This window comes from Nuphar pumila, chromosome 4 (genome assembly GCF_984573655.1).
Source record: "Nuphar pumila chromosome 4, dmNupPumi1.hap1.1, whole genome shotgun sequence".
Taxonomy (NCBI): Eukaryota; Viridiplantae; Streptophyta; class Magnoliopsida; order Nymphaeales; family Nymphaeaceae; genus Nuphar; species Nuphar pumila.
The window spans coordinates 8196125-8256372 of NC_143252.1; the positions used below are offsets into that span (position 1 = coordinate 8196125).

General features: G+C 35.7%; 2 protein-coding genes across 3 annotated transcripts; one reads left to right on the forward strand and one right to left on the reverse strand.

The window, feature by feature from the left end:
* Positions 1–408: 408 nt before the first annotated feature.
* On the forward strand, positions 409–54168 carry LOC149839252 (protease Do-like 2, chloroplastic). Of its 2 annotated transcripts, none has more exons than XM_090002410.1 (21): positions 409–611; positions 3381–3554; positions 6389–6442; positions 7132–7205; positions 7382–7445; positions 8167–8211; positions 9472–9579; positions 11175–11252; positions 28347–28413; positions 28590–28648; positions 29619–29718; positions 36474–36553; positions 39387–39443; positions 52305–52408; positions 52505–52592; positions 52692–52777; positions 52903–52927; positions 53084–53155; positions 53230–53280; positions 53370–53430; positions 53518–54168. In XM_090002410.1, the coding sequence occupies exons 1-21, from the start codon at positions 489–491 to the stop codon at positions 53760–53762; spliced, it is 1815 nt and encodes a 604-aa protein (XP_089858536.1). In that variant the 5' UTR covers positions 409–488; the 3' UTR covers positions 53763–54168. The 2 variants fall into 2 exon arrangements, with proteins under 2 accessions (XP_089858536.1, XP_089858537.1); XM_090002411.1 differs by having other exon boundaries at positions 53521–54168.
* Positions 54169–56407: 2239 nt separating this feature from the next.
* LOC149839253 (superoxide dismutase [Cu-Zn]-like) lies at positions 56408–58818 on the reverse strand. The gene is made up of 6 exons (XM_090004056.1): positions 58743–58818; positions 58384–58476; positions 57432–57463; positions 57226–57301; positions 56770–56810; positions 56408–56683 (listed from the first exon to the last, which is right to left on the reverse strand). Exons 1-6 carry the CDS (start codon positions 58816–58818, stop codon positions 56609–56611), a joined length of 393 nt encoding a protein of 130 aa, XP_089860182.1. The 3' UTR covers positions 56408–56608.
* Positions 58819–60248: the final 1430 nt, after the last annotated feature.

A 60248-nucleotide genomic window follows, 5' to 3' on the forward strand; every position in this document is an offset into this window, starting at 1 on the left:
ATGTTAAAACACTCATATGGTGGGGCTGAACGAGTTGTACGATCCAAAATGAAGTTATTCGATCATTATCCATATGTGTCCAAACTGTCAGCAGCACAAGGTAAAAATCAAACGTTGGACACAAGGAGAACAACTTTTTGTTCAGTTAAAACAAACACTAAACATAGTACAGTTGTTACAAAACAGACAGTATGTTCGGGTCCAATCTTGAACAAGCAATAAAACACACCCTAATCGAACCTCCTCCCCTTATCACCAAACCCCGACCCCTATCGAATTCGGTACGGGTTGGGTCCAAGTTAAGCCCGACCCACTGATACCAACCATATCTTAAAATGCGGGTACGGGTTGTAACAGATAAATGATCCATATTCTATCCGTTTTGAGTAAAGTGAGCGGATAAGGCGTGTGAATGAGTTAGAGCGTGCGCCCGATTCCTGCACTCTCTCTCTCTCTCTCTCTCTCTCTCTCTCTCTCTCTCTCTCGGAATGGCGATGTCTGCTCATCTCTCCTTCATCTCCTTGTCTGATAAATCGTGTTGTGTCTGGTCGATGCCATTCATCCGATGTCTCAGTGTGAAATCGGTGAGGCGTTCCAAAAGAACGGAGGAGGTAAGCTTTGCTTCATTATCGATCTTATTGTGCTCATCTTCTTCCTATTTCCATCGGTCTTCTGTTTAGTTTATCTTCTTTAAGTTTCATAGAGAAGCATGGTGACCTCTGCGTATTTATAGTTGGTGCACGGACTTTTTTTCGAACGGTGGGTTTTGGTTGGAATAATATCGGTTTCGTGTTCTTCATCGTTAGTATTGTGTGATTGTGGTTTCGAAAACACGGTTGTCGTGTTTAAATTGATGATTTCTGCTTCTTTTAGTCGTCGTTCTTGATACCCTTGATTCGAGTTTTTTGTGGTGGTAATCGTTTAAATCGAGGAAGAAAGATGAGTAGGCAAGTTGGTCCTTCTTTGATTAATTTAATTCGGTAAGATGAGTTCTGATTTATGATGGTTTTATCATGTTATTTGGTTGCTTGATCATTTGGGTGTGTGCTTTTTGTGTCTAATGAAGATAACGGAATAAAAAATCCTGTTCTCTGGATATTCGGAAACTCATTCTTTGAAGTGGGGAAAAGGAGCGCTCAGCCTAGAGGGTCTGTTGGGAATGAAATGTTTTTCTCCATTGGAACAGGGCATGTTAAAGAATAAAGCAACATCGAGATTGCAGTTTAACGACATCTGGGAATAGTAATTGGTGTGGATTTTAGTTTCTGATAAGCATATAAGGTAATGTAGCAACTGACATGATAGTCTTCCAAGATTTGGTCCTGCCGGCAGTTCATCTCTTCAGAGAGGGGAAGAAAGGGTGAAGGAGGGAGCCTGGGCGGCGCCCCTGACTTCGGTTTCTCTCCTCTGACAGGAGAGGTGAGGAAGAACTCTGGATCTGACCGGGCCTACAACTTCGCAGAATGGGAAATCTTTCTCCTGGTGCATGAATCAAATGTTTCATAGACAAAACTGGGTTGAGATTTTACCTTAACATGATCTGGAAATTGAATAATCAAGAAACCAAATGGCAGCTCATTCACATGTCTTATTGATTTGAGAAATTGATGCATATGCAACAAACAACACATTTTTGCAGAAACTGTGTGCAGACTGTGCAAGGCTACACATATGAGTAGAAGAATCTTCAATATTCCAATTCCTCAAGGATGGAAATGTGACATGATGTGGTTTTAACTAGCTGTTTGTTTCAAAGACCATAAGCACATTCATCAACAGCCATGAAGTCGCATAACAATGCATACAAAGAGAGAGCATCGAGCAACTTGTGCTGTCATTAAGCTATCACATAATTCATAGGTGTCAACTAGAGTGGTGTTTGATAGCATTAAAATAATGACTTTGGCGATGAAACAATGTATCATTTTTCATGTTAGAGGAGACAAATGCTTCGACAAGGGGACAAAAACTCACAAAATCAGATAAATGCAGCTGCAAGTTCATTGTTGCATCGCAATGAAGAGGGTGAACAACACTTGCACACTGATTTTGCACAGATCCAATGGTCATTTCACTCCTGGACAACACATCCATCTGAAGCATTTTCACCAAATGAGTACTATGGCACACATCCAACATGCTATTATTCCAATACATGTCCAAAAGTGTAGTTCTCACAACTGCATTCATCGGAAATACCTGCTTTGCGCATGTTGACAGCCAGGATCACCAGCACTCTCACATTATCATAATCTTCAGACAAGACCATCAACTTTCACAAACTGCATTTCCTGGAAATAACCTTAAAACACCTCCTCTTCCACAAAATGTGTGATTGATGACCATGGCTATCTAGATAAGAAGGAAATTCACCAAATAATTGGTTGCATGATCCTAGGAAAATTGCACTGCTAAAGGTTGAATTAGAAAATCTCTTAGTAACTAATTACGTGGATACTTCATATTTACTCCCATGGTCCATCACATTATAATGGAAAGCTTTGCAGAAGCAACCGTATCCCATGTCCTATAACCATATTACCATGGCATTTGGATCCCCAAAACACACATAGTTGAAGATTACTCATTGAAAAATGTTTTATCTAATGCTTTAACTTTAAGGCCTTAGGTTGAATGAGGATTGGCCATCTTGTCAGACAACCTTTAAGGAGAGGTGTTAGTGGCACTAGTGAGGACATTATAGAATGGCCTAGAACTTGAGCAGAATGATTTGGCAATTGGCAGTGGCTAGTTTAGCAATGACCAAGCTCATTCTTCTGTCTGTTAAATGTGTTTCCTAGAAGCAAGGATGTAAGTTTGTTATCGTGCATGTGGTTGTGTTTTCCCAATTTTAACTTTAGATCCGTACTAAGAGTTGGCAATATACTTAAAATGGATCATCAGTTGTGCAATGCTTTACAAAGAGGCATGCATCTCTCTCTCTCTCTCTAATGATTTGGCAGTGACTAGTTTAGCAATGACCAAGCTTATTCTTCTGTCTGTTAAATGTGTTTCCTAGAAGCAAGGATGTAAGTTTGTTATCGTGCATGTGGTTGTATTTTCCCAATTTTAACTTTAGATCCGTACTAAGAGTTGGCAATATACTTAAAATGGTTCATCAGTTGTGCAATGCTTTACAAAGAGACCTGCATCTCTCTCTCTCTCTCTCGATGATCCTTTGACTTGTTTGAAAGTTCAGGTGAATGTCTTCCTTAGAACGTAGACAGTAGTTCAATGCTTCATGAAAGACCACTTTAAAACTTCTGTGATGCAAATTAAGCCTATGTTTTCTGCACTCAGATGCTCAGTAGTTATCTTTCATCTGTTTGTGTAATTATCACCTTGACCCATTGCATCAAACATTTGTTTGTATATGCTAGGTTGGGGTTGTCTCGCAGAAAAGGACTTCTGGTAGACCTAAAGATGAAAAAGCATATCCATCTCCAGATGGTGCTAAAGGGGACATAGGTCGTTCGCAGTCAATGTTATTTAGATCACTGGGTGTGCAGAAAAAGGATAAACAAGAATTTGTGTATGACCTAAACGAACAGCAGGTGAGTTTATTACTTTTCTGTATTTCAATATGCTGCATGTCATAGTGTGGAAAGGGCTAAAGATATTTATGCTTTTTTGGGTTTTGTATCAGATCCTTTGTTTTTTTAGTATAAAACTTATCCTTCATTTTGTGCATACAGATTTGATACATTCTTGTTTAACATATCAAATTTAAAAAGAAAATATTTGAATCTGTGCAATGTTCATCATTCAAAGATGATTGTTGTGATATTCTCCTTTGTTGGAATGATGTAAATGACTGTTGGATGTGGGAGATATTTTCTGGAGGTTGATATTTTATGTAGGTAAGGGCGGGCTAAAAGATGAGATTAAATTTTAGAGTACAATGTAACATTGAGTCATTGACTTTGAAATTGGCAGCAGGTTTGTTGAAGCGTGCAATGTTGGAAGTCTTGATGGGTTAGGGGAACCCAGAACTCTTTTTAAGTGTTAATAGAAATAAGTCCGGTCCAGGTGTTGTGTGTGAATAAAGCAACAACTTGTTCTATATGTTTGGCTATCTTGTGGAATCGTCAGTCGTATGGTGTAATAGGTATACTGATATATACACGAGGATAAATGTAAATGATAACATATGAAGACTGTGATTTCTTAGCATGTTCAAGGCTCTATGCTTGGTTGTTGTTGTGCACCATGCACAAAAACTATGATTCCTCAGGTATTCTCCAGGACAAAGAATTGAAGCTAACAAGTCAGTTGTTGATACAAGACCTTAAATTGATGAATCTGTATCTACATTGGCTCTTAACTGAAGACTTGATGCTGAGTATAGGAATGTGACTCTGCAAACATATTCCTAGATGCATTAATCCAGTTTTACAGTAAACACAAGTGCACTGAACATTATGCATGCCCGGGGGAGTTGATCTCTCTCTCTCTCTCTTATGCAGGTTTTCTTTCTCTTCCATCATTATCCGGCCATAGCTCAACAAGAAAGTGGCCTAGATGGTTCTTTGCATGCTGATATGGCATCCTAAGTTCTAACCATTTTTCCTGCTACCTTGTGTTAGTAATACCCAGGTTAATTGAACCATCCTGGTTATTTCCAGGCCAACCAGAGAGACAGGGTGGTAGGGGCTGTGCTAGTGAAGAAAAATAAAAAGATGATAGTGTTGTGTTGTTATTGGTGAAGATGATGATGACAAATGGACAAGATGATAATAACATTGAGAATTAGAAGGTAATGATGGTAACAATGAACAGAAATGATGATGATTAAAACAAGAAAGATGGAGAAGATGACAGAATTATGGTGATAAGATGTGGTGGAGTGGGAGGTGGGATATGTAAACTTCACTATTATTGTGTTCTTTCTTAGGCATATTTGATTTTGAACATTTCACATTGAAGCAGAATTTTTTTGAAATGACAGAATTGGCAGCTTCATCATGATACCACTAAGACACCAGCTTAATATATATGCAGTCATACGATAAGGGTACCAACAAGGTTGCAATGCCCCATAAGAATAAAAGAATATAAAAGACGATGAGTGATTGACAGATTTTAATATTTCTAAGTTTAAAAAAATATATTTAATGTTCACTAGCCATTCCTCCACTCATAAGCCTAAAGACCCTAAACTTCCATAAGCATAGGAATATCTGATGTTTCTCACAAATCCTGATAGTCGATCTCATGTATCATACTATGATTGTGTTTATGAAATAGCGTATGTGGTTGGGTTCACACTACCTAGTTCTCTATCGTTTGTAATGGTAAAAACCTGAGTTTCTTCATTATGCATATTGCTTTTCATTGTCTCCCTCTTGGTTTCTATGGTCCCCCCTTGTCCAAGTTCTTCCGACATTGATCACTGTACCTGTTTCTACGCATGTTATTTCAATTCTCCATTTACACTCCTAGTCTATCACTCCATCTTAATCATATTACCATTATATTTGAATATGCTACCTTTACATTTCCATGATGCACTCCTTTCTGTTACCATATGCATCTGCCTTTTTGTACACATTTCAGCCACATGCCATGTTCTTTTTTATTGCTCCTTGTTGCTCAAAATTTTCAACTGTATGACATGGCAAGTCTTAGTGTGGGGTTATAAAATGCCTCTTCAATTGGAAGAGTGCATGCTTATCATATAACACAGGACTAAATCGAGAACACTTAAGTTATTTTTGACTACAAGTGATGTTCTTAAACCCACCATTTGATACATACTGGAGCTTAATTACACAAGTAAATTATAACACAACACAATTTATTCAATTTTAACCATGCATTCCTAAATCTAAGACTCCTGGCTGTAGGGATGCCCTGCCCCACCCTCCATTTTTTTTCCTACAGAAATGATTGAATTTTCTTATTTGTTTAAGTTTTAATACTTAAACATTTTTTATGGCTAATTCCTTAGCCATTTATACAAGCGTAAATTAATATCATGAAGGGTGTGGAAAAGCCCCCTAGAACTAGAAGTTGACATGTGGAGTCATCTCTTTCGGAAGATTTCTTTATGAATTTTTAGTAAATAAACTTAAATGTTCTGCAAATTATTGAACTAGATTTTGTTATAATTTCCCGCAACTGGTTATATGATTCAAAAATCCATTTTGAATTCATTGACAATCATCATAGCTGTTTTTTCTGTCCTTTTCCATGTGCAAATTTGCACATTGTCCTGATCTTTTATGCATATGTTTACTGGTTCTTTCTTTTATGCATGCATTAGTTTTTGGTAAACCATAAAGGGTTGATGTCTATTTCCTTTTTTCTGACTCAGCAGTTTTGCTTTGCTTCACCTCTAGTTTTTCTTTTTCCTTAGGTTTCTGAAAAGCTGATATCCTGTTTTTAGGTTAATGAAGCAACTGACTTACAAGATTCAACTTTCTTGAATGCTGTTGTAAAGGTATTGCCATTTGTAACTTCATATTTCTTATATTAATCATTTAATGATTGACTTGATTTCTTTTGTGATTGATTGATATTAATGTCAATGTTTTAAGATGTGAATGACTTGAATAACCTTCATGGTGGAGATTATGTAGCTACACAGATAATTTGCATAAAAATGTAAAGTTGTGTAGGAAATACGTGCCCCCTCTATACCCCCTCAATGATCATAACAAAATTGTGATGCTACTGTATCTTCATATGAAGCACATGAAGGATGATATGGATGACTTAAAGTAGCATATATCAGAGGTTTTATTTCCCAATTAAAATATTGAATTTATTCCTTGGTAGCTCATGAAACAGACGATAGGACATAACTTGCTAAGCTTAGATATTGAGTTCAGATATATTGATGCTAGGACTCTTCTATCACACATAAATACTTGACTTATCCATTGCTTTATAATCTTACTGTTTCATAGCTTTTTACGGCACAATATCTTAATTATCTCTTAATTACTTTGTTGCATAAACTTGTTCTGATATATTTACTTTCCTGTTTCCAAAGTTTTGCTTCTAAATCACTGGCCCAGTTCTTCTAAAATCACTTTATATATTTATGTCACTTTTTGTTGAGCATCTCCATGTAAAGTTGTGATTTATGTTCTTAATGCAGTGTATGATGACATATAATTTATGTAGGTATATTGCACTCACACAGCTCCAGATTATTCCCTACCTTGGCAGAAACAGAGGCAATACCCCAGTACTGGCAGGTAATTTTTGGTATGCCAAGTTGCTAACTCAACTGCTGGGAAGTACTTTTGAGCGTTAGATAGCAGTGTCCTTTTTTATTCTTTATGTATGTCTTTGTACATGCACTTCTTACATTAGATATTCATACTTTCGGATGATTGACATATATCTTTCTGAGAAACCATTCTTAATGCAGTGCCTTCATGATTGGGGATGGAAAGCTATTAACAAATGCACATTGTGTGGAGCACGATACTCAGGTAACCATTCCAGCTGTTCTCATGCTAACATGGCATACTTATAATGTATCTCTAACACTTTGACAGAAGTGTGAATCTTGGAAGCTGATATATGACAAACTTCAATTGTTTAACTATAGTATTCCTAACTAAACCAACTCCCTTTGATGCATAGATAAATAAAAGTAGGTTAAAATTTTGGCTGAAATGGTACTTGTTGAATTGATCATCAAATAGTTTTGAATATAATGGTAGCATGGATTTTTGCTTGATTTGGGAAAACTCTTATAACCAACAACTCGAGCGCCATTGTCAAATGTTGAAGCCCCTAAAGAGAGTGAACTATAATCAATATAGATTAGGCCTTGCACATTTAAACACCCAGAGGTTCAAATAAGCAACTAGAATGTCAACTGCTGTCTGAATTCATTTGTTGCAATGAACATACACATTTTTATATGTGTATGTATGCACTTGTTTGCAATTGTTTGAAGAAGGGCATGGGACTGTGGGTGTTATGCAAGATTGTAAAGCACAATGTCTTCTTTCTTAATTTCCTTTTTTTTTCCAGTCATCTGTTTTGGATATACTTAGAGTATGAGCCCTTCAGGGATTTTTTTATGTATAGATTATAGTATAATTTCTGCTTATATCTGGATTTTGCTAAAAAATTTACATAGTTACCAGTTCTTCATCTTTTGCTGTTATGCCTTATCTGACAGATTATTTGCATTGTCTGCAGGTAAAAGTAAAACGCAGAGGAGATGACACTAAGTTTGTAGCAAAGGTATCGCTTCTTAAAATAAAATGATTTTTGGGTTTTGTATTTATAAATCTAAACCAGTTTAGTCTTTTTTAGTTGTCAGCAAGTTCTTTTCATTAACATTTTTTATGTTAAGAGTTTTTTTCATTGGAAGAATGCTTTATTTGTTAATTTTTTGGTTTTAATTCTTGTTAACTATTTTCTTGCAAAGTTGTAGTTGCTGTTGCAGTTTTCACTAATTATTTGGATGAGTATCAATTGTGTATGTATGTGTCATATGATCCGGTAATAAATATTAGCTTCTGTTTGATGACTTTGATGTATAACATTTATGATCTCCTAGCAGTGTCTAGATATTTTTTGTAGCTTCTGTCTGCTCTCTCATTCTTTACAGCAAAGTTAATCTGCAGGGATGAAGTCTTTGGCTTTCAACAAGAAATAGTTTCTTATTCCTGCAAGCTATTTATCTGTTTTAAATAATAGTGACTTTCTGGTAATCATCAAATGCTTTTTTTTTGTATCAGGACATCCATCAGCAGGAATGTTATGGTTTCTATTTTTCTCATTCTAGTAGTTTGAGAACAATGGGTGTATGATTGTTACCCTTGTATAAATGAACTACATCAAGGTTCCTGGGACCATGCGATTACTACTGCATGTTTATATTTACAACTTTATTTACACTGGCAGTTCTGCATAACTGTAAGGCATAATGTATGATTGCTTTATTCATGTCATTTTCATCTCCAAGTGTAACCCCAAGGAAACTTATAACTAAGTTCAATTCTTATTTTTATGTCCTTATGAATTTTGTGAAGGTTGTTGAAAAACCACCTCTTTACCATTTTCTGTAAATATCTGCAAGACCCATAACATCGATGATAATTTAATCTGCCAATCACTTGAAAATATAGTGTTATTTTTCAGTTTTGCTTTGTACAGTCTCTCTTAAGATATCATGTTATTTTCTAAATATAAGAGAACTCTAATGACTAGATGAAAATTTGCTTTCTTTGAGTCTCATTGTGCTGTTTCTTTCTAAAAGGATGATTAGTAGTTTGTGACATAAGAAGCACCTATTCATCCAGATTGGGTTTCTGTTAACTAGAGAAGACTCCCCCCCCCCCCCCCCCCCCCCCACCACCACCACCACCACCACCACACACACACACACACACACAACTTGCTTGGACATGTTCAACCAACTGAGCCTGTTTGTGCCATGCTTGAAACCTTTCCTGCATTTCATGTTTAAAAAAACTGCCTCAGTGATTGGACGTGCAGGTTCTTGCTAGAGGAGTTGAGTGCGACATTGCCTTGTTATCAGTAGAGAGTGAAGAATTTTGGAAAGGAGCTGAACCACTCCGGTTTGGTCGTTTGCCATGTCTTCAGGTTATATGCTTGCTTCTTTGGGTCTTCATGTTTAGTCTACTGCTTTTTGTCTGTTGTATGCAGAAATTAATTGGTACAACTTTTGCATTTAAATTTTTTGGAATTCCTAGGTACTGCTTAGGAACACCTTTTCCTCAATTCATGGAATACGCTTTACACATTTTATGCTGGTGTACTAAGTGATCAAGAGAATTTTATATTCTGGGGAATCAGCTGTTGATTGAGTAGGATGTGATCAAGTGCACTAATTGTGATGCACTTGCATGTTATTGAGGGTTATGTATGTTTTCCCGACATGGTTACTGTATTATGTATGACTGATTGGTAATGCATGTCATCCCTATTAGTTGTCTCATCTATTACATTTCTCCTGTAAGTTTCCTAACCAAAAAAGATGCCATTAATAGATGTTAGTGGCCCATGGTGGAATCCATGACATAGTTTTATATGGTTGGCCTTTGCAGCATCCATGATATTATATAAATGAAACATGGTCTGAGACATAATAACAATTTGATGGCAGAATTTTATTTGTAGTTAACATGCAATCTTATAAAAGAAGCAATCCAATAGGTTTAAATAGAAAGTTGAACTCATGTGCAACCACTCAATCTGTATCAACCATGTATTGTGCACATGAAAAAATGGTAGAAAGCAATTTCAAATTCAGAATGTAAATGCACAGAAGAGAGCACAGTTTTATGTAAGCAGCATCCCAACTGATAGACATGCATGAGGAAGGTTTGATGAAAGTGGTTAATTTTAGGGGTAGATTAAAAAAGCTACTGGTTAGACCTGTGCTATCTTAACTGGGGGATCTTGGGTCCATATTCATTCGGGGGCATCCTCCAGCTTTGACTTGAAAAATTTTATCTTTCTAAAAAGATATCTCAGTTTTTTTTTCAAAAGCATCTTACAATGGTTATGTTTTTCTTTTTCCTCTTAGAAATTTATTCTGAGACACCGAGTCCATACCATGCAAGATTCTTGATTGATTTTGCTATAATTAGTAAATATTGGCTAATGTGGCCCTCACACCTATTGTCAGTTTTTGTTATAAGAGCAAATTTTTTTTGAATATAATCACGTACAAATCAAATACAGCATGCATTTTATTTCTTGGAGAACATTGTAAAGGAGCCTGTTTTTGAAAGTTAGGTGGATGCTTTCTGAACATTGCAAAAGGTAGTGGTTATTGCACTTTGTTATATTACTATGTGCTCTCTGGTATTGTCTTTATACCTTAAGGTGGTGTTAGTTATCAATATTGATGATTGTTAATTTCTTCTTGAAATTTAGTTAATAATTTTGCAAATAGAATTGCAATTTTTCCCTTTATATAGAATGGTGATGGATCATAGCATTTTAAATTAATTACACTATTAGCATGAAAAGTTGGGAGCTTATGATATCTTGCTGATCAGATTTTATTGTAAATTATGATCCTAACATTCGACTGTATTCAAGGGCCATTTTCATTAGATTTGATTTGAAAACTTTCTACTATTGATCGTGTTTTGGCCTTCCTTTACTTTCATAACTCCCATGTTTAGATCTTAATCTCATTTGTATTCTTAAACTTCCATATTCTACAGGATGCAGTAACTGTTGTGGGTTATCCCCTTGGAGGAGACACTATATCAGTGACAAAGGGTGTGGTTTCAAGAATCGAGGTTTGGCACATACATTAAGCTTCATGTTTCAAAATTAATTTGTTTCATACTTGGTAATGAGATTTCTCATGACATGCTTGATAAAACATGTTTAGTTGTGCTATTCCATGGTATTTCTTTTAGGTGTTCCTCCATTAAATGATTTACATGCTTTGAATAGATAACTTCTGTACTTTCATTAAGCTTTCCAAGTGAAGAAGCTCATACAAAGGGTATAGCCCACAGATACCATCAATACTTACATCAGTATATCTAATATTTAATTAATCAGAATTTTTTTACAACAATCAAAATCTTTTATATTTAGTTTATATTATGTTAATTGGTGGAGTCAAAATGGTCATCAGTCATCACCTTTTGAGTGCTCTAGTCACTCCTGGTGATGGACATTGGACAGGCCTTACCTTAAAATTGACTGGCCATTGCCTGGTCAGAGCCTGCCCATTAAAAGGATGAGCTGGGGCTAGTCAAAATTCCAGGCCAGGCAGGCCAGGCCATGGGTGGGCTACCAGCTGCTGGCCTATTCACAAAGGCTGATCATGGGCTGGGTTGGACTGGCGCAATCCAGGTCCATATTTGGCTATATTGACTGGCTTGTTGACAGGTGATAGGCCAGTCAGGTCAAGCATTAGCCTGGTCCGGCTCAGGTCTGGGTTCAAAGTCACAGCCCAGCCTGCCCCAAATGGGCAGGTGCCATAGGCAGCAGCCTGGTTCAATGCCAGCCTTCACCTATGGGGATAGATTTTGTTCTTATTAAGTTTAGCTTGAGTGAAGTGGTAGCCAATTATGTGAGAAAGGTTGGGGTTTTGTTGTACAAAGGAGTTGTAGAGAAGAATCTACGGTATACTGTGTGGAAGACCAACCTTAAGGGAATATCAACCTAGGTTTACTTACTCATTATGTTGCAGTGGACATACTATTTTATTTTTCTAATGTGCATGGGACCGAATATAAGACCTCTTCAATAAGATGCCACTACTCTAGCCATCTAGTTGTCATGTTCAACTAGTGTGCAATATGTACTAAGCAGATCTCCACTATAGCAGACGATATCACATCCATGAAAAGAATGCCTGTTGCATTGGTAGAAACCTTCTGAATATGACTTAATTGAAATTAAATATAAAAATAAAATTTGGTTAGCATGATTACATGGAAAGAGATAAAGGAAGCCATGGTAGTAATCCTTGGATTCCCACACTTTTTATGTCATCTTATTTTTGTTAATAAGTTTAGCAAAATGAGAATCTAGTTTTTATGTTAGCAATTCTATCTATGAATATTACATGGTTTTGGTATAACTAAGCGGCTGTGAGTCAACTGAAAACTAAATTAAAAAGAAAACCATTTTCTTCTCTTTCTACCATACCCTTCTGAGAATTACATGGGTTTGAAGTTTTGACCATGGACATCAGGTAATCAACAACCAGTTTCATATTTGGTAAGAGCTTTAACAAAAGGTATTGATAAATTTGCATTGCAACGTGAGAATCTCATTTCTGATTCTTATTCTCAAGTTTCTCCCACAGAGACTGTTTCCTATTGTGATGTCTTTTTGCCATCTGGTTTCAGGGATCTGTAAATAAGAAATTCTGTTTTCATAATAAGACTGAAAAATGGGCTGTTATAGCCCAATGTATGGTCCAAGCAATCTCTGTACTGACTGCATCACAATTCTTGGTTTCAATTGTCAAACTTTGCTACATTCCTATCTTCCTAGACTAAGAAATGTTTTTTTCATGGAGAGACAAATTCACGTACTGAATGATTCATGTCAGGGTCTCAAGCCTAATCTTTACAAGAAAATCAATAATGATTAGTTTTTGTTTTAAAGTATCTTAGTATATTTATCTAATGCATGAATGGATGCGTTTCAGTTCTCATATACTTGAGTAGACTGTAATGAAAGAAAAAGAGAATACAAGAGAATGTCACTAAGGGCTACAAGAGAGCACAAATACAGAAGGGCCACTTATTGGCCAAATGCAATTTTCCCAAGGAAGAACAACTCACAAGGGCTAAAATAAAAAATATAAATTGTATTAACTTCAAACTATGCCAAGAAAAGCATAGGGAAAACAATGGGGGAGAACCCCCTTATATAAACGAGGGGCACAAGCAGCCCCAACTGCTAGAAATCTAGCTGTTGGGACCAGCCCCAATGGCTAGTTGGACTGGCCCAACAGTTACTTTACATAAAAAAATAAAAACAGAAAAAGAAAAAAAAGGAAAAAATACATTTACGTATCTGCCCCTACTCTATTACACAAGTGAAATGACTGAAATACCCCTGATGGGTATTTTAGTTTACATACATACAAAAAAATATATATACATATATAAATATTATATATAGGAAATAACACTGTACATTAACACTCCCCTCAAACTTACGGTGTAAACACCGAAAGCTTGTAAAGGAGAAAATAAAAACGAGGTGACGGAAGCGCCTTGGTTAAAAAATCATCCAGTTGATATTCGAAGATGACGTAGGGCAATGTGATAGTCTTCTTTAAAAATTCTTCATGTACATAGTGACAATCCATTGCAATATGTTTGGTCATTTCATGAAATGTATGGTTGCCAATTATGTATATGACATTCTTATTGTCACAAAATAATCTAGAGGGTGTCTGCAAATAAACCCCCATATCTTCAAGCAGTCTTCATAACCAAACAATCTCTGATGTTATAGTAGCCATGACACGGTACTCAACTTTAGTGGATGATAGTGATATTGTTTGTTGCTTCTTGCACTTTCAAGATACTAGAGAATCATCTAAAAAACATACAAAAACCAGTAGTTGAGTATCTATCATTTGGATCTCTTCCCAATTTGAGTCAGAATAAGAAATTAACTCAAGAGAGGAGGAAAAAGACAACAAAAGACCCTTAAAAGTAAAATTTTGTAAATATCTAATGATCATTATCACAACACTCATGTGAATGGTGGTGGGAGAGTGTTGGAATTGAGTTGCAATATGAACTACATGTGCAATATCAAATCGGGTAATAGTTAAGTAGGTCAAGGCACCAATCATCTGGTGAGACAGAGTGGGATCTTCCAGTGGTGATCCATCATCTTTCTTTATTTTAGCATTGATAACTTCTGGAGTATCCACCCTTTTCTCATCAGTAATTCCAGACCTATCAATAATATCATTAGCACACTTGGTTTGAGTAAGTAAATACTCTCGAAGAGAATAAGCAACCTCGACTCTTAAGAAAAATCTAAAAAATCCAAGATCAGTCATTTTAAAAAGTTTTTTGAGAATAATTTTAATATGATTAACTCCATGTTTGTCTTCACCTGTGATGCTCATATCATCAACATAAAGAAGGATGATGACTATCCCTGCATCAAACTTCTTAATAAACATTGCAGTGTCAGTATAGCAAGATTTAAACCCAAGTGTGAGCATAACAAAATTAAATCTATTATATCAGGTTTTAGGTGCCAATTTTAGACCAAATAAGGCTTTTCTTCAATGAAGTACCTTTTCAGGAGGAATCTCATATCCATGAGGTGAATCCATATAAATTTCTTCTTTAAAATCCTTATTCAAGAAGATATTTTTTACATTTATTTGGTAAATTACTTAACCCTTAACAACTATAACTATAAGGGTCCTAACAAAAGTCATCCTAGCTACAAGTGCAATGGTTCCATCGTGGCCTATGCCATACTCTTTAGAATAGCCTTTTGCAACTAATATAGCCTTATACCTCTCTAAGGTCCTATCACTCTTAGTTTTAACTTTATAAACCCACCTGCAACTTATAGTTTTTTTTTCTTTTAGGCAAATTGGTTATTTTTCAAGTCTTAGATTTTTTAAGTGCTCATAATTCATCATTCATGGCTCCTAACCATTCAGGGTACTTTTTAGCTTGGTTATAGGTTGTTGGTTCAAAATAGGGAAAATTTCTAGCTAGGCATGCTCTATACTGATGAAAAAAAGATTCATATGAAACAAATCTGTCAGGAGGTTTGGAGACCTTGTTAGATCTTCTAACATTCTCTAAATGTTGTCTTTTTAAGTTAGAATAGTTTTCTAACACATTAGGTTTATTATTTCCACGTCTGTTATATTGAATTACTATAGGTGCATTTTGATCAAAGTTTTCACCATCCTGGATATTGGGTTGAGGTTCTTCATTACTAACATTATCAATCAAACAATCATCATTGCTCTTAGGTAACAATTCAAACAAGAAAGAGTATTCAATATTTTTCTTAGGCACATTTTGATCAAAAAAACTTTCTTTTTCTATAAAATATATATTTCTAGAAACATAAAGTTTGTCCTTTTCAAAATCATAATACCTAAAACCCTTTTAGTTTTCTCCATACCCAAAAAATATGCAAGGTATGACTTTTGTAGGAACCTTGTCATTTTTGTTGGTAAGAACAAAACATTTACGTCCAAGAGGCCTCAATCTAGAATAATCGGGAGAGATTTTGAAAAGCTTTTCATAGAGAGAAATGTTTTGGAGTTTGGAGGTGGCAAGTATATTAATAAGATATACGACAATTAAGGAAGTTTCGACCCAAAATTCTTTTGAAATATGTTTTGAAATTAGAAGATTTTTCTAGTAGTCTCAACTATGTGCCTATTTTTCCTTTTGGCTAAACCATTTTGTTGGGGTGTATAGGCACAAGATCTTTGATGTAAAATCCTATTTGATTCAAGATATTTTTTAAAATCATTTGACATAAATTCTCCCCCTTAATCAGAGCGGAAGATAGAAATATCAAATTTAAATTGATTTTGAAAAGTTGTGATTTTTTTTAATAATTTGAAAACTTCGTGTTTGTGCCTAAGAAAATATATCCAAGTAAATCTAAACTAATCAGTAACAATTATTATATAATAAGAATAACCAACTTTTGAAGGAATAAGAGTGGGACCCCATACATTCGAGTGCACTAATTCAAATGGTTTAGAAGAGAAAAAAGTTCTATTGGGAAAAGGAAGTGCTTTCATTTTGCCAAGAATGCAAACAGTAGAATGAAAATCTTTATTACAATTTTTTTCGAATGTGGTACATAAAACAATTTATTAACAAAGAGAATGTGCCAAAAGACATACATAACAAAGGGGAGAGCACCCCTACTTATACACAAGGGAGAGAAGTGAGAGTACGGAGGGAGCAAGGCTCCCAATGGCTAGAAATTCTAGCCATTGGGAGCCTTCAAACTTAGTTTGACTTCTCCCTATATTACATATATTATTAAATATATGTAATATATTTAATCACATCCATGAGACTCGTCATTTATAGCTCGATCATACACATAAACCACAATGAAATATAATGTGAGCCTCACATTCTTCTAGATCTTGTAAAAAATTTATTGATCAATGTAAAATATGTCCTGCTAACCCATAGCTATGGGTGCAGGACATATTTTAATAATATATGTAACATAGGTGCAGGTGCGGATGCGACGATGTGGCACTTTAAAAAAACTTGGGTGCAGGGAGGGTATATATATATATATATATAATTTTTAACAATTTTAAGTTAACACTACATGTATGTGTGTGCATTTATATATATAATATCGATAAAACTGGACTTGGTTAAGGTTAACTGAATCCACTTTTGGACAAAAATGGTCCTCAGTGTGGTTGACTTCACCTGACACAAAGGAAGTCGTGTCCAAGTGTCGCACCTGCATGGGTGCGGGTGCGGGTGCGGGTGTAGTGCCCTGTTAGAAGAGTTCGTGTTACACAGCTGTGGGCCTAATTGTAACGCCCCAAAATTTTAACCCAAAATTTTGAGGATTTTTTTTTATAACAGCGGAAACAATTAATACTATAAGGTTAAGTATTCCGAAACATTAAAGTAGAGAGCAAGCAACAACATTTATTTTATTCTAAATAAATAATGACATCAGAGTTTTCAAGTAACAATAATTTTAATAGATTGAAATTTAATCTGAGATGTCCCGAGAACATAATAAATCAATATCTCGATCGAAGCCTCATCCTGCAGCCGCTCATAAACTCTATTCTTCACCTGAAAAATGGTAAATTTATAAGAATTAGACTACAACTGTCTAAATAGGTAATTACTATGATTTTGCAGAAGTACTGTGTAACAAGTATGCTATGTGTATGATTAAATATAGGCAATAAGGCATGATATTAAGCATGACATAAGAAATAAGTAACATGAATTTAACTTATTGCATATCACGATTCTAACTCGCAAAAACATAACAGGAATTAATATCTAATCAGATAAATAAACACTGGTTTAAATACTTAATCACATGTTCAATTTTCTAATCACAAGTAAACAAGTTTAAGTGTAAACCTGACGATCTCTTATTCAACTGATGTACCCAAGATGTTTTTATTTAATGGTTTTCTTGAATTATCCTGCGGGTACATGCGGGCCAAGGCAACCGTAATAAAAAGGGGTTCATTATTCATTGGTGTTTTATTAACCCGAATATTCTAATTGAAATTGTAAATCCTAAGGGAGCGGTCAGTGACCGAGAGAACTTCTTAAATGCCCAAAACCAAAACAGGATGCATCCCTAAGTTTTGCAGAAGAACGTGAAGCTACCGCCTAGGACAAATTTGGTAGTCCGGGTCCCCTAACTCCGAGAACTAGGGACCAAAGAGCCGCTGTCGCTCAAAGCTAGAAACACATGTCCTTAAAGTTTTGTACCACCTACTCTTTCTAAGGTAAGCCTGAATCTGAGTGGGTTGCTCTCTTATTAATTTGTATTTCCCGATGTGTCAGGGTTTTTTCCTGAATTGAACCCAGTACTCAAGGACACTGGAGTTCCCCAAAATTTTGAATCATATCACATTAGGAGTGGATCTCCAATCATTCATACCTTCAAACAGTATATTACTCAAAACTTTAATCATTTAATTGTGTAAACCCACTCAGAGTGTTCTGGTACCTTTAAACCGTCAAGCACGAGTGCCCTGGTGCCTTTAAACTAGTCAGGCAAAAATTATTTACTTCAATTTACCGATATTTTCACTTTATAAACTCGAGGATCAATACTGAACCCTCTTTATCCTGGCTTGGCATCTTATGTGCCAACATCAATCTGACCCGCAGGCTCGGTTACCAGATCATCATTCATCACCATTAATTTTTTTTCAATAGCAAATTGCCACAACATACCATTAGGTTTTGACTTGTGACGTCCCAACACATGGTGGCGTGCACTAACAGCTCTGCCAAACAAGCATAGACACCGTTGATTTCCTTTATTGAGAATACAGTGTAATCTTAGAGATTTGGTAATACAACTATATGCATTTCTCCTTGAACATTCCACAAGATATACAACTTAGTTGGCATTTGATAATTTCAGAAAATGTGGTTTATTAGGCATTTGCACTTCATAAAAATATGCAACTTAACATGCATTTGCTCAATAGAGAATAAGCAGCTTAATGGGCATTTGAACATAAGAGAATATGCAACTTAATAGGCATTTGATGATAAAAGAATATGCAGCTTAATAGGCATGTAAGTGTTAAATTGTAATTTATAAGACAATGTATTTTCTATATATATTTTATATATATAAAAGAAAATACATATACATATATATATATATATATATATATTTCATATATGTATATGTATTCATCTACTTGTTTTCTTTATTGTATTGGCTGTAGGGGTATTTTAGTCATTTCTACATTTTACGCATATTCATGTTTTTGAATATGATTGTAATTCCTCCTTTTTATTTTTAAATTTTTGTAATTTTTTTCATTTCTTATTTTTGTTTTTTTTGTTTTTGTACACAGTCAGTCGTTGACTGTGTACACTGTACAACAGTTTTAAAAATATAGACGTTGGGCTGATTCCCAACGTCTCTAATAAGAGCTGTTGGGAATAGCCCAACGTCTCTTAAGTTTGCTTATAAATAAGGGCTATGTGAGCCCATTGTATGTATGTATTAGAGTAAGGAGTTGTCTCCTTAAGCTTATAAATATTGTGCATTTATTGCACTTTCTTTGGTGTAAAGCTTATAAACACTGTCCATTTATTGCACTTCTTTTGTGGTGTAAAGCTTATAAACACTGTCCATTTATTTTGTGTATTGAGTATTTGAAGTATTAAGTTATTTGAAAACTTGATTGTTTGTCAGGATTCTTCACTTTTTTGGGTGCCTCGAAAAGCGCGCTCTCGATTTTTTTGGTGATTGAAGTGGATTCACTTGTTCATCCAATATTTTAGAAGACTCTTCTATCAAGAAAGGTCTAAAAATCCTTTGTGGTACGTATTCTTTTTCATCATCTCTCATCTCTAATGGGTGAAAAAGACTTTCATTTTTCTCTCGGCTTCAAACTCAATGAGTCCAACTATCACGTCTGAGCTGAAAACATGAAGACTCATATTAAAGGAAAAGGGCTTTGGGGTTATGTTCAAGGCTCGATTCCCGAACCGGAGCCAAAGATGAACTTGATGGAGAAAGGAAAAATAAAAATCCTTGAAGGCGAAGAAAGAGCCAAGGCTCTTGAAGACTACACCAAAAAGCTTGAAGAATGGGAGATGAGGAATTTTAAAATTCTCTCATGAATTTTCTCATCCGTAGAAACAAAAATTAACGCCAATATTATCAAGTTTAAGAAGGCTTCTCAAGCGTGGGAGTACCTTGAAAAGATGTACACCTCTAGGGGCCTGTCTCATAAATATTACCTCCAAAAGAGAGCTCTAACTCTTCGTCAAGGAGAGATGACTATAAGGGAGTATTTTGCCGAACTTTCTTCTATTTGGGATGAACTTGCTATGCTCGAACCCAAGTGGAGTGGAGAAGCCATAGAGCTTCGTTATAAACAATTGAAAGAAGATAGATTTTTTAATTTTTTGAATGGGCTTAGGCCTGAATTCGAACAAATCTGATCTTCTCTTTTATCCGCCTTCACTTCCCCCTCTCTTGAAGATGTAATTACTAAACTAAGTGGGGAAGAGACTCGTATGGGTATAAGCAAGAACAACCCAAGTGTTCTAGCTACACCTTCCTATAATGAAGAAAATGAATGAGTTAATGTCGTCTCAAGACCGGGGAGCAACTTAAGGACTTACAAGCCTCCTCACTTCAAGAATCAAAACTCAAGTGGTCAAAGAGGGAAAAAGGATTATAGCAAACTTTTATGTCATTTTTGTAAGGAACCGGGGCATATCAAGCCTATTTGCCCAAAGTGGAAAAAGTTACTTGCCATGGCTACTGCATCCCAACCTCAAAAGGAAGAGTGCTCATCATCTTCAAATGGAGCTCTTTCATTGCAACAAATCGTAGATGCACTTCAACCTCTTTTAAAAGGGGCTATATCCGGAGCCGCCATGTCAACCTCTTCTCCTCCCGGTAAGACCTCTTGGCTTTTAGATTCGGGTGCTTCTTTTCACATGACCCCAAGTTTTAGTTTTTTTTTCGAATACTCAAAAAATCTCTCTCCATCTTTTGTTTCAACTGCGGATGGAACATCTCTTGAAGTAAAAGGAATAGAAAGTTTTGAAAAACAATGGTTCTTTATTCCAAAAATTAGATTTATACCCAAATTAAACTTAAATTTGCTTTATGTTTCTCAAATCTCGGATCATGGGTGTGATATAAAGTTCTCATCTAACAAATGTTGGATACAGGATCGCCGGTCCAGGAGATTGATTGGGGAATGCTCTAGGAAGGACGATCTATACTATGTCGATTCCCTTCAAATTCCAAAGAACCCGTTTTGTAATGTTGTCCAACAAAAGGATATTAATGTGTGGCACAAGAGACTTGGACATCCAAATATTGCAAAAATTTCTCATTTACCTTTTGTTAAAAGTCTATGTAAAGTGATTTAACTTGTAATGACTGTATTCTTGGAAAAATGAAAAAATTGCCTTTTTGTGAAAGATCTATGTTTACAACAAGACCTTTTGAAATTATCCATTCGGATGTATGGGGACCGACACCCGTCCTATCAAAAGGAGGCTTTGCATATTATGTCATTTTTGTTGACGACTACACGAGATATTGTTGGATTTATTTTCTTAAACACAAATATGAAGTTTTCTCAATTTTTAAAACTTATCATATGATGATTAAAAATCAATTTAATTAGAATCTAAAATTTTTTAGAACTGACTCTGGTGGAGAATACCTTTCAAGTGAATTAAAAAATTATCTTGAAAGTCATGGTATTCTTCACCAAAGATCTTGTCCCAAAACCCCTCAACAAAATGAATTAGCCGAAAGGAAGCATAAACATATAATAGAGACAACTCGAACATTACTTGTTTCTCAAAACATCCCAAAAGGTTTTTGGGCTGAAGCGGCTTTAGCATCTGTCTATCTGATAAATTGGCTACTTTCTAAAAACTTGAACAATATCTCGCCTTTTGAAAAATTGTATACCAAAGAACCCGACTATAGTCGGTTGAGAATTTTTGGTTACAAATGTTTCGTTCTTACTGACAAGAATGACAAGCTTTCGCCAAAAGCCATTGTCCGTGCTTTTCTTGAATATTCTGAAACCCAAAAAGGGTTTCGTTGTTATGATATTGAGAATGACAAGCTATATGTTTCTAGAAATGTGAGTTTTCTGGAAAATGTTAATGGTTTTGAAATGAGTGAACCGTTTGAAGAAAACATGGATTACTCCTTTTTATTTTAAATGCTAGCACATGATGATGATAGTGATGACGATTTTATTTATAATGACGTCAATGATAAAGAAGATGGCTCTTCCCATCCACCTATCTCCCAACATAGAAGTGAAGGAGCATTGAGAGATCCTATAACATATACAAAACAGTTTTAGGAGTGCAATTGAAAAATTCAGTGAACCTAGTGGGTCCAATTCAACAAATGATGAAAACCTACGAAGAACTGGGAGAAGTAGAAAGATGCCTTCTAGGTTTATTTCATATGATTCATTTACTCCTAAACATAGAGCCTGCCTTAGTGCTATTCATTCCTATATAGAACCCAAAAACTTCGAAGAAGCCAAAAAGAATGATGAATGACTAAAAGCAATGAAATGTGAGCTTTCAACTCTCAACAGGGCAAAGACTTGAGAGTTCCAAGATCTTTCTAAGGATAAGAAAACAATAGGGTGTAGATGGGTATTTAAGGTAAAAACTAAGAGCGATGGATCTCTTGAGAGATATAAGGCTCGATTAGTTGCAAAGGGATATAGTCAAGAATATGGGATTGACTATGAAGAAACTTTTGCCCCTGTGACCCGAATGGTCATTGTTCGATGTCTCATTATTGTTGCCTCAATCAACAAATGAAACATCTATCAATGGATGTTAAAAACGCCTTCTTAAATGGTGATCTGAATGAAGAGGTATATATGGATGCTCCACCAGGAATGGAGACTCCCAAAGGGAAAGTGCTTCATCTTCGAAAAATACTTTATGGTTTAAAACAAGCCCCTAAGGCTTGGTATGATAGATTTAACTCCGTAATGTTAGAAAATGGTTTTTCTTCCTGTTTCACTGACACTGCCTTATTTGTTAGAAAAACAATGCAGGGATTGTCATTTTGCTTTTATATGTGGATGATATGCTTATAACTGGAAGTGATTCTAAAGGGGTTAAAAGCATAAAATCAATTTTGAAGGATAGGTTTGAAATGTCTGATTTGGGATTTCTAACTTATTTTTTGAGTATTGAAGTAGCTTACTCTCATAGATGGTATTTTTTATCTCAAACTAAGCTTGCCTCTGAGATTATTGACCGGTCAGGTATTACAGATGATAAGGTTTGTGAAACTTCTGCTATAATAGGAGCTAAAATGAAGATTGATGATGGTATTCCTCTCTTCGATCCCACCCCCTACAGACAGCTTGTGGGATCTTTGATGTATTTGAGTATTACTGGACCAGACATCTCTCATGCAGTTCATACTGCAAGTCAGTTCCAACATGCACCAACATCAGTTCACATGAGTGTCATCTTGCGGATTGTGAGATACATAAAAGGCACACTAAACAAGGGAGTATTCTTATCATCTTCTTCTGAATTAAAATTAATTGCTTATACTGACTCTGACTGGGGAGGTGGCCCAAATAATCGTCACTCCACCACTGGTTTTTGTGTGTTTTTAGGAGACTCACTGATTTCATGGAGATGTAAGAAGCAACAAAAAGTGTCTCTATCCTCAATAGAAACTGAATATCGTGCCATGGCGACTACTACCATGGAAATTGTATGGATTCATCAGCTATTAGAAGACATGGGGATCTCAATAGAAGGGCCTACCAAGCTATGCTGTGATAGCAAGAGTGCAATATATATTGCCAAAAATCATACTTTTCATGAGCGGACTAAACACATTGAGATGGACTGTCACTATGTTCGGGAAGCGTATCTGAAAGGAGTTATAGATCTTCCATATGTAACTTCAGAATATCAGTTGGCAGATTTCTTCACCAAAGCTTTGTGTGCTTCACAGTTCAATTTCCTCCTTGGCAAACTTTCGGTCATCTTGCCCTAAGTTTGAGGGGGGGTGTTAAATTGTAATTTATAAGACAATGTATTTTCTATATATATTTTATATATATAAAAGAAGATACATATACATATATATATTTCATATATGTATATGTATTCATCTACTTGTATATATAAAATATATATTTCTTTATTGTTTTTGAATATGATTGTAATTCCTCCTTTTTATTTTTTTATTTTTGTAATTTTTTTCATTTCTTGTTTTTGTTTTTTTTTTGTTTTTGTACACAGTCAGTGGCTGACTGTGTACAGTGTACAACAGTCAGCCATTGATTGTGTACACAGTTTTAAAAATATAGACGTTGGGCTGATTCCCAACGTCTCTAATAAGAGCTGTTGGGAATAGCCCAACGTCTCTTAAGTTTGCTTATAAATAAGAATAAGGGCTATGTGAGCCCATTGTATGTATGTATGTATTAGAGTAAGGAGTTGTCTCCTTAAGCTTATAAATATTGTGCATTTATTGCACTTTCTTTGGTGTAAAGCTTATAAACACTGTGCATTTATTGCACTTCTTTTGTGGTGTAAAGCTTATAAACAGAGTATTTGAAGTATCAAGTTATTTGAAAACTTGATTGTTTGCAAGGATTCTTCACAATAAGCAATTAGAGATAAGCGGCATAACAAGTAAAAAAAATACATGGTAGGCACAATCAATATTTCAGAACCAATTGTATATCAAGTCTAAGTAAAAAAAGAAACCAATGATGTATTTCAAAGCAAGATGTATTTTCAATCATTAACAATCAAGAGATACTAGTGAGATAGCATGTATTAATACAATTACTAGCATCAGATCTCACAATTCTCATAAACGTGTATGCCTACTACTAATGGAACCAAGAACACTGACGAAATTAAAATTCCAGGTCAACTTCGCTGCAAATATGTGGTCAAAAGTATGAATCTGAATAATTGGTTGCATGAGTAAACCACAAACAGGACCTTTTTTTTATATACTCAGCATACAATATACCTTCAGTTTTATTTAGTGAGTTCAACACTTCCTACTTCAAGCATTAAGGCATCTCTAAACGTTCTGTACATATTTTTGTGTTATCACAAATCGACATGTGCTAACCCACAATTTGGAACACACAATAATTTGAGTATTAAAATTTAGAACATGCGATAATTTGGGTATGGGAATATACTCAGAACATGAAATAATCTGAACATTAAAATGTTAGCGTCTGCGGTAGTTTAAGCAAGGAAATTAATCAGAATGCGTGATTACAATTTCAAAACATGTGGTATAGTTAGCATGGAAAATAATCAGAACATGCTAAAATCTGTATATTAAGATGATAGCACCTGCGATAGTTTAAGGAAAATAATTCTCTTAGCATACGCTTAAGGAATCCAAGCCTTAATGAATTTAGTAGTTACTGATGATAAATAATTCCAACAGCGTTTAACCCCATATCGTCAACCAGTGCTAAAGTGCGATTATGTACATAACAAAAATAAAACTTTAGAGGTACTAACACCCAAGATGCTATTCTAGTGGCTGGACCAACAAAAAAAATATTATCTTATACATCTAATCAGGAACTCTGTGTGAAACGGAACAACACAGAACCCTTTCAAAAACCCTGGAATGGGAAATATTTTATCATGTATTTATAACATGGAAAATGGTATCTTATGCAGCTATTCAATGTTTTCTGCACAGACCAAAAACCTCAAATACGAGAATAGAACATGCAACTCGCCCACCTACTGTGATGATCACTATTTGATACCCATTAATAGTACTATTCACCACTAGATTCTTGGGAAAATTTTCTAGAAATTCGCCCACATGAACCATCGATATTTCCTGGAACCGGATAGTTCCTGTACCCATATTAAGTCTAAGTATGCTCCACACGAACGATTTTACAGACAAAACTATGTGTATAAAAACATCCATCACTTAGGTTATACTGAGAAACGCAAAGAAAGAAAATACAACAGTAGGTAAAACTCCTTTAAAAAAATTCAGAACACCAAATCTATTTTAACAAAAAAATAGATTTACCTACAGAAGCACAGATTCGCATTTAAACAAAAATAAAACTTCAATACCGACTTTCCCAAAATTGATACATGCTAAATCAGAAAAAAAACTTATGTAGGCATGCTTACAGAACCAAGATTCTGCCCTTATAGGCTGAACCTTCTTGAATGAGCTGAGCAGTACCATATCTCGGGCTTGAGACAAGCACTCTGCAAAACCATAGGAGAAACCTACCTCTGTTGAGCTTTTTCCCCTTTTCCCGAGTTCCCCTACTGCCGTGCACTCTTCCTCAAGTCGTGTGACAGAGAGAGGAGGAAGGTAATGAGTGAGAGAGGAGGAATGAGAGAGTGGGGGATTTAAAGAGGTGAAGGAGCGAGAGTTGGAGGAGAAGGGGGAAACCGAGGAAATCGTGGGGGAGAGAGAGAAGGGGTCGGTTACCCGTCCTCCCCCATCCCCTTTCGGCTGCGTAAATGAGGTTTCACACAACCCCTTTTCTTTTCACTATATGGTAAACCCTAGTTATAAGGTTTACGTTTTGTTTTTCCTTTAACTTCACCTCTTAACCTTAACGAGTATTGTTTTTAACGTGAACCAATTTTTTTTCCCGATTTGGGTCACACGTACCCGCGACCCACTATTTCTTTGGGTCCACCTTTGGCCTATCCGGATCCATCCGCGGATCCGGTTCTTTTTAGATTTTTAAGGTAAAAATGTTTTTCTTAAATATAAACCCAACTAAATTACTTTTGGATTCAAATTCATTATCATGGATTTCCAATAAACTACTATAGCTCCAAGATCCGCTGTTTTCATACAACTCTTAAAAAAAAATCGGATCTAAGGATCCAAAATTTTCTTCATATTAGGATTTGGACCCATGGATCCACACAAATTATTCATGGATCCAAACTACACTATCGTGGATTCCAAGTGACTTATAATGGATCCAAGTAAATTTTAACTGGATCTCTAGTCTCTACCCTTTTTACCTCTCAGATGTCTAGGATCCAAATGCAGTAATATGGATCCACCCATCACATATGCTATTACGGGCCCCTCTAAAGTGTTATAGGTACAAAAATAGAAATTTGTCATTAACATTTAATTTAAACTTTGCGGATCCCCTGAATTCTTCTTGGATCCAGTATCCAATATGACCCTGATATTGAGGATCCAATATTAGAGATCTGATCCATTTGCCTAAAATCCCTTATTTGTTATTAAATTAAAATGTTCGTGATCCGCTATCTAAGATCCGAATGGAAAATCGAAGTTCTGAACAGGGTATTAAGGATCCAACATTGAAGATCCAAATAGGATATCCGAGATCCAATTATGAATAAACAATTAAAACAATAAAAATAACCTCGTACCAGCTTAACGACCTAAATTTCAAGTTTATTTATCTGATAAAAAATCACGGGTATTACACTAATGGATGATCAACATGAATTTACTATGTATAAGATCTGCTAGTGTTTGTGAAGTGTCTTGTCTTTTGCTGAATTTGCTGATTACACTCTTGTGTTTGTTTTCAGTTGTATTCTTTATAGTGAGGCGTCTTTTGGCCCTTAGGTTTTTGTTATTTGTATATCTAGTGAATCTCTAATAACATATACATTATTTGTAATCATATACATTATTTGTAATCTCCCATGTTCTAATTGTTAAAATGTATTGTATAAGATTGTATGTATATATATTCAAATATATATATATATATATGTGGTGGGTTATGTAATTTGAGTATATGTAATAGGAAATACCCACTAGGGGTATTTCAGTCTTTTTACAAGAGTTGTAATTAGGCTGTGCCCATTAGGGGCACATTGGTCATCACTATTTATTTTCTTTCTTTATTTTTAACTTTATTGTCCTTAACCATTTGGTTAAGGACATAATGGTAAATGGCCTTGTGTGTGGGCTATTGTGTATATAAAGGGGTAAACCCCCTCTTGTAAAGCTATGCTTGTTCTAAGCATTTTGGAATATTATTTTATTTTTATATTTGTGTTCTTGCTCTCTTTTGAGAGGTTTATGTCTTTGCCCTTAGTGGCTCTTTTGTATTTGACCCATAAGTGGCTTTTGTATTTGTGAATGTGCACATTTTAGCCCCTTTGTGTCATTGTGTTTGTGCACTTGTTGTATCATTACACTAATGAACGATAGGTTTTCATGATTCTCCTCCTTGTGCTCCTTCCATCATTTAGTTTTCATTAATTATTTCAGTGGCATACTGCTCAAAGGCTGACATGTGAATACCGTTTTTAGAGCATGTAGAAAATATTCCTTGACTTTGCTCCTTGCCTTTTGGTCTCTTTGAAAATCGATTTAAGTCTGTGAAAGGCCATGACACTGTGACAGTGATTTCAGCCGGTTTAATCTTCAACATGTTAACCAACTTTGAGCGTTTGTGTAATTTGTGATATCTTGGTAGCATACAAGCTTGAACTATTATTAGAATATTATGTTCGTTCATAAAATTGTCTTTATGACCTGGATGCTTTCACAGTGCCACAGTGGATTTATGAGAATGTTTATGTTTTATTTATTGAATATTAGGTTTTAGGTACTGACAATGCTTTTTTATCCTTAAGGTTACATCATATGCTCATGGTGCAACCGATTTGCTTGGCATCCAAATTGATGCTGCAATCAATGCTGGTTAGTTAATTTTTTACCTTCTATGGTTTTGCTTTTTGAAGTCCATGGGTCAAACAGTTGGTGATTGATTTATAATATTACATACTATGGTATTGCAGCCTGATTCTTGAAATATTTCCTGTTTGGATTTTTAGTCTTATGCCAACTAACACCTTTGGTACCTGACATTTTCATAGGAAATAGTGGTGGCCCTGCATTCAATGACCAGGGAGAGTGCATTGGGGTGGCTTTCCAGGTAAGGACCTATACATACATACCCATATATACATACATATGTGTATGTATGTATATATGCATGTGTGTAAGTATATATTTCCTTTCATTTATATATAATATTCTGCTAATATGCTTTGATGTTCATGCATGTTATTCACTTTGGAAGAACTGTTATAAACTTATAAATCTTTCTTTGTCTATAATATTCTGTTGTCTATTCTAAAGTCTGACCAGTGTGCATTTGCGACTGAACTGGAAAGGTCATGTTTTTAGGCATACAATTAAATATGTTTGTGTTCTTTATCTTGCGTCTTGGTTCAACATTATTTGCTGATAGTCCTATCTAATGACCTTGATGAGATCCTTCCATATAATCCACTGTTGTTAGCCTTCCATGCGACATCATGTCATGGTGCATTGATCATATGAACGTGTGACTGAGTAATTTATTATTTGTCAGTGATCTCTCAAGAAAATGGTCCACCATGCATTTGTACCATGTGGCTTGCTGTGGAACTTGTGGGTGCATCTAGATCATAAGAATACAACAACAACAACTACTACGCCTTCATCCCAAAACAATTGAGGTCGGCGAATTGGTTCATATTCATAGGGTATGACAGTTTTTATGCTGGCTGTCACTGGCCTACCGCAACCCTCCTCCTTTATCCGGGCTTGGGGTCGGCGAATTGGTTCATATTCATAGATCATAAGAATGTAATGGTAAAAAAACGTTAGTATTTTGGAAATTGGTCCTCTAGGGGCTTCATCAAGTAAGCAGAAGGTTATCATATCCATAATAAAGTTGTGCAAAACTCTACATTGAGGCTTCACTTGTGCATGCAAGGTGAAGTTAAAATCATTGCATAATGAAATAGATGTGAAAATGCTACATAATAATTTTGCCTTGTGTCACCTAATTCACTTGTTTTGTTTTGTTTTTCGAAATTTCCTCATGATTATAGTTCTTATGCACACCCTTGTTTTAGGTTTTCAGGTCAGATGATGCTGAAAATATTGGATATGTGATTCCCACAACTGTCGTATCTCATTTCTTGAATGACTATGAAAGAAATGGAAAATATACTGGTAAGAAATTGATTATGAGAAATCTTTGTTCTTGATATTTATTCTGTTGAGACTTGATAAGTTGCAACATTCGTTTTAACCCTCCAATTAAAGGGATCTTCATCTTGGTTCTGCATTTAATACAACTCCAGTTGGTAAAACCCTTGAGGTTTTTGACCTTGCGGCAATGGATGCCCCATGTAGGTTTTGAACTCATGACATCCCGTCAACTTGGTGACATTCACAATTGCCCCTATCAGATGAGCGGTGCCCTTGTGGGCTACATTTAATACAACTTTGGCAGAGAAAAAAATGCTATAGAGCCTCTTATATTCTCAAGTTAAAGATAGAAGTTCCGTAAAGAAACAAGACTTCAATTCACGAACCAAAGTGTTCCCTCAAGAAATCCACTTACAACACTCACAAAGTGAACCACAAAGTATTCTAAAATAACACACTCACAAACCCATAAAAGGGAATAAAATATAATCTATTCAACAAAGAAAGTGTTCCAAAAAGCTTCCAAATCAAAGGGGAGAACACCCCTATATATACAAGAGGGTAGAGAAGAGAGATGCTAGTTTGACTCTCCCTCTAACATGTATATTTATTGATAAATATATATGTATTATATATTGTATATATATAAATATATGTATATACACAAGTATATATATGTACATATATATATGTATGTATATTGTACCATACATACATAAGTATATATATAAATATATATACAATTTAACACTCCTCAAACTTACGATAGGATAATCGAAAGTTTGCCTAAAAGGAAGTGAAGCTTATGAGAAAAGCAAGGTTTAGTAAAAAAGTTCACCAACTGGTACTCTGATGTTACATAAGGTAGATCAATTGTTTTTTTAAGATATTCCTCTCAAATATAATGATAGTCCATTTCAATGTGCTTCGTTCTTTCGTGAAAGGTGTTGTTGCTGGAAATGTAGATAACACTCTTGTTGTCACAACACATCTTTGAAGCTCCTAGAATTTTGGTTCTCATATCAGCCAACAGTTTTCTCAGCCACACTACCTCCATTGTGGTCGTAGTCATGGCTCGATACTCGGCTTTAGTTGAGGAAAGAGAGACATTCTGTTGCTTTTTGCACTTTCACAATATCAACGATTCACCTAAGAAAACACAAAAACCTGTGGTTGTATGTATGTTGTTTGGATTACCTCCTCAGTCTGCATCTGTATATACAAGTAAATCTAATGCTAATAAAGAGCCCTAATAAGTTGTCTATAAAGAGTTGGATCATCCAGAGGCTTCCCATCATCAATTCTCATCTTGACATTTGTTACTTTAGGTGTGTCAACCTTCTTATCATTTGATATTCCAGACCTGAGAATAATATCAAAAGCAAACTTAGACTGAGATAATAAATAACCTCTAGGGGAATATGCAACTTCTATTCGTAGAAATTAACGTATAAAACCCAAATCAGTCATTTCAAAACTAGTTTTAAGAATATGTTTGATATATAAAACTCCTTGTTTGTCACCTCCAGTGATTATCATATCATCTATATAGAGCAATAAAATGACAGTACATGCATCGAGTCATCTTCACTTTTGCTTACATGCTTTTTCAATTTATTATCTTCTATACTCAACTCTTCTATAATGTCTTTAATAGAGGGCACTTTTCTTCTATAAGGAAGGATAGACTTGGTAGATTCAAATTCTAGCCTTAGGCCGTTAATGAGTTTTATGTCTACAAGAGACCAAATGAGTAGGTGACAAAGCAAAAGTGATAGAACCTTGGGGATATAAGATTTGGTATACAAGAATAAATAGGAATAGGAATGGAGTAGGGATTATTATGAGTCGTGAGTTTATAGATAATGTAGTTGAGGTCCGTAGGAAGGGTGATAGGATTTTACTTATTAAATTAGTATTAGGTACGGATATTATTAATATTATTAGTGTTTATGCACCTCAAGTAGGTTTAGATGATTCCATTAAGCGTCAATTTTGGGAAGATTTAGATGGAGTAGTACAAGGGATATCTTATGGAGAAAAGCTTTTCATCGGCGGTGACCTTAATGGACATGTAAGCATTAATAAGGATGAATTTGAGAGTATCCAAAGAAACGAAAGTTGAGAAAGGATTTTATATTTTGGTTTGTCCTATGATATGATCTTAGCAAACACTTGGTTTAGGAAGAGGGAGTCTCACCTAGTAATATTTAAAAGTGGGGTTAATACAAGTCAGATAGATTTTTTCCTACTTAGAAAGAGAGATAGGAGTTGTTGCATCGATTGTAAGGTTATACCAGGAGAAAGTGTAGCTACACAACATAGAGTCTTAATTTTAGATCTTAGAATTAGACAATGCCGCAAAAGAGATGGACATAGGATAGATCCTAGAATTAAGTGGCAGACACTGAAAGGAGCTAAACAAGGAATGTTTGTAGAGCAGGTAGTTAAGGAAGTTGATTGGTGTCTCGAGGAGGATTCAAAATCAATGTGGAATAAGATAGCGGGTGGCATGAGAAAGGTGGCTAAGGAGGTATTGGGTGAGTCTAAAGGTGGTGCATCGCTAGGTAATGATATATCATGGTGGAACGAGGATGTCAAATTAGCTACTAAGGTTAAAAGAGAGTGTTATAGAAATCTAAGTAAGAGTCGTGATAATGAGAATTTGGAGAAGTATATGATAGCAAAGAAGGAAGCTAAAAAAGTAGTTCGAAACGCGAGGGATAAGGTATATAAGGAGGTTTATGACAAGTTGGATACCAAAGAGGGCGAGAAGGATATTTATAGGCTTGCAAAGATGAGAGATAGAAAATCGAGGGATCTGAGTATGGTTAGATGTATCAAAGATGAAATGCAAAGGGTTTTAGTCAAAGATGAGGAGATTAAGAAGAGATGGAAAGATTATTTTGATAAGCTATTTAATGGAAGTCATGCTCAGGATCTTGAAGACTTTTCCATTCCTTTTTATGAGATGAATCGTGACTTCATGCGCAAGATTCAAAAGAAAAAAATTGTAGAGGCTTCGAAGAAAATGAAATCAAGAAAGGCAGTTGGCCCAGATGGTATACCTATCGAGGCTTGGAAATGCTTGGGAGAGAAAGGTTTAGAATGGTTGACAAATCTTTTTAACAAGATTTGGCGAACAAATAAGATGCCTAATGAGTGGAGGAAGAGTACTTTGGTGCATCTATATAAGAATAAAGGTGATATACAAGATTGTACAAACTATCGTGGTATAAAACTCATGAGTCATACTATGAAACTTTGGGAGAAGGTGATTGAGTCTAGGTTGAGGAAGGTTGTCATGATATCGGAGAATCAATTTGGTTTTATGCCTGAAAGATTAACTATGGAAGCTATACATCTTCTTAGACAACTTATTGAGAGATATAGAGAGAGAAACAAAGATTTGCATATGGTTTTTATTGATTTGGAGAAGGCATACGATAGAGTACCTAGGGACGTTCTCTGGTGGACGATGATGAAGAAAGGTGTTTCTCTCAAGTACATTAGTATAATTAAAGATATGTATGAAGGAGTAGTAACCAATGTCCGTACTTGTGGAGGGGTGACAACCAATTTTCCTATTTGCTATAGTGATGGATGAGCTTACGAGATCAATTCAAGAAAATGTGTCGTGGTGTATGTTGTTTGCTGATGATATTGTTTTGATTGATGAGTCTAGAGCTGCGGTTAATGCTAAGTTAGAATTATGGAGACAGACATTGGAAGCAAGAGGTTTTAAGTTGAGTAAGAGTAAGACAAAATATATGGAATGTCGGTTTAGTAAGAAACGAAGTAGTGATGGGAGTGTAGTAAAGCTTGGTGAGCAAGAAATACCGGTTGATGATTGTTTCAAATATTTGGGATCTATCATTCAAAAGTATGAAGAAATTGATGGAGATGTAAATCATAGGATAAAGGTTGGGTGGATGAAATGGAAAAGTGCAACTGGAGTGTTGTGCGATCGTAGAATGTCATTGCGGTTGAAGGGAAAGTTTTATAGGACGACTATTAGGCCCGCTTTCCTATATGGTACAGAATGTTGGGCTGCCAAGATACATCATATTCAAAAAATGAGTGTAGTTGAGATGCATATGCTTAGATGGATGTGTGGAAATACAATAAAAGATAAGATTCAGAACGAGGAGATACGTAAGAAGGTAGGCGTTGCACCCATTGAAAATAAGATGAGAGAGAATCGTTTACGGTGGTTTGGACATATTCGGCGAAGGCCTAATGATGCTCCAGTTAGAAGGATGGAGAAATGGGAAAATATATTAGTTAAAAGAGGTCGGGGTAGGCCTAGGAAGACATGGATGGAGATGATAGGAAAGGATATGAATGCTTTGAACCTCACCGATGACATGACATTTGATAGAAATGATTGGAGGAGAAGGATTCATGTAGAAGACCCAGAATGATTTTCTTTTTTGGTTTATATCGCCGACCCCAATTGTTTTGGGATAAAGGCGTAGTTGTTGTTGTTGTTGTTGTTGTTGTTGTTGAGACCGTTAATGAGTTGATAAAAGTGCTTCCACGTCTATTTGTCTTTGGCGGAGTTCTCTGTCTTTGAGACAGTGCCACTTTAGCTCTAGAAGCGCCAATTCTTCCCAAAGTTCGGATAGATCATTATAATATGCTCTAATAGTTTTATCCCCTTGGATTATAGTCCGAACTTTATCTTGCACGTTACATATATGTGCAATATCTTTAAGAGAATAGATTCTCTTAAGATAATCCCAAGCGTTATTAGCATGTTCAAATTTGGCAAGACTTGAATATTTTTTCACATCCACACTACTAATAAGCCAAGACATGATCTCGGGATATCCCATCCTCCACTCCTACTTATTCTCATAAGTGGTTATAGCTTTAGTTTTCTCATTTTCGGTTAGAAGAACCTCTTTCTCACCCTCTACCTTTAGTGAGGACTAGCTTGGGTTTCGGATTGGATCCATCTACTAGTCTCCACAATCACTTTCCCTAAATAAGGTGTTTCATGATAGAGCCCCATTTTACATAAGTGAAATCATGGGGCTTTACTGGTTTAATAGTGATATTATCATTGTCATCCATTTTTACAAGGGTTTGAGAGGGAGCAAAAAAGAAAAGAGAGCGAGAGAAGAGAAAAAATAGAGAGCGAGGAGATGAAAAAGAACAAGCACACCTCTATGATCACACGATCCAACAAGCCACACTTGCACAATTCCGCGAACACTTGATTTACCAAGAAGGTCTTTCTTTCTTCCGTTGAATACGAAAAATGAAGCAACAAGCAACCTTCAAAAATCAAGAGCAAGCTTGCTTTGATACCATGCAAAGAAACAATAAGACCTCAATTCACAAACCAAAGTGTTCCCTCAAGGAATTCACTTACAACACTCACAAAGTGTTCTAAAAAAGCACACTTACAAACCCATAAAAGGGAATAAAATATAATCTATTCAACAAAAAAAGCATGCCAAAAGGCTTCCAAATCAAAGGAGAGAACACCCCTATATATACAAGAGGGTAGAGAGGAGAGAAGCTAAAAAGAGAGGGAGCAGTCAAACCCAGTTTTACTCTCCCTCTAACATATATATTTATTGATAAATATATGTATTATATATTGTATATATACAAATATATGTATATATGCAAGTATATATATAATACCATACATACATAAGTGTGTATATATATATAAATATATGTACAATTTAACAAGCTCATGCGTACTTTCAAACATTAAACTTAATAACCAACAAAGCCTGTTCCAACTAGCTCACTGAATACTCTTCCTGCCACAAGTTCTCTGCCTTGTAAATATGTGCCAGGGTTAACTTGCACTACCTACTTATTGTAGACCCTTGCTTTCTGAAATGTATTTGGTTTTACCTACTTATGTTGCAAGTCATTTGGAATCTTTTGTCAATAAGTCTCTAGTGACTTCCAGAAAGTTTTAATGAAAATTCTTGGAAAATCTACGGAAACATTAAAATATAATAGTATTTATGAAAATGGCATGTATTATTTTTACTTTTCGGGACACTACCAACAGAATCTCATGATATAATCATGGTAGCACTGCAATACTCTGATAATAAATTAAAATTTAGTGATATTTTGCAAATACTAGCTAGGGAAATTTGAAGATTTTTTCCCCTATGGGGAATCTCTGCAAAGATATCATAACATTTTCAAATTCTTGATGATATTTACAGTGAAGGTGTACATTATGAGGTGACTAGACCAGAATTACGGATGAAATTATCTTGCTAGCCTTCTTGTCCTACACAAATTAAGGTCTATATTTCATGATGTACATGGGATACTAAAACACTTCTGACAATCTTTAAAACAAGGGGAATTTCTATGATGATAATTGGTGTCATATCTCGTATTAAAGTAAGAAATGACTTGCTACTGCATCATCTGTTTCAGTGAAATTGTTAAAAGTCGCACCATCTTACCAGTTACCAGGGGTTCTCATGTTGGCATATAAACTGGGGGTTATCTGCCCGCTTGCCTACAATTAATGCTGCTGCTGCTGCTGATAATAGTAGTAATAGTTGCCTCAAAATATGATCAGGCTAAACCAGGCATATGTAACTTGAATTGTTAACTGCGATATTTTTGTTATGCTTTCAGATCTTTCAAACAAGGGTACTCTCTCTCTCTCTCTCTCTCTCTCTCTCTCTCTCTCTCTCTTTGGCTATATCTGATGGAGTAGCCATCTTCAAAACAACTGCTACAAAATCTGGATGATGAGATGAACTACTTACAATCTGCAGGATTTCCTTCCCTTGGAGTGTTGCTACAGAAGTTGGAGAATCCTGTTTTACGTAGATGTCTGAAAGTGAAGTCTAATGAGGTATATGTGCTTCCCATATATTTCAAGCTTGCAGCCTTCTATCATATTCTGGATTTTCTATCAAGTTTTAGTTGAACAGTTATGAATGGGTTATAGTTGAGAAATATCCTGATGAATGGGAGCTGTCTTAACCTAAAGTGCTACAACTGAACATTCTTCACAACAGGTGCCTAAACCAACTCTTTTCTCGATGAAGCAATTGGGGCTTATCAAAGAACATAAATCCTTTTACTCTCATTAGCACAACCAAATATCTTCTCCATCTTCAAGTCTTAAAAGGAGAATGGTTGGGAAAGAATATTATAAAAAATTTAAATTTCTGGTTATGGAACTAACAAAAAGAAAATTTGCGTAAAAGTAGTCATGTATAAGACATAAGACAGTAAAACAAGAGGTTCAAATGTTTCCTTTTCCAAGCATAAGAGTAGAAGTTCCATTTATAAGTCTGATCATACTACTAACAGGTAATGAAACATCTGTAGGGACGTAGCCCTTTTACCTGCCATATGGCCTGAGGTCCTCGAGTTAATGGTCCAAGGCCTGGGAATAGCAAAGGCATGATTACTTTGTGATGTATTGGAACTTGGAAGTAGATGCCAAGCACGAAGTTGTGGCTGGTCTATCTCCCACTTTAAGTTCTACCTTTCCAATCTTTCTTTTTCTCTCTCAAAGAGGTCAATTTCCATGCCACTCATAGCATTTTGTTTTTGGGTATTCTCATATTGGAGAGTGGAAAACCTTATTTATTAATGGCAGGCTTCCCTCCTAGATCCCAACACTACTCTTTAGTATTCTGGGTTTACCACATTGAGAGCACATTGACTTGTCTTTATCATCTCCAAATTTAAACTCTCTGGCGGTTCTCGCAATCCTTCAAATTCAAATGGCTCATAGCTTGCTGGCAACCGACCTTTCACAGTCATTTGGAGGTTGTGGATCCTTAGGAATAGAATCTCCCATGAAGGTCAAATCCCCAACATGAATCAACTGCAGCATGAGATATGGAATTACTGCACAGAGTTACCTTAAATTAAAGTGGTCAAAGGACCAGAAGCTAGTGATGAGATTGTGGATAAGTCTTCCTTTTGATATAGGGCTGTGGTGTCATGAAATAGCATAAAAACCGAGGCATATGACAAATTAAAAATAATAAAGTTGTTTTATTAGAAAGGATTGAAAATGAGTACTAAAATGCTTTAACACAATGCATTTATCAAAGGCATAAAAACCATAAAATGATTTAGGAACAATGAAGGATTAAAAAATATAAATAATCAGATTAGATCCCAAGAAGCATTTTCTCATGTGCCCAATGTCAAACTGAATATCTGGTTTTCACGCCGCTCTTCAATTGTTTCAAACTTTTGCCATTTGTGTTTGAATTTGATTAGCTGTATCTATTTTGACAATGGCATCCCCTTATGGGCGTTTTCTTACACCTCACTAATGTCTACTTGTTTCTGCTTGTAGAAGCACCAAGTTCGCTCACTAAGTGTTTGACAAAATGGTAGTACTAAATGCTGTATCTTGTTATGCTGAACCTGTTGGTGCTTGAAAAAGCATGATTGAGTGGACTTATGAATGCACATCTTCAATTATGCTTGAAGGTATACATAAGCAAAGCAAAAAATTTTAAGTGGCACATAAACTTGTTTATGCTGGGTACGTATGCAGTGGAAATTCAGTTGAACTGACTGACATTGACAGGGGCGAAATGAAGTTCTGATAACAAATGGCATGAGCATGATGGGGATGCTCACAGGTTGTTCAAACAGAAATTTGTAAAAAAAAAATAGTGGATACATTTTAACTGGGTTAATCAAGTCATCCTTGTAAGAACTACTTTGATATGTATGGAAAATGTGGAAGGACCAAAATGGTGAGACTCCATTGATATTCTAACACTAAAAGTAGGATCAACGTAGTGTCGGATCTGGAGAAGAAAGCAATAAATGGAATGGTGCTCATGAACAAGCACTTTGTTTCTTGAACCTTGATATCATCTCCTTGATGTAGATTCCACACGTGCTGCTCTTTAACTTTCCAATTAAGTTCACATTATGGATGAGTCTACTGAAATTGTGCAGTGTACTTTATGAAGTGTGAAGAGCCGTTGTGAGGTTGATCCTGAGACTTTGGAGAATTTCACTGGAAAATTGTATGATTTAGCTATTGGATGAAGTCCATAGAAAATATTTGAGGTAGTTGGCAAGGTGTTTTTTGGTTCTGCCTTGGGCAACAAAAACTGAAGTTGGTTTTGGCAGCCCATGAAGAATCAGGAGTGATGTGGAGATTAAGTAGAGAAATGATAACAGTTGAAAACTCTTATTAACCACAGATTTTATATTGTAAGTGAATTCCTTTATGTTTTTTGTCATCATTTCTTAGAAGTTGACGTGCCATGGTTGTCAAGTTTTTTCTCTGACCAATCATATCTGCATCTTGTCCTGTTCCCTCATCCATATCTGTGTGACATGGCGAGACACTTGATTCATGCAGGTAACTTGGTTATTGCCATGATTAGGAACAGTAACTTCTGAATTTTAAGAATTATAAGAAAGATTAACGAAATTCATTACTAAGCCATACTTGTTACTGAGGATTAAAGTATAAGGAGGCACTCAAAAGCTCTTTGTGCAACATTTTCATGTGTAACTATGGGTGTGAACTGCCTTTTTCTTAACTCAGACGCTTTGTGTGAGCCTTGTGGGCTCTTTGCTGATGATGTTGATGATATATCTGTTTGTGGTGACATTTCAAGTGCTATTTTCTGCATCATCTAATTCGTAACATGATTTGCTACTAACTACTAAGAAACTTTGATGTGTTGCAGGGTGTGCTAGTGCGAAAAGTTGAACCTACATCCCCTGCGAGTAGTGTAATAAAGGAGGTATGCCAACTTGTTATATCTTGTTAGTTTTTTAGGCTTAAAAGGTTCTGCTTATATTATCCAGATATGTTTTTAACATTTACTAGAATCTAGTGGTTTGGGTCCTTTGGGAGGTATATATGCTTAACTCTTCCCTGTACATTTGCCAAAATATTGGACCAATTCAGCTATTGTTATGGCTTGATGTTTTAATTGTATGATGTGGAACTTGGTCCTTGCACAAAAAAACTATCGAGTTTCAAATTCAATGCCTCAGTAGATTACATGATGGAGCTAGAGAAAAATCATGTTATGAATGGGCACCTCTCTTAATCAAAGGAAGTGGACACATGTTGTCACAGTCATGAATTATGATATTCTTTTTACGTATATATGGTTGTGATTGGCAGTTCAGCCTGGCTTCCAATGGTACCATCTCTCTATAGGGCAAGTGGATAGCTTTTAGTTGATTAATTTATTTCTGTAGTAGCAAGGCACATTGCTGAAACAAGATTCAATCTGATTTTTCTTGTACATCTCAACCGTTACCTCTAGTATAAAATCATAGACAGATGTCAAGAAAGTTTACTCATTTTTATTATAAACTTGCCAATTATTTTTATTGCATCAGATTTACAGATCCATTTGCTTATTTACCTGTCGATGAGGGGTATTTATGTAAGAAAAACAATATCAGATTTAGATAAAACACCACAGTTGTCTTTCAGCAGGAGGAGGAGAGAGAGGAAGGAAGAGAGGGAGGGAGATGCTGAAAAGCGGCAGCCACATTTGAGATGGCTAGCCCTAATGCTATATTATGTAACATATAATACAAAAGATTCAAAATAAATACAAATAACATAATTGCCATTACATAAAGAAAATAATCTAAACATGATTAGATGCACGTATTTGGATCCGATCTAGATCCGATGACGTCAAATCACATTTTATCACCCTCCCTCAAGTTGTGCATGGTCATGAACCATGGACAACTTGTTCTTTAAGAACCAAAATTGATGCTTTGTTAGGCCTTTGGTGAATAAATCGGCAACTTGGCTTTCTGTACAAATATGACGACACTCAATCTCTTTGTCTTCAACCTTTTGTATGATGAAGTGTTGATCTATCTCAATATGCTTTGTGCGATTATGCTGTATAGGATTATAGGCAATGTTAATAGCACTCTGATTATCACACAACAAAAATGATTATGAGATTCCTTCTTCAAGATCTGCAAGATGTCTGACCCATGTAGCTTCAGCTGTCCCAGCTGCCATAGACCTATATTTAGCTTTAGTACTGTACCTAGCAATAGCTCTTTGTTTTCTGCTACTTCATGACACCAGTTTTTTTTCAATGAATATATAATAACCAGAAACAAATTGCCTCTCATTTGGATCCCCTGCCCAATCTGCATTTGTATAAGTGATGATCTCATGTCCCTTATTGTCAATCAAATTTCTTTGATAAAGAAGACCGTCACCAATGGTTCATTTCAAAAATCTTAAAATTCTTTTCACGGCTTCAACATGACCAGTTCTTGGTTCATGCATGAATTGAGATACCTGATTAACAGAATATACGATGTCTGGATTGGTAAAAGTGAGATACTAAAGCATTCCAACGATACTTCGATATTTGGTCATATCACTATATAAGTCTCCATCATTAGAACTCAGTTTTTTATGCAGAATACAAGGTGTGTTTAGGGGCTTGCAATTTGACATCCTTGCCTTGCTCAAAAGATCGAGAGTATATTTATGTTGAGTAAGAGTTAAAACATCATCTCCTCTATCCACCTCAACCCCGAGAAAATACCTTAAGTCACCAAGATCTTTCATCTTGAAATTTTGCATCAATAATTCCTTCACGGTCTGTATATGACTATTAGAATTGCCTGTAAGAATTATGTCATCAACATATATAAGTAATAACGTAGTAACATCCTTATCTTTGAAAATGAAGAGTGAATGATCAAGAGAGCATCTGCAAAAACCATAGTTTTGAATTTTGAGAGAAAAACTCTCAAACCAAGAGCAAGAGGCTTTCTTCAATCCATAAAAAGCTCTTCTCAGTTTACAGACATAATCCTTGGGTTTTCCTTCAGCATATCTAGGGGGTTGCTCAATCCTTCAAATCTCCATGTAAGAAGGCATTTTTAAGATGTAGCTGGTTCAACTGCCATCCACAATCAACAGCTAAAAATATAACAATCTTTATTGTTCCCATCTTAACAAGAGGACTAAAAGTTTCATCATAATCTTGCCCATATTCTTATGCGAAACCATGTGCCACAAGTCTTGCTTTATATCTTTCAATACATCCATTAGGTTTATACTTAATCTTATAAACCCATTTGCACTCAACAACATTTTTCTTCTCTGGTTTAGGAACAATTTTTCAGGTTTGGCATTCATGAAGAGCTTCTATCTCCTTATTCATAACCTCTGTCCATTTATGTGATTTAATGACTTGATAGAAGTTGCCAAGTTCATCATGCTTCTCTACTTGTAACATGAACAACTGAAAATCCATGAAAAAGTTATCATAGCTGACCCATTTTTGAATAGGATGACATATCCTTTTCGATCTTCTTAATGGAGGCCGACTCATATTTTGCTCTACATTGTCTGTGACATGATCTCTTGTTCTTTTAACATAAACTTGACCAGAAAATCTCTGAAATTCTTTACACATTTCATTTTTTTAAGAATGTGAAGGTTCGAGATTTTGTCTATTTGAACTCAATTCTTCACAAAACAAGATCTCCTTTCACTTTCAAACAATTCTGCACTCAACCAAGGATCATAAACTTCAACATTTTAAGATGAGTTCTGCTCTTGGAATAATGACATGCTCTCAAAATTTTGTTCATCAAAAACAACATTTCTGAAAATCTTGATACACTTGGTTACCGGGTCATAACATCTGTATCCCTTATAATCATCCGCATATCCAACAAATTTGCACTTCATTGCTTTATCTTGAAATTTATTCTCCAGAGATTTGTCAATATGAACATAACAAATACAACGAAAGGTGCGCAAGTCATTATAATCAGGATGTTTTTCAAGAAGAGTAAAATATGGAGACTTGTCTTCTAAAATTCCCATGAACAGACGGTTAATCACATGTACTGCTGTATGAAAAGCTTTTGTCCAAAGATTAATAAAAATATTACTATCATGAAGCATACTCATGATACTCTCTACGATATGACGGTGTTTTCGTTCAGCCACTCCATTCTGTTGAGGAGTATGTGGACATGACACACGCCTACTTATCCCATTATTTTGAAGAAAATCAAGAAAGTCATTTGAAGAATATTCACCTCCACCATCACATTGAAAATGCACAACATTGAAAGATAAATGATTTTTAACAAGTGCACAAAAATCTTGAAATAATATAAAAACTTCGGACTTGTGTTTCATGAAGTATATCCAAGTGAAATGAGAATAACTATCTATGAATAAAACATAATATTGACTTCCAGATGAATATCATACAGGAGGCAGTTCCCATATATCAGAGTACACAATTTCAAAAGCTTATGAGGCTCTTTCATTAGCAAGATTAAAAGGAAGAACATGACTCTTACATAACTGACAACTTGAACATTTTTTAGCATCTAAAACAGAATGTAGACCGGACTCTAGAATCAAATTTTCTGACACAAGTTTCTTAATGAAACCATGACTACAATGACCCAACCGATTGTGCCATAAATTTGGCTTATTACATTAAGAAAGATTAAAGACATCTGTATGACAAGACTTGAGACTCTAAGATGTCGGTTCCAAAAAAGGTGACTTCAGGGTAGAAGAAGAATGAGATGTTGGATCCTCCTTAAATATATACATGTTTCCTCATTGCTCCCCCTTAGTGAACGTCTCCTTCATTTGAAGATCCTTAATATATACAGAAGGAGTAAATTCGACAAAAGAATTTGTATCATCAATAAGTTTGGATACAGAAACAATATTCTTTTTAATATTAGGAGCAAAAAGAACATTAGATAGGTTAAGAGAAGTACTAGACAAATGAATTTGTGCACTTCCAACATGGAAAATGTGATGATGTGTTCTATCTCCAATGATTATACTACCTTTTCCGAAATAAGGAGATAAATTCGAGAGCTTACCAACATTTCCTTGTTCATTCTACTTAATACTCATCTGAGATAAAGTTGCCATCAAAAGTTGTTGCATATCTCTGTAATGAAATGGTGGTCTTCCACAAATGCGCAAACAACTCACAAATATGTGTCTATTGGAGACACTACAAGCATGGCCCTTGAAAGGGTATAAATGGAAGAACACTTGAAATAAATAATAATTTATTCATAACAGAAATGCTTAAGAAGCATTGAGTTTACAAGTGAGGGGTTCACCCCTATTTATACAAGTAGAGGAGGAGAGGAAGAGCTCTTAAGGAGCTCTTCCTAAGAGTCGTTGGACCTAGTCCAACGACTCTATTTGTAGCCGTTGGACTAGGTCCAACGGCTATAGGAATGGTCAAGATCTAACGAGATCTTGACTATCTAGTTCAAAGTGAACTAGGAAAAAATTAAAAAAATGAAAAAGAAAGAATAAAAAGAAATATATAATATATATTATAACAATACTATATATATATTATATGTGTATTTACATTACATGTTATGTTTTAACACTCCCCCTTAAACTTACGGTACAATGAGCGAAAGTGAAATCGGGGAGCAACGAGATGCTTTGTGAAGAAATCTGTTAATTGATATTTGGATGTAACATATGGCAGATCGATGGTTCCATGTAAGTATTTCTCTCTGACATAGTGATAGTCCATCTCAATGTGTTTGGTGCGCTCATAGAACGTTCGGTTGCTTGCAATGTAAATAACACTTTTGTTGTCACAACACATTTTTGAAGCTTGCGTCGCTTCAACTCTCATATCGGCTAGCAATCGTCTGAGCCAAACAACTTCCATAGTGGTAGTTGTCATGACTCTGTATTCAGCTTTGGTGGAGGAAAGAGAGACTTTTGTTGCTTCTTGCATCTCCACGAAATCAAAGATTCACCTAAGAACACAAAAAAAACCAGTGGTTGAGTGCCTATTATTAGGATCACCTCCCCAGTCAGCATCAATGTATGAAATTAAATTTAAAGACGATGAAGCAGACATGAAGAGTCCTCGTAAAAGAGAAGACTTTAAATATCTAATAATTCGCAAGACTGCTTCCATATGCACAGAGGTGGGAGCATGTTGTCACTGGCTCGCAGTATGAACAACATGAGCTATATCTAGTCTAGTAATGAAAAGATAAGAAAGAGCTCCAATAAGCTGTTGGTAAGGGGTAGGGTCATCAAGAAGTTCACCATCATCAATCTTCATTTTAGCATTAACAACTTCGGGAGTATCAACTTTCTTATCATCTGTAATTCCAGACCTGAAAACAATATCCAAAGCAAATTTAGATTGTGATATCAAGTACCCACGAGAGGAATAAGCAATTTCAATGCCTAAAAAATATCTTAATAAGCCTAAGTCAGTCATTTTAAAGTGAGTTTTAAGAAGAGTTTTAATATTTGCAACTCCCTGTTTGTCACCGTCGGTGATGATTATATCATCCATATAAAGAAGAGTAAAAATGATGACTGCATCAGATTTCTTAATAAACAAAGCAGTGTCAATTAAACAAGGTTGAAATTCAATATCAATCATAACATGATTAAATCTGTCATATCAGGCTTTTGGAGCCTGCTTAAGACTATATAGAGTTTTTTCTATACGAAGAGCTTTACCCTTAGAAATACTAATACCAGGTGGGGCTTCCATGTATACTTCTTCAATGAGATTTTCATTTAAGAAAACATTTTTAACATCTAATTAAAATATAACTCATTTTCTAATTGAGGCCAAGGCTATTAAAGTTCTGACAGTGGTCATACGGGCAACATGAGCGAATGTTTCTTCATAATCGATACCATACTCTTGAGCATATCCTTTTGCCACTAGTTGGGCCTTATATCTTTTCAAGGTTCTATCACTTTTGGTTTTGACTTTGTATACCCATCTACATCCTATAGGTTTCTTACTTGGAGGAATATCTTGGATAGTCCAGGTGTTGGTCTTTTCTTATGCATCCAATTCAGTTTTCATGGCTTCTATCCATTCTATATGATTTTTGGCTTGTGGATAGGATGATGGCTCAACATATGATTGTATTAATGCAATGGTTGCCCTATAAGTGGGTGAAAAAGATTCGTAAGACACAAATTTTCTAGGAGGTCTAGAAATTCTAGACGTCTAGGTGGAACTTCGGAGTATTTTTCTAAAGCACATGGAAGATTTTGCTCTCTACGTCTTGAATATTACAGACTAACATCCCTATGAATTTGCTCTCTATCATCATCATCATCATCATCATTTTCAATAGCAATCAGACTTTGATCATTTTCAAGGCCACATTCAAAATCACATTCATTGGATTTTGAAGTAAGATAAATTAAAAAAGAATATTCAGTGATATCCTTGGGTTTATTGAATTAAAAAATGCATTCTTTTTTCAAAAAAGATACATTTCTTGACACATACAAATTTTCATTTTGAAAGTCGAAACACCTATAGCCTTTTTTATTATTAGCATATCCCAGAAAAGCATATTGGATTGCACGAGGGGAAAATTTGACATTTTTGTTGGTGAAAACAAAACACTTGCATCAAAGACTCTTAACCTAGAATATTCTGGAGCCAACTTAAAAAGTTTTTCTATTGGAGTTATATTCTTTAACGAGGAAGATGAAATCCTATTGATGAGGTAGGTAGCAGTTAGGACCGCATCAGCCCAAAAACTTTTTGGAACCTGATTTGCAATCAGCAAGGTCCTAGTAGTTTTCATAATGTGCCGATGTTTACGTTCGGCTAAGCCATTCTGTTGTGGAGTTTGTGGACATGATCTTTGATGTGTAATGCCATGTAGATTGAGGCAGTCTTTGAATTCTTTGGATATAAACTCTCCCCCTGAATCAGTGCGAAAGATGAAAATATCATTTTGAAACTTATTTTTAACCATTTTATGAACTATTTGAAAGTTGGCAAAAACTTCAGGTTTATGTTTAAGAAAATAAATCCAAGTATGTTTAGAAAAATCATCAATAAAAATGACATAATATGCAAAACCACCTTTGAAAATAACTAGTGTCGGGCTCCAAACATCCGAATGAATTAACTCAAGTGGTCGTGAGGAAACAAAAGTTCTACTAAGAAAAGGCAATATTTTCATTTGGCCAAGAATGCGTCTTTACAAGAAAAACTTTCAGAATTACAAAATTTTCTCAAACTTGAAAAATATTGAATTTTAGACATGTGAGGATGGCAGAGTCTTTTGTGCCATAAATCCAATTCTAATTTCTGAACATTATAACAAAATGCATTGAGTCTAGGTTGAGGAAGGTTGTCATGATATCGGAGAATCAATTTGGTTTTATGCCTGGAAGATCAACTATGGAAGCTATACATCTTCTTAGACAACTTATTGAAAGATATAGAGAAAGGAACAAAGATTTGCATATGGTTTTTATTGATTTAGAGAAGGCATACGATAGAGTACCTAGGGACGTTCTCTGGTGGACAATGATGAAGAAAGGTGTTTCTCTCAAGTACATTAGTATAATTAAAGATATGTATGAAGGAGTAGTAACCAATGTCCGCACTTGTGGAGGGGTGTCAACCAATTTTCCGATAACGGTTGGGTTACATCAAGGATCTGCTTTAAGCCCTTTCCTATTTGCGATAGTGATGGATGAGCTTACGAGATCAATTCAAGAAAATGTACCGTGGTGTATGTTGTTTGCTGATGATATTGTTTTGATTGATGAGTCTAGAGCTGGGGTTAATGCTAAGTTAGAATTATGGAGACAGACATTGGAAGCTAGAGGTTTTAAGTTGAGTAAGAGTAAGACTGAATATATGGAATGTCGGTTTAGTAAGCAACGAAGTAGTGATGGGAGTGTAGTGAAGCTTGGTGAGCAAGATATACCGGTGAATGATTATTTCAAATATTTGGGATCCATCATTCAAAAGTATGGAGAAATTGATGGAGATGTAAATCATAGGATAAAGGTTGGGTGGATGAAATGGAAAAGTGCTACTGGAGTGCTGTGCGATCGTAGAATGCCATTGCGGTTGAAGGGAAAGTTTTATAGGACGACTATTAGACCCGCTTTACTATATGGTACGGAATGTTGGGCTGCCAAGAGACATCATATTCAAAAAATGAGTGTAGCTGAGATGCGGATGCTTAGATGGATGTGTGAAAATACAATAAAAGATAAGATTCGGAACGAAGAGATACGTAAGAAGGTAGGTGTTGCACCCATTGAAAATAAGATGCGAGAGAATCGTTTACGGTGGTTTGGACATATTCGGCGAAGGCCTAATGATGCTCCAGTTAGAAGGTTGGAGAAATGGGAAAATATATTAGTTAAAAGAGGTCGGGGTAGGCCTAGGAAGACTTGGATGGAGATGATAGGAAAGGATATGAATGCTTTGAACCTCACCGAGGACATGGCGTTGGATAGAAATGATTGGAGGAAAAGGATTCATGTGGAAGACCCAAAATGAATTTCTTTTTTGGTTCATATCGCTGACCCCAATTGTTTTGGGATGAAGGCGTAGTTGTTGTTGTTGTTGTTGTATAACAAAATGCATTCTTGGGCAATTCCAAAAAGTCTATATAATAGAGTCTTCTTTCTCTATGGCCTTCCCCAATCAGCTTCCCTAACTAGCGATCATGTACCCAATAACCATGAGAAGAGAAGGAGATATTACATCCATAGTTAGATATTTGCGAAATAGATATGAGATTCAAATTTAGTTTGGGGATATATCTAACTTCTAGAATAACAATTTTTTTGGATTTTTGAAAATTTTCAAAACATCTTGCTCCTTTTATTTCAAGAGATATGCTGTCGGCTGTAAAAACTTTTGACACTTGAATTATTTCTAAGACATTCGGATAGGCAATTGACATTCGGGGTCATGTGAAAAGAAACACCAGAATTTAAAAGCCAAGGACCTGGATCGTAGAAAGATGCAACAACTGCTCCAGTTGAGGCTTCAGTTGAGGGGGAATACTCCTTTGAGAAGAGGTTGAAGAATTTCCATCAATTGAGCCATTGATACAGGTGCATCTTGATCTTTTGACTCAAATTCAACAGATGCAACTCTTTTTTGTTCTCTTCTTTTTAACTTTAGACATTGAGGTCTATAGTGTCCCGGTTCATGACAATGATGACAAATGACTTTTTGTTTGTCGAAGTCACCATTTTGCCTTTCAAAATGAGGTGGCTTGTAAGTGCGAGTATGATTTTCCGGTCTAGACACAGCTAGAATTGAGTCATCATCAACTTTTGGAGTACTTTTTCTAAGTCTATTTTCCTCCATAGTGAGCTCTTCTATAGTATCAACAATAGAAGAAATTTTTTCACGATATAAAAGGGCCCATTTGGTGGATTCAAACTCTGGCCTTAGACCATTCACAAATTGATAGAAATGTTCCATATCGAGTTGCTTTTGGCGAAACTCGATATCTTCGGCACAATGCCATTTGGGCTCAAGAAGAGCCAACTCTTCCTAAAGTTCAGACAACTCATTGTAATATTCTCAAATAGATTTATCTTTTTTAGTCAGTCTGAACTTTGTCTTGTAAATTGCATACATGTGCAATATCTTTATGGGAATATATATTTTTAAGGTATATTCCCAAGCCTTATCGGCATGCTCAAACTTAGCAAGACTAGAGCATTTTTTACTGTCTACGCTATTAATTAGCCATGACATAATTTTTGCATGCCCTATCCTTCACTCTTTCTATTTTTTCTCATAAGTGGCTAATGCAATGCTCTTCTCCTCTTCCGTTAGAAGAACCTCTTTATTGCCCTCTTTGTTGGTAAGAGATAGTTTAGGTTCCGAATCAGAACAATCCACTATACCCCATAAATCTTTTCCCCAAATATGGTGCTTCATAGTCGAAGCTCACGTTACGTAGTTAATATCATTTAGCTTCATGGGTATGATGGTAATCTTATCATTATCATCCATCTTTTACAAGGGTAAGAGACAAATAGATAAGAGGAGAGAGAGAAAAACAAGAGTATAAGAGAAGATACAAAATCAATTTTTGTAGCACAAGTCCTCCTTTCTTCAAACAAATCTTCTTGAGCCAAGAACAAGGTGATGAAACACCTTTTACAAATGAAGCATGAAAATCGAGGCAGAAGCAATTCAACACCTAAGGTCTCCGCGGCTTTGATACCATGTAATGAAATAGTGGTCTTCCACAAATGCGCAAACAACTCACAAATATGTCTATTGGAGACACTATAAGCATGACCCTTGAAAGGGTATAAATGAAAGAACACTTGAAATAAATAATAATTTATTCATAACAAAAATGCTTAAGAAGCATTGAGTTTACAAGGGAGGGGTTCACCCCTATTTATACAAGTAAAGGAGGAGAGAGCTCTTCCTAAGAGTCGTTAGACCTAGTCCAACGACTATAAGAATGGTCAAGATCTTGGTCAAGATCTTGACCATCTAGTTTAAAGCGAACTAGAAAAAATAAAAATAAAAAAAATGAAAAAGAAAGAATAAATATAATATATATTATATAAAAATAATATATATATATATATTATATGTGTATTTACATTACATATTACGTTTTAACAATTTCCAGAATATCTTTGTCCATCAGATTCCTTTTTGATTCCTGCTTTATTATTCTTTCTTTTGTTTTGAGGATTAAACCAACAATCAGCTTTCACATGTCCTTTCTTATTATACTGAAAACATGTAGGCACTCTTTTCTGATTTTCTACATTGAAAAATCCTAGCGTGCTCAGAGTAGGAAGAATACCACGACCTCCTTGACCAAAGCAACCTCGACCTCTACCACTTTGAAGACTGTTACCTCCACGCCCAAAACCATGAGATATATCTGATGCTAAGACATTATGTGTATCTGCATGTTCACTGCCTTCTGTCAGGTGTTTTATACCCATTTCATACTGAAGAAGTTTAGCTTGAAGATCCTCAAAGCTAGGTAACACAGGTAAAACTGATAAAGAAGTGGAGAGTATGATATTCTAGACCCAGTCCATTGAGAGTTTGTTGCACTTTTTCTTTGTCAGAAACTGCACTTCCAACAATAGCTAACCGATATGTAACTGATTTCACCTTGTTTAAAAATTCTGACTGACATTGAGCCCTTTTTAAGGGTCTGGAACTCCCTTTTAGAAATAAAACTCTTGCCTCTAAAATCTGAGAATAGGTTTGCTCAAGTCTGTTTTATAATTGACCAGCAGTACATTCATCTGGTATTGATATCAATACTTCCTGAGATATGGTGGAAGTAATATATGCAACTAATGTCTGAGTGTGCTTCATCCATGTTGTGAATTCAGGATTTGAAATATAGTTAACCGATGCATCTCCTTTATCATCCTTTGATTCCTGCAGAATAAACTGTGGTGGGACTGGAATTGATCCATCCAGATGCCCAAACAAATCTTGGCTCCTTATAAAAAGAACAATTTGTCTCTTCCAGGTCAAAAAATTAGAATGATTAAGCTTTTCGGAAACAAGCTGACTCAAAAAGTTCGAAGGCCAGCATAGGTAGAGGAATCCATTTAAAATAGATGAAAAGATAAAGGAGAAAACAAAAAGAAGAATATAATAAAATTCAGCTAAGAGCAAATATGCAGCAGCAAATCAGATTAGGCAAAAAGCAGGAAATAAGATATAATACAAAACGAGCCCCGCTTTCCTTTTTTTTTTAAATAAAAAAGGCACTATTCCTGAATCAGTTTGATTCCTGCAACAGACCTGCTAATCACAATAAGATGCTGTCAATATGTTTATGCCGATTGAAAAGATGCGAAATAATGAAGAGAAATATCAAAACCAAAATATCAAAATTAACGATAATCAGTCAAGATTCTAGAAAATAAAATCTGGACAAAAATCGAACCCAGAAAATTTTCAGATTAGGATATATTAGAACCAGAAATTTTCAGATTAGGATATTAGAAGCAAACAATCACTATTTTGACGTCAAATATATTTCCCCCTTTTTTTTTGTTTACTGCTTGATGTCAAAATAAAAAAGCACGATATTGGATGAATAAAACCAAAGAAAAATCAGCTGAGTAAAAGAAAACTGACAGTAGAAGGAAAGAGGAAAAGGAAGAAAGATTAGAAGAGAATAAAGTGAAGAGATTCTGACCGGAAGAAAACAAGATGTGATCTAAATGGGCATACCTTTTGGAAGAAAACCGAAGTCCCGATCTGATACCATGTAAGAAAAACAATATCAGATTTAGATAAAACACCACAATTGTCTTCAGCAGGAGGAGAGAGGAAGGAAGAGAGAGAGGGAGATGCTGAAAAGCGGTAGCCACATTTGAGATGGCTAGCCCTAATGCTATATTATGTAACATATAATACAAGAGGTTTAAAATACATACAAATAACAGAATTGCCATTACATAAAGAAAACAATCTAAACATGATTAGACTCACAGATCTGAATCCTATCTAGATCCGATGACGTCAAATCACATTTTATCAATTTAGCTCATTTTATCTCATTGTACTGTGTAATAAGGGTATTTTTTGATGTGTTGGACATTATATTTTTGGGTTTAGTTCCTTGTACAACTTGAAAGAACTGCTCACTCATCTCACATTAATATTCCACAGCCCTGAAAATGCAGATAGCATTCATCTGATTATTGTCATACGTTTCTGTTTCTGAAGGAATTCAAATATGTAGGCTTCCACAAAACTTTCTGTCCCTGCATGATAGTAACCCATTGACTTGTTAATGATCTTCAGGGTGATGTAATAGTAAGCTTTGATGGTGTACCAGTAGGATGTGAAGGAACCGTTCCATTCCGGTCCACAGAGCGTATTGCATTCCGCTACTTGATAAGTCAGAAGTAAATAATCACATCATCATGAGAGTGAACATATGAGGCCCTGAAAGTGTTTTCTTCATGGTGTCTTGGTTCTAAAATATTGTTGGAACTATTCAGATTTGCAGGCGACGTGGCAGAGCTTGGAATTATTCGAGGAGGCACACCTATGAAAGTTCAAACAGTTTTGTATCCTCGTGTCCATCTGGTATAGTCACTTATTTGTTTGGAACTTTGGAATGATCTTCATATTTGTCCAACCATATACCCCCATCAGTAAAATGATTGACATGTTTCATGGTGTAAGGTGCCATATCATATTGAAGGAGGACAACCCTCATACCTTATAGTGGCTGGACTGGTGTTCACTCCACTTTCAGAACCTTTAATAGAGTAAGATATCTTTTCTGCATTAGACATTATGATGACTAGTTTTTTGTAACAACGGAGATCAATCTAAAAAATCTGAACCGTAGCAACTTCATACTTGGCTGATAACTTGATCCTGTGAATTGTAGTGAGGAGTGTGAAGATTCAATAGGGGTAAGTTTAAATCATGTTAAATGCCTACCTTACCATTCACTTTGATTTCATATTAAATACATTTATTTTATATCTGCCCTGCTAGAACATTGGTTAGACTTACGTTCTTTTCTCTTTTTTGTTTTCTGTTTTGGTTTGTATTTTGTTTCCCTTCAGCTGAAACTGCTAGCTAAGGCACGATATTCTTTCCCAAAATTTAAGGGAGAAGAGATTGTGATACTATCACAGGTTTGAGTTCATATTTATTCATTGAAGTGTCCAGACAAAATGAATGTCTAACAGGCAGTGTTTGTTCGCTGAAGGTGTTAGCGCACGAAGCAAATATAGGATATGAGGACATGGGCAATCAGCAGGCACATAACATATTTCATTTTTCTTGAAATTTAGTTTTTATTTGTGATTGTCCAGATTCTGTAACTAATTGCAAATGGAACCTTTACAGGTTGTAAAGTTCAACGGGATCAGAGTGAGAAACATAAGGCATTTAGCTCATCTCGTTGACTGTAAGCCTACCTTGTACTTATATTTTTGTCATTTGATGTTCTTACTTCTATAAGCTTTATTTGCTTTGTTTTCTGTGATTTCCGTAGCAGGCAAAGATGAGTACTTAATTTTTGAGTTTGAGGATAATTTCATTGCTGTATTGGAGAGGGAAGCAGCAATTGCTGCATCATCCAAAATTCTCAAGGACTATGGCATTCCATGTGAAAGGTCTGCCGATCTACTTGAGCCATACTTGGATGCATCAGAAGACGGACAAGCTATGGACCAGGACTCTGGGGATGTTCCTGTTTCAAACATGGAAATTGGATCAGACGGTCTTGCCTGGGCTTGATCAGTAAATAAGATCAACCGGTCTGCTAGTGAAGCCACTGGGGGTGGTGTTCCTGGTTTGCCCTCGTCTAACTTGGCAGACGGAGCTCTTTAAAGAGTGAAGGCCTCCTGATCTGGACGGTGGCAGCTCGACCATTTTCATTACTCCAATCTATTCATGGGTGATGGTAGCACACTTACCACTTACCACTGAGCAGAGGCTTGAAGGTTGAGTAAGGCGCGCTATAGTTGCTGAAAATGGTCTTATGTGCATTATTTATTTTTGCTGATTCTCAGCATTTTTTTCATGTCCCTTAATTGTTTTATCTGCAATAATATATTTGAGAATGGCATCCTCTTTCGCATGTTCACATATGTAGCAAACTACCGGGAATTCAATTTAATTTTAAACCTGTTTTCTCTGGCCATATCAAGTTTCAACTAGGCTATAATGTGATCCAGATGGTGACTCCTGCCATTTGCTGCTTTCAGCTGTAGGATTGTGTCGATGATGTAGCATGCTTGAAGGGTAATTATGTCTTTTCATGTCACTAAACTCACCTTAAACCAGGGTCAAACCAACGGTGGTTGCCTCAAGCGTCTGTTTGAGCATTACTTTCAAATTCCAGTGGTTAGTTGTAATATTCTGAATGTTAGGTACCTTTTTGTAAATAGCTCTATGGTTAGGCACCCAGTTGACCAAATTTTTCATAATTTTTACTCGCTATTATACTGCATTATTATAAGGTCACATTTGTTTGTATGTGATTTATAGTATAATTTTTACTCGCTATTATTCGAAATCACAGGGTAGACGAGGCTATCCTATGTGATTTCCCATCACATGAGAAATGTGTAAAATGGTTCTAATGTGGTCTCATATCACTAGGGATTCCTCCCACATTTTGCACTTGAGAAATGGAGCAAATGGGCATCTTTCTCTCCTACATTTTGCATGCGAGAAATGGAGCAAATGAGAATCATTCTCTCACAATTGTGAGAGTCAAATAAGTGTGCAAGACGTGTTCGAAAAGACAGAAGTGCAGGTGGTCTCCCTTTTCAAGAAAGGAAAAAGGCTAATAAATTTTATTTTTTTCAAGAAAAAGTACAATTCTTGACTTACATTTCAAATATTTAAGTTCTACGCTTCTCACTATCAACATATTCTTTATTTATATATATATATATATATATATATATATATATATATATATATTTTAAAGGCAAGCTGGGGTTAGGCAGACCCCTACCAGTAATACAACTATACCAGCTTCTCTTTTCCTCCCAGACAAGCGGAGCCCCCATTGGTCTTTATTTATTATATTTGATCTTACGGTATTCAGTATCCAACCATGTCAACAAGATCACCGATATCTGATTAATGTAAGTATTGTTTGGATCTATTTTTATTTATTGTTTACACGTATAAATTTAAGCACATTTTATAAAGAATAATCTTACCTTTACTTTCATTTAAGTGAATGTTTGGATCACCAACTTTTTAAATTATAATAAAGAAGAAAAGAAAAAAACAGTGGATAGTAGTGATGATGGTAACGGTAGATAGTGGTGGTGGCAGTGGTGGTGATGGTAATAGTGATTATTATAATGATAGTAGTGGCTATGATATGTGGTTCTGGGGGAGGGGGCACAGTACTACACTGGAGTCCCCTTCTTTAATAGGGGTGTCATTTTATAGGAGGGCAGCCACTAAGTGGTCTCCCCCCCCCCCTCCCTCGGATCTGTTTCTTGGTGGTGATGATGGTGACAGTCGTAATGGCGTAGAAGCAATGTTAGTAATGATGGTGGTGTTGGTAAGGGTGGTGGTGGTGGCCCGGTGATAGTGGAATGGGGGTGGCATGAAAGAAAATAAATAGTTGTAAAAAAAAATCTTGTTTTTGAAAAAAAAAAGTAACATTTATAAAATATTATTACAAAATAAAAATAAAAAATCCAAACACCAAAGCTTGCTCTTTAAAATAAGTATAGATGGCAAGGAGCAATTTATAAAGCATTCCAAAAACACGGTGTAAAAAAGAAAATGATATTTTTAAGACCACCCATTTAGAGGATATATATTTTTTTAAAAGAGAGAAAGGACGAGATATCCCATTTTATATGGTGATATTGACACTGAAGGCTGTTTGATAAGCTAGCAATCCCCATTCCCCATGCAAACAAACATCAAATCATCATGGTGAGAAAGTACTGCAAGTAGACCCCCAAATTAACCACCAAATCCTTTCACAACCCTACGAAAGCTTTCACAAGGCAGGATTTTTAGAAATCCATGTCCGTTCCCATGAAAAGCCTTTCCTTTAAAAATATGAAAAAAAACAAATAAACGAACCCTCACTAAGAAACCATTTTACAGTATTTTATTTTCCTATTTTATTATATATTTTCATATACTAACGCTTTGGAAACTTTCCCACAAATAAAAAAAACAAAATTTTCAAATATTACAGGATTTTCCCTCATAGATTGCAACATGATTTTTGGTAATGACTCAACACCCGCAACGAGATCTTTAGCACTTGAAGACATCCGAAACGGTTTTGGCAATCTTGGCCATTGTAAGGGATGGCCGGATAGGTCAAGTACCAGTTTATATGCAGTGCAACGCAGACCATCCACAGTAAACAACAACCAACAAGCAATGCAATGTTCAGAAACTGTAGCACCCTTACATGAAGTTTTTCTGTTTCTGAAAAAGTCATCAGATTCTTGCCTAAATTGATCACATGGCTACTCACAACAAGCAAAAAACTATAAACATAGAAACACCAGAAAGAGGTTGAACATGAGAAGAGAGTGCTTAAAAGCAGCATCTGTTCACATTCTCACAGCTTATTCTTAACATCAACCCTACTGAATGCTCCTCCACTGCACCACAATCCAAGATGGCAACGTCTCACTTTTATGCTTGAAGTCCAATAACACCTGCAAACGGATTTGACCACTAAAAATTTTTGATGAAAATTTTCAGAAATTCTGACATGCGAGTGAACTAGGACAAGAGTGCCTACCGCACCGGCATTTCCAGTAGTTTTGCTGAGTTCATGTCCACCTAAAAGCACAATGGAGAGATTGAGACATAACAATTAACAAATTATTTAAAATAAAACTCTACGTCTAGAGTTTGTTAACATTGGCATTCCACAATTAAGCAAGATAAAGAAGCATTTTAGTCAATAACTAGTAGAAATTGCAAAGAGGAAGTGATGATCTAAGTTAATAAAATATCTGGCAGAGATACACGGATGAAGCACCCATACTTTTCATGAAGAGATCCTTTTAACCAATCATTGTTTGAGATTGTAATTTGTTAAGAAAAGATGGTGTTTATATCAAAAGAAATTGTTCCGTGTACATAGCAGTAGATGCAGCAGCAGAATGTGCTTTCCACTAAGTCACATTAATTGGAATCTGCACTTCTTAAATTGACAAGGCAAGCAAGCTGAAGGCAGAGAGCAATAAATTACCCTTTCCAAGATCATCAGGATCAGCAGGGACTACAAGGGCTCTCCCAACAATGGAATTTGGTCCAGATAGAGGAATCTGAAACATGTATATGATTACAGAATATTGAGAATAAATCATTATTAGCAATAAGAGGAAAACAAAAAAAAGTTGAATATGAGATCTAAATATAATGATCATGAAAGCAGCAGATAAGTAATCAAATCACCTGACTATCAGTGATAGTAACAGTAGCAGCACCTAAAATTACATTAGAAAAAGGTATGAGTGAACACCAAAGGAAAACTATGAGATTCAACACCATTAGACGCTATCGTCTGGCATGCTAACAAATCATGCAGACAACCTGCTAGCATTTTTGAAGCACCCGGCATTCTAACTAACATTTTTAGAAACTAAAACGACGATAGAAAACGAGAAACCAAACCTTGAGAAAAGAGTGATGGAGTTATCTGATCTGTTCTCTAATTCAGAATTCAGAAAGCTGAATCTGGTCAATGCCAAATACAATAGTAGACTAGGGGCCTGTTTGTTTCATTGCCAAGAAAGGGAAGAGTTCTTCATGGGAAAGTGCACTGAATTCTAAAGACTCCTGCCAGCTCAGAATTCACATGAAAGTTCTTTCATATGGAGGGAGGTATGAAAGGATTTACACACACAGAAAGGTGATGAGAAAAATCTGGGGCTCGCTTGTTCCAGCAGGCACTTTCCTAGCATGATGTTTGGATGTTTTATTTCATCCATGGCAAGAATGGGAGGGAAAGGGATGCTATCTCAGCAATTTACTATGAAAATCGCATGAAACAAACGGACCCTAGGAAACCAAACAACCGGACAAAAGAGAAAATGGTTTTGTGTAAAATCTATTGCTTAATTCAGAAGTCACAGTTGAATCTGGTCAAGGCAAAATATGTTGGCACTTGGCAGCTTGGCACCAAAAAGCATGAGTCCAATATATGACAACTATGATGGTGGAGACAACCAAATCCTACCAACTTGAGAGCCAAACTGAAGCAACCAAGTGACAAGGCCACCAAGTCATGACTCAAGCTAAGAGGTTTTAAAACAGTGAAAAAAAATTAAACATGGTACAGACGGGAAAGAAGAAACTTGAGAAAACATGACCATAAAATTCACACTGCAACACAGGCTACAGTTACCATCTTCGCCCACAGTGATGTTTTCAAGGTCACCAGCATGGCGAATTTCATCCTCAGGGGAACCATGCTCTTTGTTATCAGGATTAAAAGAAAAGAGAAAATTAGATCCCAACAGAAAACATCAACTTGCTCCATCTTCTAATACAAAACTGTCAGGAAGTACACAGTACCAGTTGACATGCAATCATTTGTGGTGTCACCAAGGGAATGAACATGGAATCCATGGAGTCCAGGGCTTAAGACCAGAAACAGTGCCAGTTACAGTTGTTGGGTCTGTGTACAAAGGATAATTATCCATGTAAACAATTATCAATGCTCAACAAAAACTCAAGTGCATCTTAATAAGTTCCAATGTCCAATACCATCTCCCTCCTGAGTGAAATATATTGTGCAATTGACATCTTCCTTGCTACCCAAAACAACAGCCTTCACCATTGTTAATGTGATCTAAACCAATAAAAAACAAATAAGGGTGAAGTCAGCAAAGACTGAAAAAAGATGAAGCCAGTTAAACCCAATATACAATGCAAACCATCTTAGAACCTTGATGATTCAACAACACGTCCCTGTCCAGGTCAAGATTCTCTGTGGATTTGGAAGTAGAGAAACAAAACTACTGATGCGTCATGCAAGTCCATTTCTGTATCACCCACAAATGCCAGTCCTTGCTATTTTTTATGGATGCTTAAGCAAGGCCATTTAAGCCCACAGGTCACATCATCTGAAGCTTAGCCCCATGTTTAAACAACACAAGCAGTAACCTAAGATATAAAACCAGCTTCTACATCGTTTCACATCAGTCTTTGCTCCTCTTTTTTTCATGTGTGTGTTGTATGTGTGTCTATCTGTATCTTTCTTTTTAAAGTCAGTTAAATCAAAGCAACTTGCTGAAAGAATTATGATTTTTTTTTAAATGGGTGATTTAGCCTTTTTTAGCATTTTGATGTTGATTAGTATGGAAAATCTAGCTCACTCCTATTGGACTGTGCATTCAAACTCCCTTGACAGTGATTGAAATTCGCACATAGGCTACTTTATCTGCGCATAAAAGTCACACTTATTGGGCTCCATTTAATCTGTTAGGTTGGCAGTGATACTTTGGTTCTATGAAAAAAAAACTTTCAATTCAAACAGCACCAGAAGAATCGGATCACCAATTTGGTTAGGCAGTGAGCATAAAGCATCTGATTACCTATCAGAGCCATAAGTCCAGCACATGAAAACCTTTCTAGAAGAATCTTTTACTAGATTGAATTGATAGGCCTTCAGTAATCTGCAAAATCTTCTTGCCAAAATATTCATTTTTGAACTTTTATTTCCAATTAACCAGGATATGATAACCAGATGCTCAGTTTTCCCTTTAATCAAGATTTCACTGTTTAGATGGCAAAACACAAAGAAGAGAACGCAAACTCAGCCCGAACCAAATAATGTGTATGAATCATATGAGAATTAAGATGTTTTTCCAGTAGAAATTATTTCATAAGCACTCCAGTTTTTTTTCTTGGAAAACTAATTTCAATATATACAGATAGAACTTGCAGGGCATCAGAAATAAAGCAAAGGTCATATGTTCTCTGGATGCAAGCCATCACAATCTTTTTGGTGCATGCACAGTTCCCAGATCCTCCTCAACCTATGATCATAACCTAGTCTGGGTTCTATATAATTCCAATGATCCTGTTCCTGCCACACAGTGTTGGGGTTACTGGGTATATAGAGGAAATGCAATGTGGGTTTCATGTCTCCAACCATAATGGGCAGTTGATATATCTCCATCCCTTTTGAAAAAATAAGGTTTGAACAAATTCTATTCTCAGTTCTGCAACACTGCCACAAAACGATCCAACTTCTCATTGGTTCCA

Excerpts from the sequence above, each read along its gene's own strand:
- LOC149839252 (XM_090002410.1), top strand. The coding sequence starts at position 489 with ATGGCGATGTCTGCTCATCTCTCCTTCATCTCCTTGTCTGATAAATCG. Across the intron at positions 612-3,380 it reads GTTCCAAAAGAACGGAGGAG|GTTGGGGTTGTCTCGCAGAA; the intron begins GTAAGCTTTGCT and ends TGTATATGCTAG. Across the intron at positions 9,580-11,174 it reads GTCGTTTGCCATGTCTTCAG|GATGCAGTAACTGTTGTGGG; the intron begins GTTATATGCTTG and ends CATATTCTACAG.
- LOC149839253 (XM_090004056.1), bottom strand. The coding sequence starts at position 58,818 with ATGGTGAAGGCTGTTGTTTTGGGTAGCAAGGAAGATGTCAATTGCACA. Across the intron at positions 57,302-57,431 it reads TTACTATCACTGATAGTCAG|ATTCCTCTATCTGGACCAAA; the intron begins GTGATTTGATTA and ends TACATGTTTCAG. Across the intron at positions 56,684-56,769 it reads CTACTGGAAATGCCGGTGCG|GTGTTATTGGACTTCAAGCA; the intron begins GTAGGCACTCTT and ends ATCCGTTTGCAG.